Here is a 71,361-nt window from a genome sequence, read left to right as displayed (position 1 = left end):
AGAGCTTCATGCAAAATCACGAATCATGAAAATGTTTCCACTACCTTTGGAAAGCAAAGTGTGCAGTGACGTTAGACTGTGTAGAGTTGCAAACATATTGCAGCCAGCAGAACAAGCTCTTGCAACAGGGTGGACTGCAAGATCTTGCTCTGTCTTCTTTGTCACCATGCTTTGATGATGCAGTGATCAAACCTATGCAATGTGGCAATGCATAAAACTTTAAAAGTTTTATGCATTTTTTCAGGCTCCTGGCAGTGTGGATCCTCCACCACAGGACAAGCTGTCCCCAAGACAGCTGAGATCTTGTCCTTTCTTCCCTGGACTCCCACATTACACCAAACCAAGTTAGAGGTCAGAGTTATTAACTTCAAAGTGTCTCAGTGCAAAGGCTGGGATAACAGAAGAACCAGCTATCACTTGAGATTAACATCATGGCTGACAGCTTGACTTCTTCAGCATTTGGGAAATCTCAACTGCAAGATGAACCTTCCTCTAGCTGGTTGGAACAGATGTGGGTTCATGCATGGACTGTGAGCTTGTACAAGAAGCCTACCACATTCTTTCTACTCCAAGTGTGAGGAAATTTCTGCAAAGGACCTGTTTCGTCCTTCAAAGATACAAATGAAAAGTGAAAGGAAGAAAAATGCATCCCAGCTTCAGCATAGCAAGGCATTCCACCTTTCCTTTGACAACCATACATGTCCTCATGCTGCTCAGGTGTTCAGAAACAGGATGAAGAAGGGATTTTAAGGATCCCTCCACAAAACTAGCTCAAAGCTTCTCAACATGGTAGGGAAATAGGAATTCTGTTTCCCTGAAACAAACTGGACAAACAGATGGGTGAGAGGAGTTCGCCTTGCTGCTCTTTCTGCATTTGGAATGCTGGGGCATACATGCTTCCCAACTCTTCTCAACAGCTGCCCATCCCAGCATCCCAAATCTACCCTTAGCAACAGTGAACATCGGCCAGAGTTTTTTGTGCTGTGGCACTGACAAAGTATGCAAGAGCTTAGGATAATTTTGGTGCTTCTGCAAACCAGCTGCCCCAAGTGTTTGTCTGTTTTGTCAATGTTTAGTGTGAGTCATGTCTTCTATGAGGGGAGGGGAGGGGAAGGGAAGGGAAGGGAAGGGAAGGGAAGGGAAGGGAAGGGAAGGGAAGGGAAGGGAAGGGAAGGGAAGGGAAGGGAAGGGAAGGGAAGGGAAGGGAAGGGAAGGGAAGGGAAGGGAAGGGAAGGGAAGGGAAGGGAAGGGAAGGGAAGGGAAGGGAAGGGAAGGGAAGGGAAGGGAAGGGAAGGGAAGGGAAGGGAAGGGAAGGGAAGGGAAGGGAAGGGAAGGGAAGGGAAGGGGGTATATAACAATGCAAGATGAAGCATTGTTTTATTCCCATGTGGCTCAGGCACTTTGGTTTCAGTGGATGCACACATGCTCACAACCCAGTGTTCTGTTGACTGAAATGCTGTCATGGACATAAGCAGCATAAACTTTGCCTAAGCACGAGCAGCTGTCACCTTGTGAGACGCATGTGCTCAGAACCAGGTGCGTGTCACTTCAGTAATGATGGAGGATATGACTTTGACTTGGCCATAAAAGGAAGGAGGGGGGACGAACCCAGGGAAGATATGGACACTGCAGCAGGTACTGGAAATTGTTCTTGGCTCCTAGCAGCATTGTTTGATCTGTTCAGTGGGTCATGTGCCAGCCAGCCGACTTGCTACGTGTGTTTAGACAGCTCCTGCATGTCTGAATTCTCCTGGCCAGCTGGCTGCTTTAACTCCTTCAGCTGCCCTTACTGCCAGGAGTCAGACACTATTGGAAACAGAAGACTAAAACCCAGCAGGGCTGAAAAGTAGCACAGGGTTTGAGTTAAGTGAAGATGGGGTTTGGAGTGACAAAGGAAATGGGGAATTTGCTGGGACCCTTGAATTAATGATTGCTGTTGGTAAAAGAGCATGACCATCATCCTCCCGAGATGTGTTTCCTAACACATTTAATAGAAAATTAACCAGGAAAGCCTCTGCTCTCTCAAGCTTTGAAATCCTGCCATGGAAACCTGTAGCAGAGGATGAAGACACAAAAGCAGCAGCAGCATATGGCACTACCTGGTATCAAGAATAACTGTCAGAGACAGGTGCTTACACTTGTCCTGCCATGCATCTTCAGTTGCATGCCCCCTCACAAAAACAAATACTAAGACTAGCAAGCCTTGGAAAGTGACACTGCTCACTGAAACTCATGACAAACCTGTGATCCTGACCCCCTCCCCTCCTTACCCCACCATCACCTGACAGCTGTTAGAGAACAGTCTCTCCATTAATGCTGTAGGTCCACTTTAAAACAGGCTTTAATGGGAACCCAGGCAGAGCATTTCCTGAAGAAAGTTTTCTAGATCTCCTACCTCTCTGTGAGTCCTTTCTCTAAAAATATTCACTAACAGATTTGAGGTTTTGATGTGACTTGTTGCCCCTGCTACATACTGAAGTTCTTATACCAGCAGCCCCTCTCTCTGTTTGCCTCTTCTGCTGTGCTGATCCAAATTCTCAGGTCATTGGTAAAGATCCAGAGTCATTCCCTGGGGTTTATTCAAGCCTGTCAGCAGCACTGCTGAAAGCTGAGTGCACCGTCCTATTTCCCACCCCTTCACCCAGGGTGACAGGCTGGTTGTGAGGTGTTCTGTGACATCTCACACTTCAGGCATTGGTATTGGTGTTTGTCATGTTGCAGCATGAGGAGACCCAGTTGGCATCCTGGGAATTTCAAACAGCATCTGTGAGGACTTCTTTGTTCTGCTCTTGGATTCTCCTGCACTGATGATCTGTTGTCCTTTTGGGCAGTCCGAGAAAAGCAAGGGCATAATCCCAATCATGTAAAATGAGCTGGGAAAATCCCACAGAAAATGGGATGACGGAGGGATAGGGACACCCTTCCACTCAGGAAACCGGCGTGGGGCCACCATGATCATGCAGTGTCTGGAGACCATCCATAACATAAGGAAGCCATTACAAACTACTTTGATGCTAAAATGGCAACACATTCCCACTGGTGTTTTCACAAGCTAAATGGTTCTTGCATTGCTGTTTCCATCCATGGTGCCCTGAAGTCAGAAGAGTCACACTGATGCAGAAATTGCAACAGTGGAGAGCAGAATAAGCTGCAATTTTCCAGCAACAGTGAGAAGGGCAGCCTTTTTCCTTTCATCAGCTCAAACATGAGTCCCAGGGAGGCAAACTCTTTTCCTCACTCCTATTTCATGGACCAACAAAGGAGGTTGTTCAGGCTCTCAGACAGAATGGGGACCCAGGCTAATGATGGAGAAGGTTCCCGTAATGGTTACTCTTTCTTCAAGAGGAGATGTGTTAGTATGTGCAACTGGCCTGGAAAGAGAAGTGGAGAAGAGGAAAGAAATGGCATGTAGCCCCCCATTTCCATTTGCGTTTGCCTGCTTGGGATAGAATATGCTGCTAATGCTACCCTTGACACAAGTCTCAAGCAGGGATGCCAACACATATCCTTGCCTTGGTTCTCTACATTTATCTCTGCCCCAGAAGGCTGAAAACTTGCCAGGGGCCTTGCAGAATCTGGGTCTTGTTTGCTCTTAGCTGACTTTATACCGCTTTACAACAGCAGCTGCAAATGCCAAGTAGCAGCTCAGCCCCCAATTAACAGGATCAGTGAGCACTGCTGGTTCCATTGGGGTGGAAGATTAGTATCCAATCCATTGGCTGGGGGTTCTTGTGCATAGGGGTGAGGGAACAGGCATCACTGCCACCTTCATCTTGTCAGAGACAAGCAGCAAGAGATTCTTTGGGCATCTGTCATCTCCAGACCATCTCCCACTGTCATTAGGTCTGCTATCAAAGGCAATGCTATGTCCTCCCCAAACCACATGTCTCCAAAAGTAGATCCTAGCTGCTAGGTACACAGCTATGAGTAGAAGTCCTGTCAACTTTGAGAAGCAGCTTTTTCCATTGTATCTTTCTGAAATTATAGATGTCTGCATGGAATTTTCTGCCTGCAGAGAATAGTACTGAACTTCTCTAGGACTGAAAGGATCACAAGACAATGAGGGGATCAGACATGGGTTTATAAAAGTCAGGTCCTGCTTGACCATCCTGACCTTCTGTGACAGGGTGATCCTCTTAGTAGATGATGGAAAGGCAGTGGATGTATCTACCTGGACTTAACTAAAGACTTTTATACCAATTCCCATAGCATTCTCCAGGAGAAACTGGCTGCTCATGGCCTGGATTTGTGCACTCTTCACTGGCCAAAAAACTGTCTGGATGGCCAAGCCCAGAGAGTGATGGTGAACGAAGTCACACCCAGCTGGCGGCTGGTCACGAGTGCTGTTCCCCAGTGCTCATTGTTGAGGACAGCTCTGTTTCATATTTACTGATGATCTGGACGAGCAGATTGGGGGCACCCTCAGTCAGTTTGCAGACACACCAATTTGGGTTGGAGTGTCAATCTACTGGAGCAGAGCCCTGCAGAGGGATCTGGACAGGCTGGATCAATGGGCTGAGACCAACTGTAGGAGGGACAACAACGTGAAGTTCCGGGTCCTGCCCTTGGGTCACAACAAGCCCTTGCAGCACTACAGGCTGGGGCAGAGAGGCTGGAAAGCTGCCCAGCAGAAAAGGACCTGGGAGTGCTGACTGACAGCGACTGAACATCAGCCAGTGTCTGCCCAGGGGGCCAAGAAGGCTGATGGCATCCTGGCCTGTACCAGCAGTGGTGTGGCCAGCAGGGCCAGGACCGGGACTGTCCCCATTACTCAGCACAGGTGAGGCCTCACCTTGAATCCAATGCTCAGTTCTGGGCTTCTCAATTCAAGAATGACATTGAGGTGCTGGAGTGTATCCAGAGAAGGGCAATGGGGTTGGTGAACAGTCTGCTTCACAAGTCTTATGAGGAGCAGCTGAGGGAGCTGGGGGTGTTTAATCTGGAGAAAAGAAGGTTCAGAGGGGACTTTATCACTGTCTACAACTACCTGAAAGGAGGTTGTAGCCACATGGATGTTGGTCTCTTCTCCTAGGTAACAGCTTACAGGATGAGATGAAACAGTCTCTAGTTGTGGCCAGAGAGGTATAGATTCAATATTTAGACTGGAAATTTCTTCACCAAAAGGTTAAAGAAATGCTTCAGCAATTGTCAAGCATTGCCCAGAGAAGGGGTCAAGTCACCATCCCTGAGAATTCTGGGTATCCAAGAACCACGCAGAGCAGTGGAAAGAACCTTTTACATCCAGTCTTCTGTTGTGCTAACTAACCATGACACACAAATGTACTCAAATGTACTCAAATTTACTCCTTTGTAAATCAGGCTGTCAGGTGCAGTCTATCAAAGTACCTTCCTGGAGAGAGAACTGCACAAGCCACTTAACCATCAGCATAGCAGCAGAGCAAATCAGACAGCTATCTTCAGTAACCAAGATGGATTTGTGGCATTAGGACATCAGCACTGCTCTCAGTAAGTGTCTGGGTAAATATCTGAAGCATCACATTAGAACTGATTTTACCACTGATAAATTGGTCTTAGAAAATTTTAGCTTTAAAAACGAGAGGAACTTCTATCCTCATTACGTTTTCATTATCTGGACCCATGTGCTACTTTTAGAAGAGACTAGAACTGTTCCCTTGCTCAAGTTTTCTACTGTCCACACATGCCAATTTAAAAAAAAGGTAGGTGTTTTTTTGTTTTGTTTTGTTTTTTTTTTTCTTTTTTTTTTTTTTCTTTTTTTTTTTTTTGTTGAGGGAGGCAAAGGGGAGGATAATTCAACATCAAGATCTGAGAATTTGTATACCTTATTGGAGTCACTTTAGGCTTGACAAAATTACCCTTCTTTGCAGCCTGAAAGGAATTACAAAGCAAAATAAAATATTTTAAATGCTTATTTGTATTGTTGCACTGCTCTGTTTAACTGCTCTTGCAAACCTGCTGTTGTTTATAGATTTCTTCCCTGTGCCAAGTCAACCGAGCAATAATGAAATGTTCATGCACCTGAGTTACTCTGGGCCCTTGGCCTCCTGGCAGCTGTTATTCTTTCCTACCTATGCCTGTGGCTGTGTGGTGCTTTGAAACTGGTGCATGTTCACAGAAGGCTGCAGCCTGTCAGGAAGACACCTGGCCACATGCATGCTTCTCACCCATATGTCACCAATTCATGGCACCCCTGGCTGCATACCCCAGGTGTCCTCATAATTGGCAGCCAGGGCTGGCTCTGTCTTCCTTGATGGCTCTGTCTTGTCCTTTCCCACACCTCAATCCTCTCCACTCCAACCTGCCTGACCTCCTGGGTCCCCACACCAAGACCTAAGTGAATGTTCAGGTGAATACTTGGGTCCAAGCCAGCACGGCCATTGCTACATTTTTATGTGCTGTGTACAATCCAGGAGGTCTTTTTGTTATTTATGTGAACATAAGTTCACCAGAAACTCAAATACATCTAACTTGTCAAGCGATGACAGATCTCCCAAGACAAAATGCCTTCTGCCCTGAATGCCTGCAGAGCCTGGCCCTGGATTGTATGTTTGTATGTTTGTGATTGTATGTTTGCCGAGATCACACGTGGCCCTATGACTTCATTATCAAGAATATTCCCAAGCATTAGGGCAAACTATTGCATTTGAGGAATGACAAAACACCCACAGCAGTGCTGGGAACCCCAGCAGCCAAGCAGATCAGCATGTTCCCTGCCCCACATGGCCCAGCATGCCTATAACACCATCCAGAACATGTGAGCAGCTCCACGTGTGTGCACCTGTGCCCTATGGACTCTGCCTGGAAGCCCTGCACAGCCCCATGATCTGCCTGCCTTGGAGGAGGTGGTGTTCAGGGAGCCACACCTGTGGAGCAAGTATCTGTCACTGTGAGGCACCTTCTGCCAGAAGGTGTCACAACAGATTGGGAAGGTGCACCATCTTCCTCACTTATAACTTAGGGTGAGCCTGAGTCAGTGAAACAAAGGTGATGTGGGTGCCCCATGTTACAAAGCAGCAGCTAGCTCCCTAGTGTATGATAACAACCAGAACAGTGGTGTGCAGACCCCCTGGGAAATATATCCAGGCCTCCTTCATCCCTACATTAAAGATCACCTTCTGCATGCAGACAGTGTCCAGTCAAGCACAGGGATCTCTGCGTCCTGTCTCTGCACTCTGCATGAAGGAGACCCAGTATGGCTTCACCTTGAGATGCTGAAAGCTTCAAGACTCATACAAGCTAATGCCAAATACTTCTTTGTGAAAACCAAACCCCAGGGTAGGATTTGGGGTGTGAACAGCTTTTGAAAATTCTTGCTACATATCAGTGTGGGTTTTGTTTGATAGATAAATTCATACACAAGGAAAATGGTCCCATCTGTAGCCTTCAGACAGTAACAAGCTGCCCAATGTTCTGTTGGAAAGTTCTCAAAAGTGATGTTATTATGGGTGGGATAAAAGTCTCCAGAGATGAGTCCTGAACTCTCATTCCTGACTAGGTACATATTTCAGAACAAAACTAATTCTAATTTTTCTTTAGACAAGACTAGCAGTCATTCCCATAAAATTCTGGAATAGATGTTTGTTTCTTGTCAGTGGAGAGGGAAGCAAAGTCTGGCCTTTGCATTGACCTATGTCATAGCTATGTGGCTGCATGTTGCCAATGCCACAAACCATCAGTGTTGTGCTTGCACCCTGGATTCTGGTTCTCAGCTGTATCCCCTTCGCCTCCAGCCCAGGCATGTAGCTGCTGGGATGTCCTTTCTAATAACAGAGCATGACCAAGGCTCGTTAGGAACTCCTTGAGATCGAGTGATGATGTAATATTGAGTATCTGCAGAAAGGGAGTGTGTGGCAGGCCTGTAGGTGCCCTAAGGACTGCACACACCCTTGGACAGGCTCGCCTCAGGGCACAGTGCAGTGCAGTTGCCATCTCCAGTGTGTGCTGTTAGGTCCACCTGCTCTGCCTGGGTTTTGTGTGGTTGAGTGACTTTGAGTTTCTTTCATAGCTTAGGATGTTTCCTGTGTGTTCCCTCTGCTGGTATGTTGTTAGAAGGGTCAGACATTAATTTGTGTGGTTTTATAATTGATGTGCCTGCACCTGAAGGTCACAACAACAATTTGCACCAGGAAAAATGGAACACTCAGAGGAAAGCCTTGCTCATTTTCTGCACCACAAGGGAAGTCTCTGGACCCTGCATATGACTCAGACATGGTCCACAGCAACTGCAGGATTCTGGCATCAGCCTGATGATTTTGCAGGGCTGCCTATTGTACGCTAATCACCTGCTCTCATGGGCAGCTGCGCCAGCGTGACAGGTTTTCCTGCCTCTTCAAAACACAACGCTGGCCAATGGATATGGCCAGAATTTACTGTTTACACTTTTCTGCATGGCAGACATGTCCTGTTTTCCTGTGGGAAACTGCTGCCTGGGAGGAAGTGGTGACTTCCTTGCACGTCCTGTGTGTTACCCTTTCATCCCATCTTCACTCTAAATCTCAGGACTGAGATTTTCCAACTGACCAAAAGGCTTTGAAATTCCCGGCCCCAGCACCTTCATGCACTTACCACAAACTAAAATGCTCCTCAATGCTTCTAACATGCTTGGTTGCTTCAAAGCGTGCTTCAGCGTGGGGATTATATCCGACAGCAGTGGCCGGAAAAGCCAGTGTTGGCAGTAGGCCAACAAAGACAACCCCAAAGAATTGTTCCTTTCACCCAACTTTGAGTAAAGCAGGTCCCAAGAAGAAGAAATCCTAACCCGTACATGCAGTCTGCCAAGACCCCGAGGGTCCAGCAAACCTCTGTGCCAGGGGCTCACTGGACCTGGTTGTTTCCTTGTCAATCACTGAAGTGACTGGGAGTGAGGCCCAAAGGAAGGCAGGTAGGTTCCATGGCAACTTCAGCCTCTCTCTGCTCACCAGGGTCAGCAGATCAACATGCTGCAGGGGCAGTACCACAAGCAAAGCAAGGAGCCTGTTAGCCCGCTGTCAAATACATGGTGGTAAATGAAATTACTCCAGTCCAAAAGTCAGCCTCATTTGCTTGCAGATTTTATTCTGATGCTAGAAAGCATTGTGCAGGAGATGGGAAATTCCTCCACAGCCCTCAGGAAAGCCCTGTCTTCCAAGACTACATCCTGAGCTTCTCTGGGCCTGTATACTAGTGCATAGATTGGCCAACTGAGTAAAGAAGTTGTAGAGCATGGTGCTTTTATAACACCAGGGACACACAAATGCATACAAAGTTTATGGGTGTCTTTATAATGCCTCGGTGTTTTCCTGTACCAGGTGGAATATGGAGAGGGGATCAGCAGTCCTCTGGGGACTGCACAGACGGGGAGGCTGTTTCACTCACTTGCCATCTGCAAGGACACAAAATGAGTGTGATAGTATCAATAGAGGCTCTAATTAATGCTTTGTCTGCCAGACAGAACCCCTCTGGAACTGAAAAGAGAGACCTGGAAACTAAATGGCAAGAGTGATACAGGGTGACAGCTGGAGAAAGAAAAATCCAGTCGACTGTAGACCTGATTTGTACAAGAATTGCACACATCCACTACCTGTCTCCAGCCAAGGAATGTGAGATTGTACGGTCTGCCTGTCTCACCCAGCCTGGTCCTCAGTTCTCACAGGCATTACATTTCAGGAATATGTTGAATTCCATCTTAAAAGAGGCTTGGTATTTGCCTGGAGTAGAAGTCTGTTTCAGAGCCCAGTTACTGAACACAACCCCTCTAAGGTTAGGGCATATTTAAAAGAGGTCATGAGCCTCATTGGAAAAGTGATTGCAGAAGTGGAGCTTTGGCTAGAGGTTGGATAATGTCAGAAATATTGAGCCTCCTTCAAATTTCCCTCCAAATTCGCTGTCCTGCCCTCATGTGCATCACCTTCATGCCTTTTAAGATGGAAAAGGCAGCATGCATGCTTCAGTAGCTACCCAGCGTTTGTTTATTTTTTTATGACCCATTTGCCTTAAAATTATCTTGGTCTATTCCCAGTCTCCACAGATCAGCATTAAAGTTGCCATGTCAATCACAGCTCTCCTCATTCTATACACACAGACAGGGAGCAATAAAGCACCTATAAAAAGAAATTTGGCACTTTTTCAGCTTATCATCTAAGTGTAATTGGTTGTTCTTTACACAAGAGAAAAGTTGACCTCTTGCCTATATTATTTGCATGGAAGAGGTGAAGCTAGATGTGGTTTTAAAGTGGAAAATTCCTGCAAAAGCAAGAAGTGAATGGCACAGAAAGGTCTATTGGCCCAGCTGTCAGGTCTAGGTTTCACCCTGGCTCACCCCTGCATGGAAAGGAAAAACATGTCTCCTCTCTATGGTGGTTGGGTGGACGAAAGAGTTCAGAGCAGCAGGGACCCTGATTTACAGCCCAGCTGTCCTCACTCAGAGGACATGATCAAAGCATCCTGCAATCCCCCACTGAAGAGATGGGAAGAAACGGCTGACTGGCCATCTGCTTGGCATGTTCAGCTCTAGCATGAGGCCAAGGCAAGAGCTTTGATTTCATGGACCAGAGCTTCTCACAGTGGCTGCTGAGAGGAAGTGGCTGAAAGCTAATTCTCAATTAAGTTGTGGAACCAGTAGGTGGGAAGTTCCACGCAGGCCAAAAGCCCATAATCTCGTCTAGAGATGATTTTTGTTAAGAAAGAAAAGGGTTTGTGATGTCCTGTCCACAAATTTCCTGATGTATTCTGGAGGAGGTCGTGACCCCTGAAAACTTGTGCCCCTCTCCCACTGCCGATTCATGCAGTCATTTGGAGACCCAGCTACCAGAACATGAGCAGATCCCCAACCAGAGGTATGAAACAGCAAAATGGGATGCTGCTCTCTATGTTGAGCACAGGACCCGGCCAAGGCCCTCTGTGGTTATGGGATAAATGTGTACAAGGTCACAAGTCACGAGCCCTGGATGAGCTCAGAGCAGAGATGACTGGTCTCCTCGGGACTTCATCCCAGCATGAAATGTGAGGCATCTCCAGAGACATGGCTTGACAGGGACAGTCAGCTTATCATCCTGGAGAAAAGGCAAAAGGCATAGGCCATGCCTGGTGCTATTTGCAGAACATGGGGCCAAAGGGGTTCCTCGGGATTTGAGGGCAGGGCTTGCACATGTGTATACTGCCAACCTGAATTACATGGCAGGATGCCACAGACCCCTCACATACACTGCTGATGGCTGGGTCACCAGACCTGGCTCACCTCCAGATGCCTGCTTGGAAAAGGAAGGGTACCCATAGTAAACAAGTAAGAAAACTGGCTGAAGGCACCTTGTGAGAGCAGTCCCACTCTCCATCTGCAACCCCAGCAGCACTTGCTCCACCACAACATGGTGTTGTGTGTGTTGGAATATTTGATCTTTGGGACTGTCTTGAGGGGAAAAGCAAAGAAGGGCTTTTGTGGAAATGTCATGCATCTTGCCACCAAAGGGGCGGCTCCAGGGCAGTCTCAGGAGGTGCCACTCTGTGGCTGGCATGGCTACAGAGCATGTGGGCTGTGTAAGGATACTGGGTCCTCCCACCTGGGAAAGGCTACAAAGGAAGCTGATTAATGCCTGGAGGGCTGATGGTTCTTCCCTTATGAACCTGGGGAAGGGGTGGTTAGTGGAGAAAGGGTCTGTGATTAGGTAACATATTTATATGGGCTATGGGAAATAAGGAATCCTTGAGCCCCTAAAAGGACAGACCTAGGCAGAAGGGATGTGCAGAGGACAGTCACTGGGGCATATGTGCTATAGAAGTGGACTTTATGGACAGGGGTAGCTTCCACTTTGGGCCAGTCCTGCAAACCCAGCTGTGATTCCTCAGACTCACAAGTTGGAAAATACAGCAAAGCATTAAATTCCACCTCCAGCATGTTTATTCCTTCAGTTCCTCCAGCCACCTCCTCACCCTAGCCTCTTAGCTCTAATCCTTCATGTTTACACCACACTGCCTACCAGGGTGACTAACTCTTGGCCTGTACAGGAGCTTGGTTCTTTAGGCTTGCTCTCACCATCAGAGTCACAGCCTGAGGCACAAGCCACCTGCATGGCCACGCTTCCCTAACACTACCGCCAGCCTGAAGGAAGTGGTTGAAACATAACATCCACACCTGATCTTGACCCCTGGTGCTGTTGCCATTTCCAGTTTTATTCAGTATGGCTTCCTGGATAAACAGATGGATTTTCCTCTCCTGACCCTTCATAAATATTATTTCAAGAGTGCCTTTGAAATTATACAAACAATCACCTGTTTTCCACCTTCACACAATATTTTTACTGTCCTTCATTATGCAGATGTTTTTTTAGTCCCTGCTTGAGTTGACATTCTTCTCCAGTGGCTCTCACTTCTGTTTACCTCATAAGCAACATGTGCCTTTCAGCCACAGCCCTGAATTTCTTGCATCCCAAATGATTTCACTGTATTTCAGTCACAACAATGACTGAGGGATTCTTACAGCATTGGAAGCCTGTGCCTTTCTCACAGAGATATCAAGGATTCTATCAAAAAGGCCTAGCCTGACAAGGTTTTCTTCCTTGAGGAACTAAAATGCTAAATTTGGATGTCTTACATTACTGTAGAATATGAGCAAGTGAGGGAAAACCTGCCCTTACGTGCCTCAAAGCTTGTCTTTTTTCCTAATTGTGTGATTTGGTGCAAGCAAAAGGTGTATTTTCTCCCCATTACACTTTATTTATTTATATTATCTACCACAGATATAACACAAATATGGAAGACTGTAAACGTGAATGGCTGGGGTGAGGTAGCAGAAGCAGTCACCCCATCTGTATTTCAGAATTTAGTGCAACCATAAAAACCATTCCTGATAAAATACTAGAAGCAAAATCAGCAATGAATGCATCATCACCATCATAAAGGCACTGAGAAGTCAACCACAAACAAGCACAAAGGGGAGTCTCGGAGGCCTCCAAATTTTGCCGACTTACCACTACTGCCCTTTTTTTTTTTACTTATTAGCTGCCACCCCATCTTGAGTAACACCTCTGAAGCAAGCCCTGGAGAAGTGTGGCAGCCAGAGGCTATTTTTCCTCTGTTCTCATCTTCTGCTTGAAGACCTTTGCTCCCTCAGCAAATCCTAACAAACTTATATGGCACTTGAATGAGCAGCTTAACTGTAAACACAGAGCAGGACCAAAGGTGAGATAAACAGGAGCCCAGCAGCTCCCAATGATCCGGGAACAAGGGGCAGAGTTGACGTTCAAGAATTGGACTGAGACTGATGTTTGCTTGCCCCTGAGATCACAGGATGTTGTTTTGAGGACCCTTTCCATGAGGTTCCTGTAGGAAATTCACTGCCTGTTAAAAGCAAAGTGGAAGAGAAGAACAAAATTAACTCCATAGCTCAGACCACTGACTGACCCTCTGACATGCTCACCCACTGCCTCGTCATCCATCACACTGACCCCATTAGCAGCAATGGGGTCCTCCTGCAGTTTATGCACCCTCTGCTAGTACATCTCCCTGGGACAGGAGTTTCCCTTCACCACATTTGCACAACATACAGAGCTGGAGAGAATCAGTGGAAATACTTACAGATAGATAACCATTGTTTTTCTAAGAGCAGACTTGCATTGCTTTTGGCAACATTTGACACAGCCAGCTTCAAAACACTTGCCCTGGACCAGGAACATGAAAAAGCTCAGCAGGATTGCACTGAGAGGGTGCCTTGTTCCTTGAAGAGAAGACTGGTATTAGCTGCTGCTTCCTAACAGGCAGCACTATCTGTGAGACCTCAGCTCATCTGCCTTCCCCCAACACCTCCAGGAATGCATGTGGCTTCATGGTGCAGTGAAGAGGGTGCCAAGGACTGAGCTGTAAAGCCAGAGCGACTTGACCAGGTGACATTTGCTTGGAGTGCTGCGCTGCACCTTTCTGCAGATGTGCCAGCAGCATGCTGGGGAAGCTGCTTCTGCATCATGTTATTTACCTCCATACCCCACCCAGCATGGCTACACCTGGCACCAGTGCCTGCAGAGCAGGCTGGAATGTTTTAAAACACAGCTTTTTGCCCCAAAATACTTTTATATTAAGTGCATTGTTTTTAATAACCAGATAATATCATGGAAATTTCTCTGGCAAAATATGTCAATATGGACATCTTCTTTGTTCAGGGTTGAGAAATACATATTCATAATTTTTAAAAATCCAAAGTTTTGTTGCAGTTTTCATTGCAATGCTTTTTAACTTAATGAGAGACCCAGCATGCCATCACCATATGAAAGACTTGAAATATTGCCATTTTATTTCCTTTCTTAAATCATGATGGACAGCAGCTATATAGTACTAATTAAAACACCTTATCTTTTTTTCACAGATCAAAGTGTCTCCTGTTTGTTTTGTAATGAAGCAGTGTGACACTTTTTGTGTTTGACTTTTTGTCAGACTGTTTCATTACAAACAAAAGTCACTTTGATCTGTAGAGAAAGATAAGATTTTTTAATTAGTACTATATAACAGCTGCCCTTAATTGTGCTTAAAAATAGAAGAATGAAAGGCTTCAAATCTCTTGTCATATCATGCTCTAAAACTTTGTCCTAAAACAGGCAGCAATCTCTGTAAAACACAAAAAAGACATGAATTAGGATTTTTAACAGATGCTTTGAAATTCCAGGATGTAAATGAAACACAAGATGTAAACCCTAAAATCCCAAAACTGGAAACACTATGAGGATCTATACTATAGACTATGTATTGTAAGAAAAAAAAATTGATTTGATTTGCAAATATCTTTCAGAATTACTCTTCACATGGAAAAGTTGAGGGTCTTGCCCTGAAAACCAGCAGGCAAGGACTAAGAAGAAAATCATGGGACAAATTTAGGACAACCCACAGCCTTGGTGTTCCCCTGGCTCCTCTTTGCTTCCAGACATTGAAATAGCCACATCTGTTAGTTTCGTATCTGCAGCTCTCTATGAACATTGCCTTGAGCAGCAGAATCCCATTCTTGACTGACACCTGATCATACTGCAGATGAAGTGTAATAAAGCATCTTTTGGCAAGGAGACAGCACCTGCTGCACTCACATTTTGAATCGGCCTTTCCAGAGATGACTGCCCACAAATTTATTGCCCCTAACTCCAGGTCGGGCACCAGCTTCAAACATCAGAACCTTTGGTTCTCTGCACTAGCTCTGTAGCAAATTTTGGGCCAAAGCCAGACTTCCAGCCCTTCTCTCCAGACCAATTCACAGTTTGGGTGCTGGCTGCCTAAGGGAACTGTTTCATGCTTTCTGCTGGTGGCTGCTCACAGCAGCAGTGATTCACCACAGAATTTTCTGTCTCAAGGGAATGCTGATATCTGCAGCAGATGGGAATCTTCCCTGCAGCTGACTCCTACCCCTGGAGCTTGCCCCTGCAGGAAGCCAGAGGAATGACTCCCAGCTTTCCCATCTCCCAAGACCAGAGGCATGTTTCATTTCAGCCAACTGACCAGAACAACACCACACACGCCAAATACAACCCTCACTGCTGCAAGCACCGAAGAACATCTGTCCCATTGATTCAGAGGTTGCCAGCACAACTAAAGGACCTGCTCCAGAGGAAAGACTGGAAGGAAACAGGATGGAAACAGGATGTATGGAAAGGGAAAGTGGCAGCATCCCTGCCAGCAGCGCATCTCCGACAGCAGCCAGCACCACATGCTTCCTGGGAGGTAGTAAAACCCTCGTAGTGGACAGTTATGCAATAGGCTTCTTCGTCTAGCTCGCAGCAATTATTGTCATGCAAGATGAAGATTTATATCCCATGTAGGTTTTTAGCCCAGCTGGTGTAGGGGTGGATGATATTTTTATTGCTTCTGTATGGAAAATGTGAGAGTAATGTCTTCCCAAGCTCCTGGCCCCAGTCGTGCTTTCACACAGCAAATTCCACAGGTTACATACTGTGTAATGCAGTGTTCCTTTATTAGTATTTCAGGTACAGTATTTTAAGTCATGATCTTTTTCTTTCTCATTCTGGTATTTTAATAAAGAGTAAATGCCTGGATCTTATGAGCCTTCTCCCTGCCAATATTCTTTTCATTCCCATGTCACATCTCTCTCACTAAATTAATAGTCCTAAACTTTCCTTTGTGAAATTCTTTTCTAATAATTTGTATCAACTATCTTTAGACATCTTCTATTTCTGATATATCCTTTAGAAATGTGACAAAATCTGAGAACATAGTTTCAAATGTAGACATAATTTCGATTCATAGGAAGGTATCATAATACAGCATTTTCAGTGCTAGCTATTGTGATCGCTACTGCTTAAGGAGCCTGAAAAAGACCTTGATGTTTTCCTGAGTAAGAAATAAATAATTTAGGGCCTGTCATGTTACATAAGTAGCTTAAACTGATTTTTCATGTTGCATTACCTCGCACCTATCCCTACTGAAATTAAACTGCCAGCTGCCTATTCTTGAGATCCTCATGCTCTCCTCTTTTTGAGTGCTCTCAGCAACACCAATACCCAGGATTCAGGCAGGTGCAGCAGATGCCACACAGTCCTCTGGCAGTCTTTTGAGGTGGGTAACATATCCACCATCGTCCACACACTGCTGGGGAGACAGCTGCTGAGTGTTGCTGCTACACCACAGACCAGACTGCAGCAAAGGTGATGTGAATCCACAAAGAATGGCTACTGTCTGAGGGGCTAAATCCTTACCTCTGCATGCCCACAGGGATCCTCAGGCACTTTTCATCCAGCTTTCTTCTTAACACCTGCTCAGTACTAGCCATAACTTTTCTTTCAGTCCTCTCTTCTGCAAGTCCTGGTGATTGCTGAACAAGGTAACACCTTGTCTTGGGGTGAACACTTATCTCTTGGAAAGACAGCCAATGCCAAGCTGAGAGTGCATGGCTCAGTGATCCCACTCTATTGGCATGTATTTCTCCATGGGTCAAACTAGAATTTGGCCCTAGCTCCATACACCATCTCTCACCTGATGTTGCTGCTTGTGGGAATACCCATCTCTTTATGATTGCTGCCGTTTTTTAATTGTGATCAGTGACCCAGCACAGGCTGGAGGAGTTGCACCAGTAAAGCTGAGAGCAATGGAAAGTGATTTGGCTGAACCTGGATCAGGAAAGCTTCATACCTTCTTTACAGTGACAAGGAAGAGCAGAGTTTGGAAGACAATTGGCAAGGATCTATAGCTCTTCAAGATTACTCTCTTGATACAGACTCTTGGTGCCTTGAAAGGGGCCTCATTAGAACTGTTTATGTAGAATTGTCTAAAGCCTCAGTAGTTATAAATCAGCATTGCTACAATTAATTCAATGAAACTGCCAATTGACACCAGATAAGCACATAGTTTGTAATACAGTCTTGAATTCAACCAGATGACCTTCTTTTCATAAATACCTGTGTGGTAGTTTTCCCTCCAGGAGCCCTACAGACCTTTTCTCCTGGAATCTAGCAGACTCCATGTCCTTGCTGTCTCTCTGGGCACAAAGTAACATCTGAGTGTTAGTTCTATTAAAAAAAAAAAAAAAACAAAAAAAAAAAACAAAAAAAAAAAAAAAACCAAAACAAAAAAAAAAAGCAGCAGCACACATGGGTTTTTTTACAACAGAGACCTATTAGCAAGTCAAAGCAACAGCTTGGAATGGTGGAGGCACAAATGTAAGGAATCTGTGGTATTTGTAAGAAATGCAGATAGCAGATGATTTGACTTATTTCCAAATACTACGGCAAATGTTCCACTTAATGCACAGGGCTGTGCTCAGCCTATTGCATTGCCTGCAGTAGCACTGTATTTATGGACAGCCAGAGGCAAATACACAGACCTTCTTGTAAGAACTTCCTGACCCATACAGCAAAGGGATAACGTTCCTCCTTTCAGCAGCGGATTTCTGGGCATTTGCAAACAGCAAATTCAGCATCAAGGAAACCCTCTGTGAAGCAACTGATTGGAGTTGCTGTACTAAGAGAGTGATTCAGTAGGTTACTGCAGGGCAGTGGAAAAGGCAGAAATTAAACTCTACTAACCCACTTTCAGGCTACAGTCAATCACTTCTCCAGCCTTGAATTAGAAGCCAAAATCCTGATTGCGCTGGCTGCAATCTTCCCTTTTCATCGGCAGGGTAATACCTACATCTCTCAGACCCCTAGTCTACACTCTAAACCTTACATTCTTGGTAGAAAGTCACCCAGAAAGACTCATTTACTTTCTTTACAATTATGCAAAAGCGAAGTTCCTCTGGTCGTGGAGCAGAGTGCCTTTTTCTGCTCTTTAGTTTCCTTTGGAAGTCTCCAGTGAAGACTCTTGAGGAGAGGAAGAAGTCCAAGTTCTCAGTGAGAGGTTTCTCAAAACTACTTTGCTCCTGTTGGGCAGAACTTGAATAAATCATTGCAGTTCAATCTGAATCTCTTGCTGTGTTTCTGGTGGTGATGTTTCAACTCAGCTCATTATTTCAAAACACTGATTCTCCTTCCAGGTGATTTCTCCTTTGCCTGCCTTCCTCTTTCCTATTCTTTACATTACATAGATATTTTTGCTGTTTTCCTACTGCTCATTGCACTATATCCCCCAGGTCTTATCCACCTTATCCTACCTTTTTCCATTTTCTTTCTATTTTTTTCTTTAAGCTCAGTCTGAATTCAGCGTAAACTCTCTTTCCTGACTCCAGGGTGTCTGGATATTTTGTTTCTCCTGATGTTGGCTGCTGCATCTTTCCTTTCCTCACTGCTCACCTAACTGTAGGTGGCATTACTTGTGTCTGTTCTCTGAGGTGTAGGAGCATTTTCTGCTTTACACATCTAAGTCCATACCCTGCCCACATACTGATTTCCTGCTGGGACACATACTGGATATACTTGATTCTCAGCCTCCATGTTTCTATGCCATGCCTTAATGTCCACAGGAAGAGGATCAAGTTGCCTGTGCAAGACACATCTAAGCCACCTCTCTACCCTGGAGACTCACAGGGCACAGAACCAGAGCCTGTACCATAGTGTACTGCTCTATCCAAAATGTGAAACAGGTTTTCCTGACTGTACATGAACAATGCTGCAAAAACTCCGCCTATTCAAATATCTTTACCATACCTTCTTACAGTAACTTAAACCAGACATTGCATGTGAGAAGTGCTCAGCACCTCTAAACTTATGACCAAATAGTTGCTGAGCCAGGCAATGAGATAAGAGATAAGAGAAGGCTTCCACAACCAAAAACATGTACAAAGATGGAGCCTATAATCACACAGCAAGTTGGCAATAGGTTAGGTACAGCACTAGGTCTCCTGATTGTCCCCACTGGTGCCCTCACCAGACTATATGACATTTCCCTGTCCTCACTCCCTTCTCATCATTTTCTCCATTCCCCCCAAGCCACTCCTCTCCTTTTATTTTAAGAGCTGACTCTGCCATTTCCCATCTATAAGGTGACATATGAAAACTTTCTTAGAAAACAGTCATAAAAAGAAGAACAAAATGAAAAAGAAAGGCCCAATGGAGAGCAGAAAATTACAGTGTCTGGGCCGTATTTACAATAATTATAATTATTATAAAGCACAATAGGGTGTAGAAACCCATAATTCTCCCGGTGCTTTCTGATTTTTAGATCTATGTTTAGAAAGCACATGTCAGAGAAACAGTCAGAAAAGGAATGCCATGAAGTCACTTTCCTCTCTGTGTTGTAAAACCATTGGGGAGAATATTTGTGTCTGCAGGAACACAGGGACAAGCAGCTTCAGAAATGAAACCATCATTGTCCTTCCCAGGATAATGTGCTACCTGCTTAAAATGAAAAAAATAAGCTTTGTCCTGACACCATTTCACAAAAAGAGGCTCTCCTTTTTCCTCCCTATCCATGTGTCATTTTTACAGGACCAGACATTTCTCCCACTTCTGAGGCTTTGATGACTCTTCCCCAAATGTCAGACTCCACGCCAGCAGCCATGACCCCCATCCCACAGTAACACAAACTTGGAGTTGATCCCTTCCTTACACAAACTATGGTGGTGGTATCTGAAGACCTCCTGGTAGCACCTGAGGCAGTCTGACTAACATCTGCCCTATGGGACTCCTTTCCTCATTCCTCTCCCACAGACAGAAGCATGAATGTAATGCAAGTGTTTTATTTTGCTCACCAGGTATCACAGACAGAGAAAGCAGCTTTGAAGTGCCCTCATGCATGAGACACAAGATGGGAAGGCTTGTGATGGTCTTTTGCTCCTGCAGACAGTTATCTAGCCCACCAGACAGCTCTCCTGGCAGCCCAGATGAGCTCTACCCATTTGGCAGCAAACTGTTTCTCATTGATGCAGTTTTGCTCTTAAAGCTCATGCAATCTCTTCGAGGAAAGGGATGAGATCTTCAATTCTAGTCAGAGGTCTGTCAAGAGAATAACAGCTCATGTTCCTACCTAATTCTCTACAGAGACTCACCTTGAAGCCAAACCAGTCCATTCTGGTCTTTTCCCAAGGTGCAGTGTGAATCTTGTATCTGTTAGAAGAAAGAGAGGGCTGCCATAATTGCAGTTTCTATTATGTCCACAGGAGTCTGTGTTGGTGTGTATTTACCATCACCTGTACCCTTTCCTGGCTCAGACTCTGCCCTCTGTACCCTGTCTCTCAAGCTCTGCTGTTCTGTTCTCCTAAACATCACGTTGCAGCTGCTGTGATATATGCCAACATCTCCTGCAGGGACACTTTATAGCCAGTAGAAAAAGCGGTGTTTGAAATGCTATGGAAGTGCCCACATCCCTTTTAGAGAGCTTGGGACAATTTCTTAGGCTATTTAGCTGGAAGCAACTACTGGACCATAACTCCTGCTGTGCCACATGGACACTGAGGACTTTCTAACCAGCAAAATGGATTAGAGGCATTTTCACTGGAAATAGATTTCTTTCTAAACACAGGCCCTTAATTGTCTTTATTAGTACATGAATGGGTGATAGCAGCACTTGAACGTAAAAATGTTATTACAGAGAAACCTGAGTAGCAGAGCCATGCTTAGTGACACCTGGGTGATTAGGAAATCAACTAAGACCAGCTGCGAGGGAAGGGACAGTCTGTGTTTTGGACAGGAGTGAATAACCTTGCCCTCAAGCTCCATTTGTGTTTGGGGATGGGTACAGGGATCAGTTCTGTGCATTGCACAGGTGTGTATGAATGAATGTACATGAATGCATCTGTGTGTGTGTCTCTCTCTTTTTCTTTGAATGTTACACACTTTTTTGCTGAAATAAGGGGGAGTGAGACTGCAGCATGGATATTCATAAGCAGAAGAGAATAATCCATGCAATATTTATGACAGTCTGCAAACCCCCTCCCAACCCAGCAGTACACATCAAGATCAGGCTCAGAAAAAAAGTCACAGAATTATCCCAAAAGTGGAGTGTGTTACATGCCTTCCCCGGCATCCCCTTTGCTCTGGTGCAGGCCTAGTGGAGAAGAAGGATGAAGAAGCACAAAGAACTTAGAGGAGTTCTCATCAACCCTTATGAGCCCTCACTGTTTCCTAAGGGGCAGGTGGAGACTTTTGCACAGTGCCTTCAGCAGCCAAGATGAGCTCTGTCCCTGACAGTGAGGAAGGTTGCCAAGCAAGGAGATTTTCCATAAAGAGGGCTGAGTCACACCTGGCCAGGCGTTCTTGCTCTCTATGAAGCTGACTCCCACCCCACCTCAAATGAGACTGCCTGAAGTAGGGAGAGAAGGTGATCAGATAGATGCACACAGAGTTATCTCAGATATGCACCTGCCACTCAGCCAGCGCCAGGGAGACGCCAGGCACAGAAGGAAAATTTTTTTTCCTCTGACATTTTTGGTGTGGATAAGAGAGTTCAAGCAGAGCAGAGGAGCCCAGCAATAATAGCTTCTGTTGCCTTAAGCTAAGCTGCTTAATTGCATTGGACTGGTTCATCTAATCAGGGAGAAAGGTGAAATCCCTTGTTTCTTGCCCCAGCTGACTTTCCTCAATGAACAAAGCCTGCGAAGCAAATGCTGGGTGATCCCAAACATCAGAAATTGCTGAACAGGGCAGACAGACACACTAGGAGTCCTGCGGGCAATAATGTGTGAGCGAGTATACACTGAAATGGCTTGCAAATCAAGCCGATTCTGAAGCCCAGTAGCCATGATCCTCCCAGCCTGCTGGAAACACATCATTCCTAACTTACCTCCTCTCCCATTCTCTGGACTCTGTGCATCAGCAAGCAGTTCCCAAATGATTTTTGGTTTCTAGAAGAAACGCTGCTGAAACAGTTGAAATAAGCATCTTTTTTCCATTCAGTGTCTCACAGTTCAGGGTCATTTTCTCTCATTCCTGCCCTTCTCCTTAGCAAGACCTTGACTTGCTGTTTAAAGAACTTGCAGCCACTGTAAGATATAAACTGTTCCTCCAGAATGTTAAACTAAAGATTTTGATGTACCCTAAATAATCATGAGTAGAAGAATAAAACATCTCATCAAGAAGAGACCTAGCCTGGACTGGTCTCTTTCCATGTCCTGTCACTCAAACATCCCAACTCTGCAGCAAAACTGGGTGATATGGGTTAAAGCCTTGGCCATTGTGAAATCACAGACAGGGCTGGGGCTGACCTAAGAGACTGCGTCCCACAGTATACAGAGAAATTGGCAGTCTAGTTAATTTTACTTTGGAGTCATTCAAGGCAAGGCAGGTATCAAAGGAACAGTTTTGGTGCCAATCCAGCCTCTTTGACCCATGACAAATTCCACATTAGCTGGGGACAGAGTCCAACGGAACCAGCCACATGTGTGGAGCCTGACTCTGGTCTTGTCTCTCTGGTGACTGATGCAGCATCAGACACCACAGCGTCAGAGAGGTGACCCAAGGCTCAGTGATCAGTGCAGTGATTGCTCTGAGAAGGGGATCCACCACCAATACATGGGAAAGACTCATCGCATCACTCTGGTGGCTGTGTGTTTATCACCAGCGTCAGCCACACCACCTTCGAGCCCTGGGCTCCAGCCCTGGGTGGTGACATCTGCCCGGATGTCACCACCCATTGCAGACAATGTTCCAAATCCTCCATCTGCTCTTGAGGGCTGCTGGCTGGCCAGGGCTTACCTCCTTGTCCTTCCACCCATGCTCCCAGCCAAGCCAGGCTTTCCCTGCCAAGCTGGAGTTTTGCCAGGAGAGGGAAGTACTCTCATGCAGGCCGTGGGTGCAGGGGAAGGGTGGTCCACCTGGACCCTGGGATGACTCCAGTACCATGCTGTGCCTGATCCCTGTGATAGACATAATGTGTATCCACAGTGCAAATATCACGAGACCTGGGTGTACATCCCACTGCCACGACTCACCCAACACGTGGCCCTGGGCAAGGCTTTTGCCACTTCCTTCTTTCTGTCTCCCTGCCTATCTGTCTTGTCTAATTAGGTAAAAGCTCTCCAGGGTAGAGATCGTTTCTCCTTAGGCTGTGACACAGAGTGCTCCTAGAAACAATTAGCACCCGAGCAGAGCAGACCCTCTGGATATGACAGTGTCAGAAGGAACAGTCATCCCTAATGCAAATTTATCTTGTCTCAATTAGCAGGCAGCAAAACATCAGACCTTTTGTGGTTTGGTTGGAAAGCAAAGGGTCTCCTCGACAGAGCCAGCCAGAGCAGCTCCCTACTCTCAACATACCAGGAAAAGCGTGGCTTTTGCAGGCAGTGCAGGATACATCTCCAAAAAGCCTTGCAGGCTTGACTTAAGCACAAAGCAGAAAGGCTTTCTTGATCTATGGTGCTGCTAAGGGAAAATCTTTGCCTGCTGGCTGGAGATAGCTGGAAGACTTCTGAAGCTCAACCTATCTTGCAGGTAGAGGAACACAGGCAGACTGGAGAAATTTAATACTCCTGTGCAGGGCCAGGAGTTGGACTCAATGATCCTTGTGGGCCCCTTCCAACTCAGCATATTCTGTGATTCTGTGACCCTGGCATAGTTACCACAAGGGCTTAGGGCTGCTCGCCTGCGTCAGGGCAGAGATAACATCAACCTACTGAAGACAGTCTCGAGCAGCCTAATTGCTCCTGCAGAAGGAAAACATGGGCCACAGGAGCTGCTCTGGCTCTTGGCTAATTGTTAGGGAGTTGTGCTGTAGGGATTGTGTATCCTGGAGGAAAGGCTGCTGAAGATGCATGCTGTGGTAACCAGTATGGAGATGAGCCTTGTTTAAACACCACGAGGGATAGGTGTAGAGAGAAGTACACAGAGGAGCAGGCTCAGTTCTCTGCATCCTGCCCCTTCCTGGGGATGTAGTTTCCAGCTTGGGGTGTTATGCCAAGGATTGTGGTCACCATCTCAGACGAAAATGGTGAGGGCTCTCATCTCTCAGATGAAACTGCTGTGGGCCAAAGGAGAGTAGGGAACAGGGGTGTGACAGCTGCTGGGAGTTTAAACAGGGGCACTGCAAGGGATTCAAAAGCAGGGTCTCACTCGGTCCTTCACTACTTCCCTGATAATTTCATTTCTGTTTGCCAGTGGATTGAAGATATTGAGAAGAGAATGTCATGAGTCTAGCACCACTACAGACACTGCTAACCTCAAATGCAATCACCACAAACAACATTGCAGAATGGCAAACCTGAGGTGTGTGGACATACCAAACCCAGACTCTTCTCACTAAAATCCACATGCTCAGGATGTTTCCGACATTGCTTATAAATAACACATTTGCCTTAAATATTCGGAAACCCACAGTTATGTCCTCTAGAATTCATGCCAAACAAAATAAGCAAGCATTTTGAGATGATATAAGTCTATGTGCTTGAGAGCTGCATACTAAAAGTGGTAGTGGCAACAAATGCAGCGTTCTTTCTCTTCCTGGTAGACACTGGAGAAGTAAAGTGTGTGTCAGGTAGGGTTCTGGCTAAGGTGGAAACTAGGGCTAGCTTTGAGCATGTGGTTCTGGGAGCCTTCCTCTCTTTCTGCCTGAAGTCTTCTTCTCCCTGCTCTGAACAGTTCACCAGTTTGGCTCGTCACCCTGGCAAGAAGTGCAAGAGAACACAGCTACCCTGATGGAGATCCATCTACACCGACCAGACTGACTGCAGGACAGGGAGCCGAGCTTTGTGGAGCTTGAGATGCAGCAAGAGCTCGAGCAGTCTTCCCTTGAGCTCATTCACAAAACAGGAGCCCAGATCCCTGTGAATCCACATGCTCACCAAAAGGGGCCTGGAAATTATCTGAGTGAGAGCACAGATGGAAATCATTGTCATCAGGGAGGCCAAGAGTTTTGCAGGAAGCACGAAAGGATCAGATGTTTCAATGGATAAAAAAGAACATCCAGAGCTACATGAAATAGAACAGAAATGTAAGAGATCTAAGCCCTCTTCCTCCAAAATACAAGCCAGCCCTGACTGACAGGGACAAAATGACGTATCTGAGCAGGTTGTTTTGTAATTACCTGCAGCTGCATTTTCTGCCCCTTTTCCCTGCAATGTCTGGCACTGGCCCCATCCCAGATGTAACCCTGAATTAAACCACTGGGAAGCTGGCAAGAGTGGAAGGAGGTTCTGTGGAGGGGAAACAAGGAGACAAACTGAGAAACCTCAGCTGTGGTAGAGCACACACATCCCCCTCTCGCTTGCTCCCTTATCCCCCCTTTTTCCCCCACCACTTCTGCCAAGGAAAGATCTTGCCTAAGCAAAGCTCTGATGACAGAACAGTCTGCCTTGGATATTTAGTTAGGCAAGGGAAAAAATTAATTTTCAGACCATCTGTCCTGTCCAAAGGATAGCAGTCTTTCCCAAACTGAGCTAACTCCATGAAATGGCAACAGTAAGCAACATGATATTAAACACTAATAAATCAAAACTGACATAATTTGGAGCACATCCGAACCCTCCCCTGTGGGGGTATCACTCTTCTGTGTGTCAACAGCAGAAAGAGAAAAGCAGAAAGATGCTTAATCTGAATCAGATAAAAGACAGTGGGCCTAAGATGGTATTTCTGAGAGTCCATCCTGCCCCATCCTTCCTCCCTGTGTCCCTTTCCCACTCTCAAAGTGCAAGCCTTTTGGAGGGGTCTTCTCTGTCTCCTTTGCAGCAGATAACAGTCTAGAACAGCAAAGCTACTCATGGCTCAGAGGGCTGGGATGGCCCGTCCCCACTGCAGCACACAGCACACCTTCCAGAGCCTCTGCCTTTGCAGTGAAGTCCCTTCTTCAAAACTGCAAGAGGGCTGCCCACCTTAGTCCAGACCAGCCAGCCCAAAAGCTCAGACATATGAGGAGCAGCAGGGCAGAAGGGGAACACTTGGATGGATTTGGAGTAAAGGATGCAATGAGAGTTTGACAGTGAGATAAAGTGACAAAAGAGCAGTCCAAAATAATGGGAATGGCTTGAGAAGACATCCCTTTATCTTTAAACTAGATGGAGACTAATGGGAGAGTATGGGCAGCAGCAGCAGACAGCCAAGCTTGGTCTAAGAGGGGTGTGCAGTCCAGACATCTCAGTGACATGCCGCTACTGGGATCCATGCTGTGAGACAGAAAACTAGCTTAAAACTCAGATTAAAACCCAAGCTCATCAGGGTGTGTTTACCAAAATGCAATCCCCCCCACTGGAATGCAAGGCAGACATATGCAAGGGATGGCTGGGCTTAGCTATCTCCCTGTAAAATACTAATGGAGAAGTGACTTAAGGGAGTTTTGCTCCACAGCCAGTCCTAGAGCTGTATACTAAGCACTTCAGTGTAAACCTATGTTTTGTTGCCTTTAATAGGAGCAGAAAAACGAAGCCATTTTGCCAGTGATGTACCAGCAAGGCACACCACTGTCAGGTGTACTGCAGACAGTTTCTGCTCATGCTACCACTCTGCACACATCCCCCAGGTCAGGATATTTATACCTAGACATATAGAAGTCTCCTCCCTCCCTCATTCAATGCTTTCTTCAACTGTATTTCCAAGAAACCAACCAGCAGGCGAGGGCAAGGTGCAGGTGGATGGTGTTCGGAGAGCCCAGCTTGAACCTAAAAGCTGAAGGCATCTCTCAACTTGTGCCATGGGCACTGTCAGCCCAGTGCAGGATGGTTCACAGTGCAAGGGCAGTGCCCTCCTTCGGCTACTTCAGCCTTTGTAAGAGGTTGCAGACATCAGGGTGGATGGCCTAAAGAAGGCAGAGTCCACGGCAGTGGCTGAGAAATGGTTCTTGGATCACACCAAAAGCCCGTCAGTCTGGGGCTGGTAAGGGCCGTGGGGCAGGAGAGATGGGTCCAGGCAGAGCTGGGAGGGGATTATATATAATACACAGTGCTCCTCTCCCTGCGACCGTCTCTGCAGACACTAAGATGTGCGTGTGATAAAAGAGATTATTTACAACAAAGGGAAGAAATAAGGTACTTGAGCTTCTTCCTTTCAGGTTTAATGGGCTTCTCGTAGGTGTGCCGCTGCTAATGAGCTTTGAGTCATGCTGGCCAGATCTTTCTCTTGCACAACTTCTCCCGCCTCCCCAGGTTTTCTGTATCTGCCCTCTGATACTCTACCTGATGACTAGGGCAAGCACCACTGCCAGCAGCAGGTATTACGCAGTATTTGCTGAGCTTTAGCAGAACGGGACCCAATTGTTTCACGTTGGCCGCTGTTTGCTCGGCCAGCTCACTGTTTGTTCGGCTATTCCTCTCCCACCGCCCCTCCAAAACCCTCCACGGCTGCTCTAGCGGCGGCAAAGGGCGAAGCAGCCCTGGGGTGCAGTCCCAGCCAGCCTCAGATCCAGCGGTCTACACCAGCAGCAGCAGCAGCAGCACCGGGGCCGCCCTGCTCCCCTCTGGTATCACCTGCGCCCCTCCCTGCCCCCGATCTCTGCCACACACCCGCCACCCCAGCTCCGCTGTCAGGGCCAAACAGCGAGGCTGAAGGTGAAAGCAGCTCTTTCCTGCTGCATCGGACTGTCAGCCATGCAGCCCCCCCGCAGCCTCACAGCAATGCCCTTCAGCGCAGCCTGGGTACAGACTAACCCCAGCAGAGAACACACCAGCCTGGTGCAGGGATGGCTCACGCTGCAGCCACCTGGAAGCAGCCAGGAGCTTCAGTACAACATGATCAGCCCCCATAAACGCTACATTTTCCTTTTCCTTCCTATTTTTTTTTTTCCAGGCTACTGGTGGAGAGTTCTCATGTGGCAGGCAGTATCCACGTGCATCATTCAGAGGCACCAATCCCATCAGTCGATCTCTTGACAACCTCTATGCACTGGGCAGCACTTCTCAAGGTCTGGTGCGTGAAACCTCCTATAGCAGGACTGTGAGTCCAAAGACACAGTGTGAGTAGACAGCATTCCCTTGCTGATTCAGCTGAATGTACTGGCACATCATCACGGGAAAAAAGCTGAAGTATTTTCACTGACTCACACGGGTCCAGAGATCCTGTTAGATCTATCCCAGCCTATGACAGTGGGTAGAGCCTTCTGTGAGTGCCAGTGCTCTGGGATTGCAAAGGGCAGGAGGGGAAATCCCTTGTGGAGCAGAACTTGGATCCTGTCTAACACACCAAGGAGATCAGAGGCATGGGCTGCAGGGCTGCACAATGGAGAGCCTCGCAGCAGTTTGGGTTCATCTCTGAATCCGGCCTTCAGTCTCCGAGTGGCTCCACATGCCAGGGCACAGTGTCCCGGCATTAAAAATACCAAGGCTGACAGATAGTGTTTATTAATAGCACAAGTGGTGTTTATTGCTGAGCAACAGTCAGCAGCTCGGAGGTTACTGCTGTTACAAGCCAAGGTCTGAGAGCATTGCCACATTGCTCCGTTCTCAGGGGAGAGAGGCTCCATCTCTGCAGGCAGAACCCATGGGGAGAGGGGGCCTGGCTGCCTCGAGGACCTGCTGTGAGTGCAGAGGAGCGGGTTACAGGCACAGCAACCTGGCCTGAGACACAGGACAGCCCCCATGCGCTGGGGGACCCCAGAGTGACCACTTCAGGGTCAGTTAACACCCAGTGCAACTTGTGCAAATGGGTGCAGAGCAGACTCCAGTGCTGAGCACCAGCCTTCTTCCCAACACCTGCGTTCAGCTGCGTTTGAGGCACCATTCCCTACCTGTGAAGAGCCTTGGTCTCCTGGGCCCTCTCTCAGACCTATATGTGCACCCCCTGCTCTATCCCTGCTCCTGACTCCTGCCCTATAGTCCCTGCCAGGCTCTAGGCACCAAGCTGCTGTTTAGGAGGACACTGGTTTTTAACATCCTTGTTTCACAGGAAAGGAAATTGAGGTGTAGAGACAAGAAATGATCCACCAGTGTGATCTACTGCTTGTGTTCCAGAGACCTCCACAGATTTCATGACCACTTAGTGATCCAGAAGAATCAATGGAGTAGGACACTTTGCCAGGTGTTCTGCAAAGACCTACATGCCCAACTTCACTGAAAAGCTCTGAAACAGTCCTGAAAGAGGGGCAAGAGTTCAGAGACTGAAAAAAATTGAAACCTAATAAGCTGTTGTCATTTCCCAGACTTACAATTCATACTCTGGAGCTGGAGGCCAAATTCACTTTTCAGCAGACATTTCTTTCCAGTTTTTGATCTTACCGTCCCAGCAGACTTTATGTGATGCTTCCCACTCTCAGGCTTCCCTCCTAGAGCTGTGCTTCCTAATTTTTACCAGTTTATGGTTAAAACACTACAGCACGAGTGTGCTACAAGCAACATCCCTATGTTTCTCCTAATTTTTTTCCTTTCTCTTTGTCATCACAGGCAACATGCAGAGGTCTCCCAGGGAATGTTAGCCCTGGATTATCTCATTATATATTCCTTCAAGGGAAGACAAGTTGCAGCTGGGAAACTGATCCACCCTGCCCACACAGCCTGCTGCACACCTGGAATTAACATTACGTGACTGATGAGCCCTTGTCCTAATCAAAGCGTGACTTTCTTTGGAATCAGGCAGCGAAGAGCAAAGGCCCAGGGACGGGCTGCGATGTAAGCATTGCACAGCACACAAAACTTCTGCTGGCCACTCACTGCCTGCTATTGAGGAATCTCTGAGCACTCAAGAGAGGCCACCAATTAATTCTTCTTTAACTCCTCACTGTTAATTCACTTATCGATCAGGCCTCAGGGCAGCTCAATACTGTTATCATCGCTGTACTGTTATCACCACTAATAGCTGAGGAAACTGAGGCACAGACCAGGGAAGTGATTGACACCACACTAATTAGGAAACAAGGGATAGAACTGGGAAGACAACCCAAGACTCCCAGCTCTGGCAGAATATCAAGGAACAGAATCACCTGTAATGCAGAACACCATAATTTTAGTGAGTATCTTTTACACAACGACAAAGGGTTTAGCAAAAAGAATCTTGCATAGATGCTACAGCTTTGGCTTGTCTTGGCTACAAGATCCTATCCAAAACGCCTTTCATTTTCTGTAGTATCCTCCAAGCAGGTTTCCCATCCTTACACTGCCTTCCATCTTTACTCACACCCTCTCACCCTCAGTGAGTTAGAGACCAGTCATCCAGTGCTAGCCAGCACCCCAGACTCAAAGGATCCACTGTTTCCTGTTGTCCTCCAGGCTGCTTGGACTGAAAGAGCCAAGGATCTAGTTCACAGGTATCCACAGAAAAGATTTTTGCCACTAGCATGTTCACACACTTATCATCTGAAGGAGAAAATGAGGAGTCCCTGGATGCATTAGCATCTGTTCACACAGGCAGGTCTGCGTGGAGATACAGATCAAGCGCACAGACCTCTTGTGCTCTCAGCTCAGCAAAAGCAAGGTGTGTTCTCTCCTCCCTCAAGGACCCTTAGTCTGGATCAGGGAGCTGGGCCATGGATGTTTAGTCTGGAATGGTCTGTGGAACACGATTTGGTGGTGTTCCCGTGATATTTCACACAATAAGCTTAGGGTGGACAATGCAGTTGCTTTGTGAGACATGGTGATGCTGTGTCTTGTGACACAGCCTATTAGCAGAGCTAATGCTGGGTGTGCAGCTGCTTTCTGTCACGGGAAAGGCTGAAAGCAGCCAGAATATACCTGTGAATCCTGCCTCTAATTATTTAGAGCAAAGCACACTGTGCTCCCGGTTTTCCTGCATCTGTGTACCTTGCACACAACTGAAAAATAACAGCCAAGAACCCGAACAGAATTTCCCCTTTATGCCTTACTGCAATCCTGCTCAGTAAACAGAATTATACTTTAAATAGGCTATGGTAGAGATACAAGGAAAGACACACAGATGCCCACATTTCTTTTCATGAAGAAACTTGCTAATCAGCCAAATGGATTTTGCTACTTCTGCTTAACCTCAGCTGCCTCTACAGCCCCTATTTAAAACATTTTGCCTCTTTACAGGATCTGTCTGGCAGCCCTCCATCGCTGCCTAATTGTGCTGGGGTGGGGTGCGAAACAGCCTGATAAGGGAACATAGCATTTTTCCCTTAATTTCACCAAAGCCAAGATCTCCCCTTCTTGCTAAGAGTGGCTTGGTGCTAGCAAGAATCCTAGCAGTGAACTTCCTGTGAACTGATGGGAACAGCCCTTCTGGAGCAAGGAGACAATATCTCAGAGCTGTGGATAGAAAAATGAGGTAGTCAGCTAATAAAGAAAATTAACCCAATGGACATGATTTGCCTACATTCTCCAAAGCTGGAGTTCTTTTATAAGGCTTGCTGCAGAAAGCTCTTAAGGATAACAGCTAATCCCTGGAAAAGGGTCAAAGTTCTGGCTGGGCATTAAAACTTGGTGATGTGATTAAAGAAAAAGTGAAAACTTGCTGCTTGGAGCAGAGCCTCCAGTGAGGAAGCTGCAGGGTGCCAGCACTCTGGTTGGTTCTGAGTGATCCCAGGACACTGGGATGAGGAGCTAATGTGTTTGGCTCATGGTATTGGGATGTCTGGGGTGCCTGAAGGGGATGTAAAGATACTTTGGTGTGAAGCAGTGTAACAGCTCTCTGAAATGGCCCCCAGATGTGAATACCCTGGTGAAGGTGAATACCCTGGCACAGAACAGCTAGAACTTTACCTGTTCACCATCGTTTCTTGAAGGTCTCCTCTGGAAAAAAATATTTAGCAGTTGCTTTGGATACCCCTGATTGGATGTCTGGGGTTTGTGTGTATTTACAGCCCAAGAGGCAAATAGAGCTCAAGTGACTTAAAACTGAGTGAGAAACTGTAAAATATCCACAGCAAGACAAGGATGCATATACAGCTTTCTTGCGGGTTTAGGAAAGGTCTGAGATTGACAACACCAGAAGATGGGGAGTGGATTAAAAATAGGGTGGAACCTGGATGTAAAGGGATATGGCAAGAGCCTGAAAAGCAGAGTCTGAAGCATGCCTGAGGGGACTCACTGGCAGGTTTCAAGGCTAGGAAGGAAAGTCATTGCTGCCAAACCACTTGCCCAGCTAAACCTTACAGCACTTTGAAAACTAATGCAATCTGGGCACATTTGCCTTCTGAGCTTTTTTGTATACTTGGGTCATATTGGATTTCATATCTTCAGGAGAATGAAAGACCAAAATCTTTTTGGTTTGGCTAAAAGGAGGTAGTTTTTCACACCACACTGGTTTTGTGCTGGTGTAAGTAGTACAAGTTTCTCAGCGTTGGCCATCTTGGGCTCTAGCAGGTGCCTCTTCATCTGCATGGTCAATAGCCACAGGACCTCACAACCCACCCTGTCTGCAGCAGGGCTCTCTGTAGCAGGGGGATGCCAAGGGCCTGACCAGGGAAGGTGCATCAGGTGCTGGGGAGGTGCTGGGGAGGATGGAAGCTCAGGCCCTTCTGCAAACCCTCACCATGAGTTTTCCAGCACTCAAACCAATTCAAACCAGTGAGAAATGTGCCCATGGGAGTGCAGGAGGTTTCATAACTGGGAGGGTTCCCTGCACCTGGAGCTGCTAGATAATCTCAGACCTGCCCCACCCCACTCCTGAGACACAGCCAGCCTACTCCTCCTCATCCTCCCACCTCAGCTCACAGGGCATCTCTCACCTTCCATTCTCATTGCCTTTGCACTATGTCCTACCTCTCCCAGCCAACAAAACCCCTCCTGAGCTGTGCCTTGTTGTTCCCCCTCTCCCCATCCCCCTATCTTGTTTGCTCTTGTCTCCTTCCTGGTATTTATATCAGATGGAAGGAGATGCTGTTGGCACCCAAATACCTGTTGAGGTTCTCTCTCTAATGACTGAGAGGAGCAGGGAGATGTGACTGCCACTGGGACTGTGTGGTGAGGGGCCAATGACTTACCTGGTATGGGAGAAGGTATACAGAGAACCCTAACAATTTCAGCAAGATGGGAAGCCTTTTACTAACTGGAAATAAAATAAGAATTAGTAAATGGCATTTGGTGTCTGTCAAGGATCCAAAAAGGGAGGATGGGATTTGTCTTATGCATGGAGGAATCAAGGCAAGGGAGGGAAAGTGAGGTATTAGTGATCCAGTTGGGAACTGAACTCAGCTCCCTCTCTTCCCACACCTCTGCTCTGTTCTACAAACCAGGACTCACTGACTCCCACGGTTCCTTCAGCTGTGCTAGGCAATCCCTATCTGATGGCGAGGCAGAAACACAGCTCACCAGAAGATTGAGCATAGCTACGTGCAGGACCGCACTGCATCCACTCCGTGGGCACCACCACCACCACCCCAGCACTGGCAGCCACAGCACCCTCCTGACTCAGCAGCACCAAGGAGAAGGTTCTCCCATGAAATCCCCAAGCTGGCACCTCCAGAAGAAGTGATTGCAAATTCCAGAGCAAACTGAGAAATCCTCCAAAAGGATTTAGAGAGATTAGAAATGAGCAGGAAACAAAATGAGATTTAACTTGGGAAAAGATAAGCTAATGTATCTGGGGCAAAGCTGCTTTGCAGGGAGGGGACACCCTGGAAAGCAGAACTGCCAGAAGAGGTTGAGAAAGAGCAACCATGGAGTGATGCATCTAGAGAGAGACATAAGGGGATATGTTCAGAGCCGGCTGTCTCTTCTATGTTTTTGGAGTGATTCACCTTTGAGCATGTTCAGCAGTAGACAACTTTTGAAGGGAAAGGAGTATTATTTTTGTATATAAAAGGTGTTGGGATATAAGAAAGAGGAATGATAGAGAGCAGAGCTCAATGAGCTGACACCATGGGATTTAAAGATCCATTTTACGTCACTGGCCAAGAAAATACTCCAGAGGAGACATAATCAGACTCCACAAGCATATGAGGGTCTACATTAGAGAGAAAGGGAACACACCTGTTGCCCTGATTTTTAAAAGTGTTAAGTTTTCTTTTATAGTTGTTTTAAAATTTTTAAAGTTCTCATAAAACTTTTTTAGCCTTCTGATAATGTTTACATATTTAAGAGTCAGAGTTCCCACGCAATTTCATGTATAAATAAAATAGTTTACATATTTATCTGTGGGTGAAGAGAAATTATTAATTAATCTTTAGACCAGTAGAGTTAGAGAAATAGTAATTCCATCCTCCAATCCACAGTCACCTTTAGAGTTTTATAAATACCAGATGTTTAAATAAAACTATTTTTCTCTTTTAAACTTACCAAACTTCTGTGTACTCATTTCATGTCCAATAACAACACACACCTGCTGACACATTTGCAAACTTAAGAGTGAAATTAAGTTAGAGAAAAGAGAAGGTAAAGATAAGGACAGAGTCCAGGCAGTGCAACAGGTTAGGCTGTTCAGGACAGCAGCACTTGGCTCACCACAAGACAATCTAAACCCACAAATGGTTCCTCCTGGGATGTCTCTGAGTCCGTGACTGGTTCCAACAATTCAGCAAGGGTGTGGATCACACTCAGTCCCACAAAGTGACTCACAAAAGTCACAACCACTTGCACTGTACATCCAGCCACCCCAGTGGGGCATTGGTGCAGAGGGCAGTGCCACTCCCTGACTCATCAGCACCTCCTCCGGCAGCTCAGCCAGTTCTCCCAGGTGCTGTGTATTGACTAGGTTTACACTGCACATCCACAACACAAGAGCTCTGGGTAGCCAATACTGCAACAGAAAATTGGCCCTCAGCCTCAAGACCAGCGTCAGATTAGTCATTGAATAACTCAGGATGATCCAATGACTCATAATTTATTATGCCTATGAAGACTGGAAACAATCATATCCTGTGCCGTTGACCCCCATTCACCACACTACTCGTAGTGAGATAAATCAAAGTAAGTAGGAGTTAGCTTCTTATCCCCAGGAGCAACACTTTGGAACAAACATAATCTGCTCAGGAGTCTTCAGGCTGCTTCTCCCAGATGTGAGGTCCTTTCAGTGCAAAAAAGAAGACTTGAGCCTTTCAGCACGCTTCCCAACATAAGGAAGGGGACTTGGAGGGAGAATGGACAAATTGGAGCAGTGAAGAAAAAAAAGTAGAGATGATGAACAGGAAGTTGCATTTCCAGGAGTTAGTATCTGCACAGGTGTCTGAGTAACCAGGTGAAGGGTTTCTTTGAGAGGAATGAATAAATCTCTACTGAGGCTTTTGCTTCTGCTCTCATGGTGTCAGAACTGAGGACAGAAGAAAGGGCAGGGAGAGATGCTGGTGGGAGTCTTGCTTCTGGAGAAGATGCCAATGATAGAAGAATATACTCCCTGGTATCCATATGTTTGTGGCACAGGGTGGATCCAGTGCCAGTAGGTTCTCTGTAGGTGAGAAGGACAGGAAGGCCAGGCAGTGAGATGGCAGTTTGGACACCTTTCCAAAATGTGCACCATAGCTCAGGAAGGAATTATGGGCAAATGAAGGTGAAGGGCTCTGGCCTTAAAATCTCTGAACAGGTGATGGAACTGAATTACTTGCATAAGCTGATAATTTTGCTCGTCTTGTGCTGCCTCTCCCCCTTTTTATCTCTCCTTAGATAATGCTCCCACTGGAAAGGGTTGCAAGGGCTCAAGGGCTTGCATCAATCATACCATTCCTTCATCACAGACATATGACCAAGATTCAGAGATAATGCCATCTGGGGCCAAAGCTTTCCAACTCAAAACTACCACACAGGTTGAGAGCAAGGCATCCTGACCTGCATCCCAGATTGTTTTGGGATTATATGACCCTCTGTAGGGAATGTTCAACAGGAATTGACACTCATCACCAGTCCTGGCAGGGGGCTGAGCAGAGCCAGATACCCTCCCTAGCCTGCGTCCCACCATGCAACACTCTCCAAGCATGGAGCGCACCAACAACTCTCAGAATTGCTGACAAAGGAGGTGTCAAAGCAAGCCTCGAAGTAAAGCCCTCCTGTGCTGGCATCCAGCTTGCAGGATGCTTTCCCCCTGCTGCATGCACCAGGCTTGGCCAGGAGATGGGCAATGTGGTGGGCTGGGCAGCAGAGGCATGTGGGTGCTAAACACACAGAGAACCCTATGGCAGCTAGCTGCAGTGGGCAACCCCGATGCCTAAAGAGATGCTTGGGAACACGCAGGCTAGGGAGAGATGGGGCTTTTTTTTTCATTCCCAAAGAAGTGTTTGGGGCATCTGAAAAAGAGAGGTAAAAATATAGAGCATGAACCAGCAAGATTAGCCTCATGTTACAATGTACAGGTATAGTCCAGAATTGCAGATATCTCCTGATGTCTCTCAGTTGTGGATGGGCAGCATTGCTCACCTGGATGTATGAAGGCAACAAGTTTAAAGAAATCCTTATGGAAAGGCTTTTTTGGGCCTTGGGAAACCAGCCTTGGGCAGGTAAACAGGTGGCACTTGCCCAGCAAGCCTGCTTCCCTTTATATGTGTGTAATCACCTCACACAGACAGTGAGTTGCATCTCTGGAGATAGTGTCCTGAGGTAGGCAGCCAGCAAACCTCTGACATTTGAAGGGGAACCTGACCCTTCTTCCCTTCATGATGCAAAGCCCCTGGGGTCCTTTCACCTCCCCACACAAAAGGGCAAGCCTTCCTCACAGCTGTGGTCAGGCACTCTATGCATCCCTTTCGCACCCTCCTTCACTGCTGTGCAGGGGATATCGCCTCCCTGCTCTTATCCACAACTCACCACCTCTTACAAGATATGGGGTACTTGCCTGGAGGTCCAGGCACAAGTGCCTGGTTGCTCTGGGATGGCCAGCAGCTCACCCACCCCATCGTGCAGGGTGTCAGGTGCTGTGGGGCACAGCAAGGGCCAGCAGCTGCTTGTGGGGTGGCACAGTGCCACTGGGGCCACATTGGCCTGGCCCCAAATGGGGGAGCTGGGAGCAAGCACGGTGCAGACCTTGTGCTGGATGATCTGGATTAGCCTTGAATTTTAGCCATCCCAAGCACAGAGAGACTGCCTGCTCACTTACCACATGAACTACTATAAAAATACCCATCTCTCACTACCAAAGGTCCCATGGGCCGACAGTGGAGGACATGTCCTATGAAATTAATTTCCTTTGAGCTTCCAAAGTTCTTTGTGGGACCATGCTGAATGACAGGAGATTTATAAGCATTTCTAACACAGACACTGTAGGTGGTGGTGGAGCCCAGGCAGAGCCTGGCTGACTTACAGACCTGATGAGCAGTGCAAGACATCAGCAACAAGGGGTTAAACCAGCTAGCAGGTGCCAAAAGGGAGAGACAGACAGGGCTTCCAACCAAAAAGCACTCTTTATTCCATTGCCAGTGGGATTTTCTGTTGTGTCTGCCCAGGGCACCCTTTTCTGCCTTTCACGGTGCCTCCGCTCTCTGAATCACACAGAATAAATGCAGCAGGCACGAGGAAAGCATCAGCTGGCTGCCTGAAGATAGCATTTTAATTAGCCAGCAACCAAACGTGGACGTGACCAGAAGCCTTTCAGGGAAAGTTCTCATGCACACGGTGAAAGGCTGTATGACGAGATCAGTGCCAGCCTGAAAACCTGGCCTCCCTCCATGTGTCCCTGCCTCACCTTGGGCCACAGCACAGGCAAGCCAGGTGCGAACTCTGGGTAGGGTGAAGGGCAACTGCTCTCCCATCTCCCAGCCTCTCCAAAGGCAGGGTTCTCAATCATGTACAGCCTCTCCAACCAGCCTGAGATCATTTCCAACACCAAACTATGATCACATTCCTCACAAGAGATGACAGCCCAGTTACACCCACCCTGGAGAATAAAGAAGAGCTGGACTGCTTCCAGGGACCCAGGTAACCCCCGTCAGAGCTGGCTTGGGCAGGGTCTTGCTGCAGTTGTTTGAGGCAGATACCTTGGCTCTGCTGCATCCACGCAAATTCTATGAGCTGTCCCATCTGAAATATGCCATCCAGCCAGTCTCATGAAGTAGGTTGCTACCAGATCACCTTGCTCTGCAGATATCCTACTTCTTCTGGGCCCTTAGAGGAAGGAAAAGAGAGGGGCCAGGAGTAGCCAGCCCAGCTTGCCATTGGTGGGACGGAATTTGATGTGTTGGGTTTGATGTGCTGATGAGGGTTTGATGTGTTGTGACTGACAGGAACATGCTGACTCATCCATACAGGAGACCTGGGTCCCTTCATGCTGAAATTTCACTTCCAGCTCAGCCCAGGGGAGAAGCACTTACCTGAGGGTTTCAGTTTTTTCCAATTTGATGACTTGTAAACATTTCCCAGGTCACAAACAGGCAGAGCAGGTCTCCTGAAGATAGGCTTGCTGTCTTCATCACCTTGAACAGCCACAAGCCAAAGAGCCCATAGATCCACACAGAACAAAAGCCAGTGGTGAATATACAGGGGAAGCAAGTCCTTTTGGGTTCCTCATGCAGAAACATCCAGACAGCTCACGTTCTCACCTCACTCCTGCAGTCCACAAGATGTTACTGAATACAAGATGTCCTCAGGTACTCGTCTTCTTTCCTCTGCTCTGCCCTCTGCTGAGGCGGTGACTGTTAAGCTACTTGAGTCCATCCTAAATAGAAGCCAGATTCTTTACCTTTGCAAGAGCAGGAATGATGCAGCCATGAACTCAGTGGTCAGTATTACCCTAAGTGAGCTGCCTCCCAGACATCCAGGAAACATCCTGCGTGCTCCTTTCCAGTGTGGACAGATGACTGACACATGACACATTCATCTCCATGGATAACAAGGAAATTACACCACTGCCAAAGATTTTCCTCCTAGACCCCAAAGGATATCACAAAATATGCAATGGTATCAAGATCCCTCATGAAGTGATGAGCATTGTCAGAGCAAAAGTTTTTTTTTCCAAAGTAATCCAGGATGGCAAGGTCTGGCTGAGCCATCACTGACAGCGAGTTACACACACACAGATCCAACTGCAAACACCAAGTCCATCACCAGAAAGGGCAGGCTCACAGCATTACTTTCACCTTGGATTGTAAATTCCACCAGGATTGCATCTACTCATGCTTGTACAGTACCCAGCTCATGGGACTTGGCTCCTGACAAGAGAGAGGCAGGGTTGGGACCATCACCACACTGCTCAGCATCAGGCTGGGAAGGAACCCAGGAGTCCGGCCCCCTTGGTCCTGCCCATCACACCACCCTCTTCTCACCAAGCCGGGAACTCAGGCTGAGCTCCACACAAGGATTCTGGTGCCTACCTCCCATTCATTTCAATGGGTTTTAGGTACCTAGATGCTTTTGGAAGCTCTGGGCCCAAATCCAAGAGTCCAACTGGTAGGTTGCTGATGCCCTGTTGCCTCCAGAGGCAATGCTGGAGAAACTGTTACACAATGGAAGAAAACCAGGATGCAAGGCAGAAGGAGAAGGCAAAGGAAATCAAGGTCAGAATTAAATTCTTTAATACAAAAAAAAGTTTGTTTGTCGTCGTCGTTGTTGTTTTAAGATATATCTGTAATTTCTTTGTTTAAAAATAAATATGTACTAAGGAATATCTTGAAAAAATTCACTAGACACAATATGTAGTGTTAATATCTTTTTTCCCCGCAATTATTACAGATAAACAGTAGCACCAATAAATAAAATGATAACAAATATTAAAATTAAAAAGGAGAGAGATTCAAGATGTAGAATTTTCTATTTTTTCCTGTTTCTTCTTTTTACATATATAAAAAAATTGTAGTGTCTATTTAATCCGAATCACACATATACATAAACATATATATATATACAAACACATAGCCAAATATATATATAGTATGTAGATGTATATCTAACCGTTGTCTCAATAGGAATGTGTAGGGGTAGGTGTTAGAGAAATTAATTAAATAACTGCCCATAACATGCTACTGACTCTGCCAACAATTGGGGAGAGACGGGATGGGACAACAGGAAGGTTAAATTTATACACAACCAGTACAAAAAAAAAAAAAAAAAAAAAAAAAAAAAAAAAAAAAAAAAAAAAAAAAAAAAGAAAAAATAAAGAAAAAAAAAGGAGGTACGGCTTATAAATAGTTGAAATTAAATATTAACAAAGAATACTGAAAAATCCCTACTCTTTAATTAAATTATCTGTTTAATTTCTAATTTAAAAAGGGATATTAAATAAGTATATAAAACACTTTCTCTTCCCTCCCCCGATCGGAAGCCTCTGTCTTGCACACGATGCAGCATGAGTATTCTACATTGCAGATGCAAGCACCCACCCGTGTGTTTTCTCTCCTTCTGAAAGCCATCAGTCGGATGGGGAGATCCTAGTGGTTAGTAGTCACTTGTTGTGAGTCTGTTTTTAGACTGTCTTGTCTTTTTGGAAGCTTTCCGTCTTGTACATTATCAGGCGTTGAAAATTCAATTGCAGATGATGTTTGGCAGCATTCTGACACAGACCGAGTACCTTTTTGATGATTATTATTATTAATAATAATTTTAATCACAGAACTAGATTATATATATCCACATAGATGTACAAACACACTTTCAGGGGTGTGTGTGTGTGTGCGCGCGTGTGTAAGGTGGGTTTCACGTACACCACAGCCTACACTGCAGATACACACATAGCCAAGAACCTCATGACACAGCTAAGGGACTCCAGCTGTCTTCACATTTGATTCCCCAGCCCAAGACATGGAAAAGGGGCCTGATATTTACAGTAAATCATTAAAAAAAAAAAATTTAGATGTTCTTAAGGGCCATTCACACTGGGCACGCAAACTGAAGGCAGCAAAAGTTGCTTTCTTTTTTCCCCCCTTCAATCTTGGCATACATATATATTATTTTTTATATATATATATGTATAAAAATAAATATATATATATAAAAAAGAGAGAAAAACACATACATACATACATACACACAAATGCATACATTCACATACATACACACACACCCCCACTACTGTGTATATACTTCTGATTAATATCCCTTTCCAGAAATGTTCCATAAGCATCTTGGATGCTCTTGAGTGGCAGCTCTGTGCATGAAGAAAGCAGACAGTGCTGAACAACTGTGTGGCTATGCACCGGTCCCCATTCTTGCTTCAGCACACTGTAGACCTTGTGTCCTTCTGCAGCCACCAAGGGCGGGAAATCTAGACTCCTGTGATAATTCCTTGAACAGAAAGTCAGTGCGCATCAGCTGCCCACAATCCTTAAGAGAAGCCAGCATGTCTCTCTGGCAAAGGTTCTACAGCGAATAAAGTCAACGCAAAATGTACACTGACATCCCATGTCCCAGCAAGGCAGGCAGGTTATGAGACGAGTAAGGGCGAAGGTTGGGGGAAGAGAGGGGAGGAGAAATCCTTGATCACGGAGATGGCCATATCCTTGGCCTTTGACCCATTGCACCCTAGGATGCCGCTCTTTGGAACTCCCTGCCCATCCTCTCCATCACCTCTCCTCCCTGTCCCAGGCAAGGAGAAGGTGGTTTGTGGTACAGCACACTCTACAGAGAAACAGCGGAGGCCGCACAAGTCAGTTAGAGTTAAGAAGTTTACACCCAGCGCTTCTACTCAAGTCCAGTCTTAGCTTGTTTCTTATGCCCCAAGTAGCCCGCTTGTGTCCACAGCAGTCGAGTATTATCCAGTGAAGACACCAATAACATTAGCAATGTTAAAAAAAATAATCAGTATATATATATATATATATATATATATTATATATATATGTGTGTGTGTGTGTGGTTAAGATATACATATATGTATATATAGATGTGGTTAAAATATATATACATATATATATATGTATATGCATGTATACACACATATATATGTATGCATGGGAAAACCCATCAAATACACCCCTATAAGTCTTCCTGGCTCTGTTATTTAGCAGCATAAAAAGAAAAATAAAATAAAACAGTTCAAAACCCAAAGGTGAATTCTGTGCGGCGGGTGCCTTGGGGAATGTTCCTTCCGGAGTCCATCGTCCGTACTGAAAGTGCTGTGCTCTACCGATCCTTCATTTTTAGGGTTCATTTGGATTAGTGTTTTGTTTTGTTTTATTCTGTCCAGGCGAGAAATCAGGCTCCAGAAACAGGGCTGTTTCCCCTTCTTTTCCGCTGCTCACCGTCTTGGTTTTTCACATCTGTCAAAGAGGAGAAGGAAGGAAAAAAAGAGAACAGGGGTTAATGTTTGTGATGGGGGTGCAGCTAGGGCAGGGAAGGGAAGGAAGGGTGGTGGCTAATGTGTTTAAGAGCACATGGTGTTAAGACATGGCATGACGTCACTGGTGGGGTGAAGTGCTGTGCAGATGGGGCAAATCAGCTGAGAATCTCGACCCCACAAACAAGTCAATAAATTCTATTCCCCCAGGCTCACCTGGACAGAGCAGGGGGGATACTCAAACAGAATTTTGGAGCAGAATCAGTGGCTTCCTCACAGATAAGCTGAGTGTCTTGTTTGCATCTTTGCACACCATACACACAAATACACACAAACACAGAAAAACAAGGCTAAGCAATGCATGCAGAGACACACCCTCGGCTCTCCACCTAGCCTCTTATTTGGGTTGGAAGCAGTGCAGACAACAAGGCCCCATGCAGGCAAGAAGGTGAAAAGTAAGTGCTTTTCATTCCACTAGCTGCTGTGAGTGGGGGTTAGCACCAGAGAACAGCAGTGGCCTGAAGAAGCAGCAGGAGAAATGAGAATTTATCCTCCCCTGTAGGTCCCAATACTAATTCTACAAGAAAGAGCAAGAGAAACTTCAGCTTAACCAGTGTTTTATCTGGAAACTGATAAGCTAACCACTCCTATGACTCCTTCCCATTTTTCTGGCCAAGACATCGCCTCTGGAAACCTTCCTTAATGCCAACTACTCCATCACAGAGAGGGACTAGTAAGAGAAACTAGCAAACCCCTTCTGCCACCATGACTTCTTTGGGGTATTTGTTTTCTTTTTCATTGTATTTATTACTGTGTCTCACCCTTCAAACTCTGTGGGGTAATTATCGGTTACTCTGGACTTTGGGAAAAGGAGCAGGGGGGAATAGGCCAACATTAAGTCTGGTCTCAGACTTCAGGGGCTTCGCTTGCTGGGTGAAGTTTAACTCTGGAAGTTGCTCTATTCTGACCCCTCCATCAATTACTTTCCCACTGAAAGTACCCCAGCACCTCAGAAAAATTCTCTGTATACAGAGCAGTTTCCACCATGCTGGCAGTGCCAATGCCTCTCTGGCTTGGACACACAGTATTTTCACACCCAAAGGAAGCACTTGCTACTTGTAACAGCCTTAGCCACCTAGCCAATGGATGTCTCCTGTTTTCAAGATAGAGCCACAGAGGACCCTGGATCTCTCTCCCTTGTAATATCCCCTTGAGCTGCTGCCACTGCAATACTGCAGAAACAGGAACAATCTCCCAGATCTCTGTGAAAGGGATCCAAGATCAGAGTCACAGCCAAGTGCTCATTAGCAACCCTATTTCTATATCTCCCTCTATACAGGTAGGATGATCCCACACCAGAGGTGCACATGTAGCTTGGTGCGAGTCAAGACACCCCTCTGAGTTCACCAAAGTGCTCAGGTGAGAATCAGGAAATCAGTTTCTTTATGTGTCTGTGCCACAGATGGTGTGTGACAGCACTCAGATGACACATGCACAGCATGGATCTCTGAACTAACACTAACCCCACAGTGCCTTTATGTCTCCCACCTCATATCTGAAAAAGGCACCCTGGCCTTCACCCAGGGTCAGACTTAAACCTGCTGTATTCCATTCACAGTCCTGAGTGCAGCCTCTCAAACTACAACTCTGAACAGGACATGGACAGGGAACTGTGAGCACTGTACAAAAACACTGGGTGCTCTCCCTGGCCTTTAGAAGAACAAAGAGTCAAAGGAGAATGTAGGGTCAGCCTTGAGGGAGGCTCGTAATGGCTTTCCTCATTCTGCACACAGCAAAGCATCTACAAGCCACAGAAAAAGGGCCTGGAAGACAGGAGTGGTCAAATCCAAGTCAGTTAAGGATTTGCCTTTGTCCAACAGTATGCTCGGAGTTGCGTACAGGTAAGGTACAGAGGGATAGACCCTCCCCTGCCTACCTCAGCAACATGAACTCCATTACCCTATTCTAAGGTAAAGAATACCTGAGATACAAAGGCCCTGTCTCTGGGAGCCATCCCCATCCAAGTCCTGAGAGCACACCTGAAACAAACATCTGCCCTCTGACACAGGGAAACTCTGTCCTCACCCCAGTCAGCCCCTCTGCTCTCTGGCCCACATAGGACAGAGAAAACAAGTAATCAAATAGCACTGATGCCAGAAATCAGCAGGAAGCAAGCTCCCCCCCTCTTTCTCTTTCTCTCTCTTTCTCTTTGTGTGTTTCATCCTTCAGGACACAAACCTGCAAGTGCGCTCGTTTAACTCAAGCTGCCTCGACTTGCAACGTGAGTCTGTGAATTTGCAGGAACATTTACAGGTCTGGGGATCTTGTACAAACAAGTGCTTTCTCCTCTCTGAGCAAGGCTCACAGTGACTGCAAAAAGGCAAAAGGAAAGATGTCTAAGCTACAGCGCTTCAGCAGAAAGAAAATACACATGCAACACCCTGAACATCAAAGCAATCCCCTTGCCCCCTCCCGCAGCCCCCATGCTGCCAACTGGAGTGCCGTGGGCTGATGGATTTTCCAGCAGCACCTCAACAGCCCCAGGACAGCAACCCCTTGCATTAGCGCAGAGAAAGAAAACAGGCTTTCTGCACAGTATTCACAAATGCTGCATTGGATCCATTGGCTCAGGCCAGAGGGAGGAAGAAGGGGAAAGCAAGGATGGGAAGGTGAGAGGTCCCAGCCAGCTATTGACACATCAGTGAAAGGAGTTCTCTGAAGTGGACTATTCGAGTAGAAAGAGGCCAGCGGCTAAACGAGTTAAATACACAGGGTCTCTCCTCCCCTGGAAAGCAGCTGGGCTCCAGTATCACATGCTGACCCCTGCAGCCAGCACTGCCCTCCTTTCTGTAAGCCCCATCCCAACCTCGCCACCTAGGAGTCTCCTATGGAGGGGCCGTGAATTTACAATGCAGAATTTTGTGAACCACCATGAGAGAGGCAGAGCAAAAGAGACAGGGAGAGACAAGCCACCAAATCCAGCAGAAAGAAAGAGAAAAAAAAAAAGACAGAGAGGCCCCCGCAGCTCCCCAGCACCACTTCTCTGGCTTCCCACTGTCCCACCTCTCCTCTCTACCTGTGACTCCACCAGACACACACGCACATGTGCACACGCACACTCACACACACACATGCATGGCAGATGCCAGCCTGCCTGCCACCAGTCATCACAGCAGTGAGGACACAAGACAAGTGGTGGAAAGCAGATGACAGAATTGCAACCGGAAGGTGTGAAGAGGTGCAGGGTACTTGTCCACCCACCACACTCTTGTGCCTTGGGACAATGGTCACCACTGATGATTAGAGAGCCAAGCAAGCTAAAGCCACCTTCCCTGAGATAGCCTTAGTGCCAGAGCAGTGCCACCAGCAGCGCTGCCCTGCAGGATCTGCAGCCCACCAGTGACTGGGAGGGGAGGGTGAGATTTGAGCGAGCAGCAAGCAGGCAGATTGGTTTGGGGAGAGGGAGGGAAGAGAGTCTACAAGCAGAGGACACAAACGTACAAGCTGAGTGGTTTGTACCGGCCTTTCTTGCGCTTTCTCTTTTGACCCTTCCCCCTTCCTCGCTTTGATTTTCTGGAAGAAAAACAAAAAAAAAAAAAAAAAAAAAGGAGAAAGAGAGAGAGGGGGAAAGAAAGGGAGAGATAGAGAGAAAACGGAAGAAAACGCAAGGAAGAAGAGAAAAAAAAATACAGCCATGTGCCTTGCTGGGAGGGGAGAAGCACATGAGGCAGGACTGGAGGGTAAATCCCAGGGCTGAAGCACAGATCTCCACCTTGCACGCACATTCACTGGCTCCGGCGCTCCTGTCAGCTCTGCAACCAGCCTGCCCACAGCCAAGCCAACACCAGGGAACTCAGCAGAGACCTCCTGCAAGGCTGCTGCGAGCAGAGGCGGATCTGCTGGAACCTCAGAAGGGCACCTGCCCCCTCCAGAGAGAGGCAGTGGGAAAGGGGCAGGGAGTGAGAGGGAGAAGGAACAGAAAGCTTTGTGAAAGCATCACGCCACCGCGGTGAGTGCAGACAACCATTCCAGGCGACAAGCACAGGTGCACAATGACTGACAAAAGGCAACCTGAGTGAAAGGACTCTTTTCAGGGAGGAGGAAACCACTCTGACCTGATGCCCTGCCCAGCACTGGGCCTAGGAGGGGGCAGCTGAGCTCCAATAGCTCTGCTGCAGGGTGGGTGGCAATCCTGCCTTGGGATGGGAGCATTCCACAGACAAGGGAAGCGATCTGATCCCAGAGAGGGCTATCCAACCTGAAGGCTTTGCTTATCCACATCACCTCCTGCCTGTGGTTCAGAGGACTCCAGGAGACCTTACTTGGATGTCTGTAACATCTCTTCTGGCAGCCTCTATCATGAGTACCGAAGGGTAAAGAGGGGGAAGAGGATGTCCTGACCTAGTTATTTTACTCAGGAGATAATTAGCAAGCAGCTTTCAGTTCTCCCCTCCTGTCACTGTCCACATGGATCTGCCAGACAGACAACCAGATGAAGCCAAGGTACTGACTCCATTCTGAAAAATTCACCAGTTGCCTCTGATTCTTGGGCAGGAGCTGAGCAGGCAGGGGCTAGGATATGCAGTCCTGGACACTAACCATGGATCCCTACGGTCCATTGAGAGCACAGGGAGCGAGGGAGGCTGGAGCCTGTACTGCTCCTTGAGCCACATTAGCACAGGAGCAAGGGAGAGACATGCAAGGAGAAGGCCCTAGGCAAAGCACCAGGGCTTGTCAGGCAAATGAGTCCCAGCTCTGAGGCAGTTCAGCAAAGGCTCCCTCGTTCCCTGGTGCAGCCCACCTCGGGAGAGAGCTGTCAAAGGGAATTGGAGGGACAGAAGAGAAAGCACCATAGGTGTCTCCTAGGCCCTGTTCAAGTCGCCTCACTGGAACGAGCGTCAGAGCACCAGCTCAATCCCAGTTCTGCCCTACATGTCAGGCAGGAGTCACAGGGAGACGGTGAGGGGAAGAAAATCAACCTGAAGGGAGGAGAGGGGTACCAATATAACAAGACTTTCAATCCGGCACAAATCAAAGCACACCAGTCTCTCCCATCCCTTCCCTTCCTTCCCTGGGGAGTGCAGAACCAGCAAAGAGCAGGCAAGGTGCTGTTAGAAGAGGAAAAGTGAATGCAACACAGTCCGAGCTGGCTGCTACACCCACACCCCATCCTCACCAGAGCTCACACAGACCAAACTCTCGCACACCTTCAAACTACAGAGCCACACAGACTGACGGTCCCCGACACAGCCCTGTGCAGAGAGGACTGTTGGCTGCACACAGTCTGATGCAGCCAGGAGCAGATTTCCAGGGTGAGGAGGAGAGGCTGGAAGGCAGCTAGAAACATACAACCACCAGGAGAGGGGTGAAAGAAGCTCTCTCTCCTGTTTGCTCCCTCGGTCTCAGATTCAGTCTCATCTCCAAATATTCACTTCTTCCTCTCAAACTCCACACCACTAAATGGCAGAGTTGCTTTTCCAGTCATGTGCAGTCCAGCTGATCCTCTCACTCAGAGAGATCATTCTTTCTTTTCAATGTTGTTTTGTATTTTATGCTCATCCCTGCAACTACTGCAGGATTAGAGCTTATTTTTCTACTTTCCACAACATTTTTACTTTGGGGAGGAAGTAAAGGGAAGGCGTCACTTAACCTCCTTCAGGCCACTAAAGCAAATCCATCAGATTCAAAAAACCCCTCATGAAAACCTTCACCGAGACCCAGCTAGGACATCCACCTCCCTTTACACCCTCCCAGGTCCCCACCCAAACAAAACCAGTGTCACATCCTGCATGGCATCAGTCCTGCCTCCACCAGGCCTCTACTTCCACCTCTCCCTGTAGCCAGCAGAGTTCCTACCAAAGCTGCTGTGAAAGAAGCCAGCAAGTACTCACTCAAGCAGCAAGAAAAAAAATTAATAATAAAGAAAGGCAGCAATTTGCAGTAACCAGAAACACCCCAGGAAGAGGGAAGGGGAGAATGGGGGCTGCACCTTGAATCCATTCCAGCAGGACAGACATGGTGGGACTTCCCTGACTCGGGGAAAAAGCATTAGGAATGATTGCCATGGCCATGGGTCATGCAAGGTCCACGTCTGGGGTATGAAGGAAGGACCATCAGATCTGGGTTTCTGTGACCACCTGGAATGGATTCAGAGTACCGCCCCATGCAGTACCATATGCCATTTCCAAAGACACCTTCTTAAAGTGAGTATATCCAACCAAAGAAAAGGGCAAGGGGCAGTGGGGACAGGAAATGCCAACCAACCACCAAAAGAGAAAGGAAGAAAAGCTTGTCACTTACTTTTCTTGTTTGTTTTTGACATCTTTCTTTGGTCTGTGGAGAAAGACAGAACAAAGGCCTCATTAGAAGAGAGCTTCTCACATATACTTCTGGTATTATCCCCAGTTCCCACCAAGTCCAGGGAAGGATGCCCATGGCACAGGTTAAGTGGTCCATCTCAAAGTGGTTTTGCTCCCCTGTTGACCCTTGCTGGTAGCTAGTGCAAAAAAGATCCCAAGATGCAGGCTAGCACTGTCCACCTGTGATAGCTAGAGATGGAAAAGCCCTGACAGCAGAGGGCTTCTTTCCCCAGGCTCAGTCATCCCACTGCAAACCAACCAAGAAGGCTGCAGAAGTGTCTGAACAAGAGTCCCAACCCAGTGGCAGAAAAAAGGAAAGGCTCGGAGTAATTTTATTGCAAGAGGAACCCGTGCTGCTCCATTCTCACCTGCAGTCACATTTACTGTGCTGTAAGAAGCTCATGTGTGATATGTGCTGACTCTGATGAGGTTTAATTCTCATGATCTGGAATGAAAGAAACAGAAAGGGTCACTGCCTGTTCACTCTTCATGCTCACAGCCCCAAATCAGGCTGCTGTGCAGCAAAGCACTCACACCCCAGGTGCTCCTGGGAAGAGCAGGGCAGAGTTCGAGCTAGCTCTGAGGCCCCGTTCTCCCAGTCAGGGAAGGCCTTTGATCACAAGCGAGCAGCAACGCCAGACTTGTGCCAAAGCTCTGTTTGCTCGTGCATGCCCAGTGCCAGCACTGGTGGACTGCCTTGGAGACAGGCATGGGAGAGAGTGTACCACCACAGCAAGGTCCTCAATGAGCCCTCCCTGGCTGATGCTGGACAGACAGTAGCTGAACATCCAGCCTGCTTGTGCAGAAGCCATGCTTTAGTCTCACACAAAGGTCCCAAATGAAAATTCCAAATCCAACTCCTTTTCCTTAAGCCACCATTCCTTCCCTGACATTTCACTTTCTCAGTAACTTGACACACAAAATAAATCTGGAGATTTGTGTTTAAAGGAGTCCTGCAAAGGCAGACATCACCCAGACCCCAGCCCCAGGTATATTCAAGGAAGTTATTTAGAAGCTATGGAATACTGTTACATTCTCTTAAGCCAAACATGGCTGGAAAATTAGCTCTAGAGATCTGCCTTTATGCCTCTGACCCTTTAAAGGCATGCAGGCATACCAGTCAAGAAGTGTAATTCAGCAAGGAATGGTGGGAATAAAACCATTCCTAGCTACACCAAGCTAGTATGGCTGGAGCCTGCAAGTGGAAAAGCAATATGGGGAATCATGAAAGGACACAGGCAGATTCTCCAACAGGGTTCAAACACAGCCCAAATTTCAAGTAAAAGGACCTGCTGGTTAATCACTTAGCACTACACATCTCTCATTGATATTAAAAATTGACAGCAATATTTACAGTGGCCATTCAAGAGGCTAAGGGACGAAAGTAGGTGAGGGAGCTGTGAGTTATGGGTAATGGGCACCAGCACAATTTTGGACAAGAGCTGGGATCCAGTCTTACAGACAAGGGCAGTAACTAAGCTCTCTAAAGCAATTTGCATCTTTCCCCACAGGCCCAGCCTTTGCTATCATGACCACCTTCAGCAGCCTCCAAACAAAGGAGGAAGAGCCCAGAGGCAGAAAGGCTTTTCCAGCTGACATAGAACAGTTTGTTCCTTAGATCCCCTTTAACCCTTGCTGTGCCAGGGTAGCTAAAGACCCAAAATCCCTGCTCTGTTTGTACAGCCTGACGTCACATGCCCTTCAGGAGAGAATACTGACAGATTCTCCTCTTTTGCCCTGCTTCAGCTGCCTTCAGAACAACAGCTGTGTGTAGAGTTAAGGCATGCAAGGGCCAAAGGAGTATCTTCTTTGGGAACTGGGAGACAACACCATCAGAAATGCTCCTTTGCATTCTCTAAACACAAAGTGCTCCTTTGCATGCTCCTACCTACTGCATTTGGGCAGAAGCCAAAAAATAGACTCTCCTCTTAGCCTTAAATAGACATAGGCAACTAATCTTTTAACCCTGCGTGGTGTAACACAAAGCACCAGAGTCAGAAGAGAGGTTCCCTGGGGTAGGTTGCACTTCCTCTAAATTAGCTGGGAGCTGGGACTTGGAGCGGCTGTGATGGCTGTCTTGCTTCCTTCCAACCAATCATGGCAGATTGCAAGCTGGACCCTCACCTCCATTGTGACGTTGTACACATCCACAGGGACACATTCTAGGCCCTCATCGCCGCAGCAACCCGCACATCTCATCAGAGGCACACAGGATGGCTTGAATATGTACTCCACCTCATCAGGGTACTCCTGGAAAATGTCCACCAGGGTCTCAATAGTCCTGCAGAAGCTGCGCTCGTAGACTTCCAGGAATTTGATAACTAAAAGAGGAATGGAGGGAATAAGTTAATGAAAACTTAGCTCAAGAATGTCTAGCGTGTCACCCCTTACAGTGAGCCAGACAGTTGCAACACAACTACCCTATGCTCTTCACTAACAGTCTTGCAGGCCTAAATCCATTGTCTGTGCTCTACATACACACACATCAAGTGGGAAGGAAAAAAGACAATCTCCTCCTACAGCTGCTTCAGGGCAAAGGCAAGATGGACAAGCGAGCCCCACTGTTTGTCTTCCTGGTACCATGATGCATGCCACAGGTGACTCTTCCCCACATCTCTTCTCTGCTTTTCCCCATACTCCTGGTATGCTGCCACTAAGAATATCAGCTCAGCCAAAAAAATACCTGAAGCTGCAGCAGATAATCTGCGCTCTGGACTAAGGCCCTTCACTGGTTTGCCCTTTACTCCCTTTCAAAACAGTCAGTGGATGCCCCAGTGGTTTTAAAGCCAGAAGCATCCTTTGTACAGACCTCAGCATACAGACACTTCTAAGAGCAAGCAGAGGCTCTGAACTATGGAGCTATGCATCTTCACCCTTCCTGTCATCTACCTCTTTTGGCCATGCAGAACATCCTCCTCAGCAGGTCACCATGGACCATGACAGCATCCACTACAAGTCACAGCCTCCGTTTCTCCACACTGACCACTTTCCCAGACTGAGGAACCAAGCCACCGACTGAAAGATTGAAAGTAGGCTCACAACACCCCCAGGATTAACCAGACTATATATTTGGCTACTGAACCACAATGAGACAGTGTGGGAGGGGGAACAGGGTGGATCTGCCATTATCCCATGCCTTCCCTACAAATGGAGCAAACACTAACTGCTTGCGATCTGCACTGATTTCACAAGTATTTCTCAATGTTTCCCAGTCTCTTGCCAAAGCTTCATTTGCTGCTTGGTCAAGGGTTGGAGAGATTTAAAGAGACGAGAGATAGTACAGATAAGTACACACACACAAACCCCAGGTGCTAGTATAGTACGGCAGTGAGTACCTGGAGCCCTCCAGGCCTCCTAGCTCTAGCACCACACTGGCAACAGAGGATGTCTCACATGGAGCAGAGGGTAAGAGTATGCCCAAGAAGACAGTACCTGCCCCTTGCTGTTATGCACCACAATGATCCACCTGTACAGTATGCAGAGTCCTCCAGCACCAAGGTTGATAACTCAGAGTGATAAGAGCAAACTGCTTGCATCATGGAAAATAATGGTCTCCAGTAAGTGCTTCTAAAGTGCCCTGAACTTGTGACAAACTGGCATAAAGGTTACTTTGCCACAAAAATGCAAAAGCTGCAGGGCTTGGAGCTCACAGCCCGCAGTTAATTGTTGAAAGTTAATTCTAGGTCATGCGGGGCTGACAGTGCCATAGTGCTGAAGTCCTGAGAGCGGGTACAAGAGGGGAGGAGCTGCCCTCCAAGGAGTTTGAAGTGTCAGAGAGCATGAGCAGCTATTAAAAGAGAAAGTGGCTTGTGAAAGGGAAATGTAGCCTGGCAGGCATGGACTGCTTGTTGGTATTCGTTGTCTAGAAGACAATGTTTCTGTTCCTTGTTCCTTCCCTTCCTCTTCCCTCCTCCCCTAACTGCCGTATGTGTCCTGTCGGTTCTCCTATCTTGTCTGTGATTACCTCCTTCTTCCTGTTCCCCTTTGGAGTGACCTTAGTCACTGCCTATGTTCCAACAAGTTGAACAATTTAATACGTGGGAAATTCTGCGGGCACAAAGATAGACGCTGAACTGCACTGTTGATTATTCACACTGTGCCAGACAAAGGATCTGAGAACTCTGGCAGTAAAGACATAGTTCAGAATAAAAATGCTTACACACCTACGTCAAGGGGAGGGACAGAAAGTAAGAGGGAGGGAAAGCACCAGTTACCTGTGCAAATCAAATGCTGCTCACCATACCAGTCTGGGGCATAAAGGAGGCAGAAAACGAGAGTAAAAAAGTGAAGTGAAGCTGACTGGTGTCTGTCATGCTTTCCTAAATATTTGCACTACCCAGGCATTTGGATTACACTAGAGAAACCAGACTACAGATCAGCCCCAGAAGAGTACATTCAACTTCTTTTGCAGGGCCTTTACTTTCACAGCTGCACCCTGACAATACTTGATATCTGAGAGATTTGATGGGACTAAATAGTTCACATGAAGAATTTGGGAGTTTCTACCTTTACTTTAACACATGATGGTTTTCCAAAGTCCGAATCAGCCTCTGAAAAGGAACCAGGGAATCCTTCCCTAGCTGCCAGTCAGAAAATCCTGCCACAAAAGGCACATTGCCTTATTTTGCTGGACACAGAGCATTCACATGGAGACTGCACAACACTCTGTAGCTCATTTGCACAGCTACCACCCAAACCAAACCGGAGCACATGACTGAGGTACAGTCAACCTCATAGCAAAGCCCTGCCCCTTCTACCATACCTACACTTACTCCTATGTGCTGGAAGTTATATTGCACACTTTGCTGGGCTGATTCTGCCTGCGCTTCCTTTCCATTGGTTGTGTCACAAATGGAAGGTCTCTTTCATGGGGAAGCACAGGAAGGTCACCGAAGGACTAACACCACTAGGTCTGCTCCCTTCCTGAAATCTGGGCTTCAGCCCACGTTAGAAGTTAATCCCACAATTAAATCACACTCCTACCCTGCAAAACACCTCCAGATTTGAGTCAGAGGTTCTTCATTGTGAATGGTGGGGGAAGGAAGGTTAAAACTTAGACAGGACCCACATTAACTCTTCAAGGCAGAGTTTAAGTTCAAATTTGGAGCAGTCGAGCGAGAATATGCTGGACTAGAAAAGGAGAAAGTCTCTGATCATTTTGTCTCCCTCCCCCATCAACGGCTTAGCAGCAATACAGACACACTGTTATTTTGAAAATAAAAGTGCAGCCACAAGTGCTGGCGGTTTCCTTTATTTATACCAGAAAATCTTTTCCCGTGAAACAAAGAGTATTTGTCTGACTCCTCTACAACTTCCTGTGCCACAAAACATGTGGAAGCCTCTCTTGAGCTCAAAAGGGTAGGGGCTGAAGCTAAAATAACAGTCTCCAACCAGAGTAAGTCCATCCCAAATAAAAACCTGTCACAGCTTGACATCTCAGAGAAAGCATAAAATGGCCAAAGACACAAACCCATCTTTCAGCCCAAGCCCCTAAGAGCTTCAGAGGAAGGAGCTACAAAACTGTCCTTGGGTAACAGAGGCCTGTCATCATCTGCTTTTCACAGAGGAGAAACTGAGGTATTGAGAGAGGACCTCTAAGTTCAAACCACAGGACAGAAGTAGAGCCAGGAGTCCTGACTTCTATTTCATAGATGTCTCTACATTGCAGAACCTGAAATAGCACCAGGACAATAACACCGAAGTCTCACCACTTATATTGCCAGACCAGCTTCTCCTGCAATTCCATCAGCCTTCTTGTGACAGAATCTGACAGAAAGAATCTGTTTGATTCTTTCCCTCCCCAGGAGGGATTTGTTGGGCACAACAAATGGCACAGATGAGGACACTAACTCTATTCTACCAACAGCAGAGAACTGGTTACCAAAATAAGCCTCACAGCAGGCTCCATCTTGATCCCTCTGGAGTCACTGAACCTTCTTCTGTTGACTTCAGCAGGAGCAAGGGTCAAGCGCAACAGGCGGCAGCCCACCAGCAAATCAGAAATTTTGCCAGCACAAAATGGACACCTATCCCAAGCACAGCCTGCCACAAACCTCTGGCAACACACATGGAGTCTGTCACACCAATAAAGTTACAGAAATTGAAACTGACTGCTACGAAAAAAAAAAGGCAATCTGGGCCCACAGTGCTGGAGCCCTCTGCTGACCTCTGGCTGGAATAACGCTGAAGGTCACAGCCCGTGGGGACCCTGCAAGACGTCTGCCAGACCCTGCCATGCAACAAGTGATCTACTCTGCCATGCAGGTAAGGGGAAAACATGGTCAGAATGGTCTTAAAGCAGGCGATGATCACCTCAGCCTGAAGGTTTCGAAGTTCACAGCCCTTTTATCCCACTGCTGAACCGAGGACTGTGGACAGAAGCCAATCTCCTGACATGCACAGGGCTTCACTAGACAGGGAGCTCACAGGGGATATCCCTGACTAACCCAGGGGCTGACTGCCCTTCTGGTCTACATTTAGTTGCATGAACCAACGAGGCAGGGGACACTGTCACACCCTGGCCTTTGGGCAACGGGAAAGACACAAGATCACAGCAGCTGCAGAGACACCACCTTATTTCCCTGTCAGGCAATGGTCCTGTCCATACTGGACAACCAGGAACCCATTAGTAGAACCCATCAGAACCGATCAGAACCCTAGAGTGCCATTCCCTGAATGTGCAAAGTCTGCTAGCCCAAACCAGAATAAAAAGGTGTATTTTTCAAGCCTGGCTCTTTACAGTGCTTAGCAATCTCCAGACTGTGGGGGTACCTGAAACTGCTGGGAGGCATGAGGAGAAAATCATCCTGGACTGCCCCTTTCTCCTTCTCTTCCTCAGAGACCTGCCGTCTGGGGGCTGCTCTGGCCTTTGTTCAGGGATCAGCCCTGGCCCCAGCCGGGCATCACCAGCACAGCTGGGAAAGAAGGGGGCAGCAAAATCTGACAAATCCCTTCCTACAGCACTGTGGCGAATCCCCAGCAAACTGCTCGCCGCTACGCAGCTCTTTGTGTGTGCCCGTGTGTGTGCAGATATATATATATATATATATATATATATATATATATATATATATATATATATATATAAATGAGCGTGCGTATGTGCACCAGCGCACGCACGCAGTTTCACTCTGAGTTGTGGTAAGCCAGGGGCGGGCTGGGCCAGCCCTGCTGCCCGCCCTGGCACCGTGGCCGCCCCGGAGCCCAGCCCCACGGCCACCCCCGGTCCCACGGCCCGGCCCGGGCCCGCGGCGTGGGGCGGGGGCGCCGCGGCCGCCACGAAAGGGTTGATGGCGGCGGCGCCTCCCGCCGGCAGCCCCCGGTCCCGCTCCCCGGGAGGTGGCGGTGTTGGCCGCCGGCGGCTCCGGGGGCTCCTTTCCCCCAGTCCCCGGCCGTCCCCGCCCGCCGGGAAGCCGCCTCGCGCTTACCTTCATTGGGTTTCCGCTCCCCATCCCCCAGGGCGGGCGCAGCCTTCGACAACTGCAAAGACAACAGAAAATCAGTCACAACACGGAACCGTGACGCGGTCCCGCGGCGCGGGGGGGTCCCGGGCAGGGGCCCCGGTGGTCCCGGTCCCGTCGCCCCGCCGGGCAGGAGGCGGAGGGAGCCCCGGCGGGAGGCCGAGCCGCTCCCCGCCGGCCGCCACGGCGGGCACAGAGGGACCTTTTGTTCCCCCGTCCCCCGGGGGAGCCGAGAGGGGCAGGGGCGGGACGGCCCCGGGGCTGGGCGACGGGGCTAGCAAGGCGGTGTGCCGAGCCCGAGAGACGCCCCAAAGGGAGAAACGCGTCCCCGGAGAGCTGCTGCCAGTGACCGCGGGCAAACACCCGGAGCAAATGCGAGCCCGGCGGAGAGAAGTAACGGGGAGACCTGCTGCTGCTGCCGACACGACCGGTGGACCCGGGCACCGCTTCTCCCCGTAAAGGTGAATCTGGCCCGGGAGAGCAGAGGGGGGAGAAGGGCGGCCAGGCACGGAAGGGCATCGCTCCCCTCTCAGTGTCACAGACGTCTGTCGCCCAGCAGTGGTGGCCACGGAGGTGTCGGCATCTGGCCGGGTGTCAGGGCGATTAACTGTGACAGCACCACTTTGCCGACGGACGCCGCCAAACCGCCCGGGTTTTCTTCCTCTCGGATGGAAGGGAGGACGACACGCGTCCTCCTCACCTTAGTGGTCCCAGTCCCCAGCCCCTGCGTGGATCTCATTCCTGCGCTCCACAGCTTCCCCTGGGCCAAAAACGAAAAGGCTGCAAGCTCTGCAGTCACTCCTTTTGGGACTAGGGACATTTCCAAAGCACTGATGCAGGCAGGAGTGGTGGCAGGTATCCCACCCCCAAAATGGTATGGAGAAATAATACACCACTTTACTAAGGATGTCTTTTTAATTCCAGGTGAAACAAGAACACCACTCTTCCTGATCTTCGTGAGGGCTTTAGCTCTGACGTAACTTTCCAGCCAAGTCAGGCTTCCCCCTGCTGTTCTGTTCTAAACCAAAATGGAAAAAGCCAAGCTTTCTTCATTTCTCCGAGGTATGTTGCCACCTGTGTGATGCCATCCACCCCAGAACCTGCTGCCTTTCAGCAGAAGCCCATAAGAAGCATGGGGATCCATACAAAATACTGCTTTGTCAGCAATGTGCTGTGTTCAGGCTTAGAAAAAGGCCCTCTGATCTAGTAGCTGAAGACAGAACTGAATTAAGGCCAAGTCCACCCCAAGCTCACAACAGGAATCTGCCACCTATGGTCTTCTAAGCAATCCTGTACACAGGGCAGCACCATCCTCCAAGCAGCCGAAAATGTCAGCTTTTAAAAGGAGGGGGCAAGAGAGTCAGCTAGAAGCCCCTCTCCCAGACATTCTTTTGTGTCTGTGCATAGTTCCCTTTGTCTAAGGTCCCCCTGACCTAACTTGTTTCCCATTTCAATCAAAGTCTTTCTATACCTGGGCATAACTTGGCAGCCCAGACCTGAGCTACCCCATGTGTGGATCTATTTCTTCTCTGGGGAGGAGGGGGGCTGTGTGCCCAGTCTCAGTGCTGTGACAACACTTTAAAAAGCAGGTTCCTAGAAACAGTTTCATTCCTGAAGTGTGAAGGTCACTGCAACAGCACAAACAAAATGGAGGCAGCAGAGGCTGCAGCAGCCTTCCAAAGCCACTCAGTGCCTGACAATCTATGGGTAAAAAGAAAACCGCATCAAGGGCAGAAAAGCCTCAATCTGCTATGGCACAGGAAGGGGATCACGAGCCAAGTCAGTTTATTCAAGTCACAACGCCCCCAAGACTTTTCACAGACAAATTTCTGTTTCATACACAAAATGACCATGACAGACTGAGCAAAATTAGCTTGGAGGCACCTTGAGGGTAATTTTTACTCATTCTCTATGCAAAACTACCCAGCCAGCTGCCAAGCCCACTGCCTCCTCACATGCAAGCACACCGTCTGCACAAGTGATGAGAAGCAGAAGCAAGCCACACACATGCTTTCACTACTCACCTGTGCCTTGCCCTGCCCCTGATGGAGTGGAGCAGGAGCCAGAACACTCTCGCAGTGCTCACCTGGACCTGGGACGTGATCTGACCCCAAAGATGGGAAATGAGATCAGTGCAAAGTGGGCAAAAAGCTTCTGAGCTTTCCCAGGGGAGCTCTCAGCAGAAACTAGAAAGGTTTCCCAGAACTATCAGTAACAGGCTCTCTGCTCACTATTCCAAGAAACTTTTCTGCCCTTTCAGCAGTGTCTTTCACCTGTGTCTAGAGCCCTCAAAGCACATCCACTAGAACAGCAGGTGAGGCAGGGCCTTGTGCCTCACTTCAAAACAGTCTGCTATGTATCAGACATGGGGAACCAGAAACATTCCTCAGGACAAGCAGGCCAACTGTGCCCTTCGGTAGGAGCCTGAAGGTCATGCTCTCCTCTGCTGGCTTTTGGCATTACCCAACAGTTCTGTAACACAATTTCCTTCCAATAGATTTTCAACATTTCACAGTAGTGTGGAAGCAACCCCTGGCCTGGCCTTGAGAGTTGGATAAATGAGCCCAGGAATGGGGCAGATAGAAGAAGCTCCTTTCTGTGCTCTTTGCGGGTTGTAGCAAATGCACATCCCTCCCTCTGTGGGGTAAAACCTTCTCTAACAAATGAACCCACTTCACACCATCCACATGTCTGTACCTTCCCTGCCTCCCTTCTCCCTCAGTCCCTGTCCAAAGGAAGCTTTTCTCTGAAGGGAGAGAAAAGGTTAATCAAGTCATTCCTCTCTAACCATCACCCCCCTCACCACCACCACCAGCACTCTTTCTCTCCCTTCCCCTCCCCCTAATCTGTGCAGGCTCATTAAAAGAGCTTTGTAACTGTTTAGGACTGGAACAAACAATCCATCCACTTTGAGAGGGACTCTGGGACAGGAGTTAAGGCACTTTTCGTCTTAGGCACTAGAAATTCTCAGTGTTTTCTGCTTAAGGGTGGGGGGGGGGGGGGGAATGGGACTCACTGCACTCCTTCTCCATTGTACAAGCAAACAGAGTTCAGTAATCCTGCAAGCTGCCAGCACAGCCAAGGGACCTCTGACAGAACAGACAGGAGAATGGATTTGGGGTTGCTCAGGAATCAGTGAGCCCCTCAGATGTCCGTCTCCCCTGCTCCCAAAGGAGTGCTCCTCTTTCCAGCCCGTCCTCAGAGCACAGAACGGCTCTGGGGAAGGTGACCTGCTGCATCCCACCTGCCTAAGGGCTGTGGAAGTAGGTTCTGGTGGCTCCCCATCGTGGTGTGGTGCAGAGGCACAGCGAAGGCAGGCAGCCTGGTGGGTATGCAATCATTAACAGTCTAGTCACAGGCTTGTTCTCCCTCCCTTGGTGTCTGATCACTGCCTCTTCCCTATGGCAATACAGCTGGTATATCCAGGTCTCTCTGCTGTTCTGGGCAGGAGGGGAAGAGCTCCCAGACCATCATCAGGAGTGACCTGTCACCAGGCTGACAGCAAGACCACAGATGAAGGAAGATGGGGAATAACTACCTGTTCCCCATTCTCTAGGAAAGAGAGGACTGGAAGTGGGACAACAATGCAGCCTCTCCAATCCCGTGGTGTGTGAGGACTGTGAGGACTGTGAGGACACCGCGCAGCACAGTCAATCAGCTGGGAGGGTGGCACTGCAAAAGTGCCTTTCCTTCCCTCGCCTGCATGGAAAGGCTATCACCACCAGTGGAGGCAGACACTTGTAGCATCAGTGCTGCCCAGACATGACCATGAAACATTTTCCCACAATCTAAGTCTTGCTGCAGGAGCAACCATGACAACTACCTCAGTAAGGAGTCATCCCCCTGAACTCTCACCGGAGGAGCACCGTGATTCCTTCATCCCTTCTCCTTCACTTCCAGGAAAGCTGCCTGACACACGCTGGACCCTGCTTCCCCAACTCAGGCGCTGTCAGGGCTTTTATTTAATGCTCTCTAATGTGCCTGGCAAGCTAGATAGATCAGCCTGAGAGACAGATAAATATTATCATCAAAGCACAAACCCTAGTCCTGTGTCATGCCTTCTGCCATGCTCAGAGTCATCACCAAGCTGCCTACGTGAGATCTGCTGGTATTTCTAACGTTCCCATCACTGTGGTGCCCGAACAACCAACGGACAAATAAGGACAGAACCGAAGGGCAGATCTCACCGTCGATCTGCCTGAGCACTTATATAGCCCACATCACCCAGGTATCTGAACCTCTAGCTATCTCTCGTGTCTGTCCCTGCAACATTTCCCCCCAGACTCCTGTATTTCTTCCCTACCATTATTTCCATCATTATATTGTTTTCTCATCTGCACCATCCTCCAGCCTAGGAGAAAAGGCAACATGAGGCTTTTATGAGGACAGACAGATCTCGGCTCTACCTGATCTGCCGTTTCCTCTTCTGGGGAAGAGGAAGGGGAGGGGAAAAGGAACAAGGGGAGGGTTAAAGGGTGTTATCACTGGACACCAATACAGAGTTGTCTATACTATAGGTGGGGAACAGATGCTACTGTACAATTTTACTGAGGAGCTGGGAGGCAAAGAAACTCCTATTCAGGGTGACAGTGGAAAAACTCCTGGAGAGCAGAAACAATTGTCCTACCAGCCAAATCTGGCAGGAAGGCAGCAGGGAGCTGCTCTGTGCCACACTGAAGTGAGAGTGTGCCTCAGTTCCCATCGAGCACAGCCGAGCACAGCCTAACGTGCGGCTGTCACTGGATAAAGTAGAGATATAACAGGCTAGAAACAAAGCGTGCAGTGCTTGCATGACTTCAGTTACAGCTGAAATGGCTCCTAATTGGGGAGTTGCCTTCCAGCATCAGTGCTGAACAAACAATGTGAATAACTGATTAGTTTGCAAGGGACGTTTATTTTCACAATTGTGGGCGATGATCTGGCCCGCGCTCTCTCCAAGTGCCGAGCAGAAATGGCAGGAGGGAACTAACCTGTTAAAACCTTTTAAAACGTAATCCATGCCTGCCTCACGAACAGCCACTTTCACGTGGGCACTCTGTCTAAACCCCTTAATATCTCTTGGCAACACAGCCCTCTTGACTCTTTAGAAAACAGATTTATAGGACAGGCTTGCAAAGAAAGCTGTCTTTTTTTCTTTAAAAAAAGGAAAGGAGGAAGAGTTGGTTTCTAATTCCTCAAGAATGACAATGAGGTAAAAGTGACTGAAGAGGAAGAGAAAAATCCTTGGTTTTGTAATCTCGGTGCAGGAGATCTATATTTTGATTTTTTTTTTCCCCAATCTGGAAGAAATTCTGGATCCATTTTGTCCTCTTTGATCTCTTATTTGTTTTTCCAGCTAGGCATTTTGAACTCCACACGGCGGCACGAACCCGAGCTGGGACCCAAGGCAAATATCGTCGAAGCAACCTTTTGCAATGTCAGGAGACCCGAGGCTGATGCAAGAAGGCAGCGCGCTGCCTCCCTGCCCCGCGCCCCGGCGGGACCCCACGGCCGCGCCGCGCCGGGAGCCCCGCGCCGGGGCGCGCTCTTGTGCGCGGGCACTCCGCACGGCGCTGCCGCTGCCCCGGGGCCCCGCGGAGCTCCGGGTACCGCTGTCCCCCCGCTGCAGCACCGCACGCACGCACGCACACGTGTCTGTGCTACGGGCACCCACCCGTACTCGGCGCCAGCGGCGCGGCCGCACCGCACCGAGCAGGTGGGAGGCAAAGGGGGGGGGCGCGAGAAAGCAAAAAAAAAAAGGGCGAAAGTATTGTCGGCCGTCTGCCTTCCCTCCCCCTCCGCTACGCGGGGCACAAAAGCCCCCGTCCCGCCGCTTACCTCCGCGCTCTGCAGATAGAGCAGCGCCGCCAGCCCCCAGCGGATCCAAGTGAGCAGAAAGTTCATGGTTGCCGGCGCACGCCGCGAAGCGGGGCCCGCCGTGCTCCGCCTCGCCGCCGCCCCGCTGCCGCCGCCGCCGCCCCGCCGCGCTCTCGCCCGCGCCTCCTCCGTGCCCGCCGCCGCCTCCTGGGGTGCCGCCGGTCGGGCGCTGCGAAAGGTTGCGGGGTAAGGGGGGTTCCTCTTCGGGGTCTCCGGTTTCACCCCTCCATAAGCCCGGCTCTCCGCCGGCCCCTGCTGCTGCTTTCCGTGGGCGCTCCGCCGGGCCGAGCGCAGGCTCCGCGGCCGCCCTGCCGCCGCCCGGCCCCCGCCGCCGGGCAGTCCGAGCTCCACAGCGGCGCCCGTCCGCGGCGCTCTCCCCGCGTCGGGGCAGGCAGGCACCCGCGTCGCGCTCGCTCGGTTTCGCGCACTCACGGCAAAGTTTGCGCGGAAACTTTCAATGCATCTCTTTTCCTGCGCCCCCTCTTCGCGGCGGCTGCCTCCGGCGGCTCCCCGAGCCGGGGTCGCCTCCTTGGGGAAAGGGGCTGATTCCGCCGCCGCTCGGCCCGACCCCTCTCCGCAAATCGGGGTGGTGGTGGTGGCGGAAAGGACGAACAGAGCGTTTTCCTCTTGTCCTCTCCGTTACTGTCTCTCCCTCTCTCTGTCCACCGCTTTTAAAAAAAATCAGAATAGCAATATATGAAAAAAAAAAAAAAAATCCAAGCTGGATAGAGAGGGAGGGAACTGGGGCGTGGGAAGGCTCTGTACGAAAGGGAGGAAAAAAAAAATCCCAGCGGATCAAAGTATAGGTGAAGAAAAAATAAATTAAACGAGAGGATAAAGCAAGGCGGCAAGCTAACAGCAGGTCCCGGTGCCCGGGGAGGGCTGCTCCCGTGGCGCGCTGTCCCCCGCCGGCGCGGCGTGCGCTCCTCGCCCCCGGCGCGGCGGCAGTCCCGCTCCGCGCACTCCAGCGGCGGTTCCGCGCAGCGCCCGCCCCACCGCCCGCCGCTCGTCAGCACTCTGCAACTGATCAGAGCGGCCACGGGGAGAGACGCTCCGGCAAGTCCCACCTCCTCGGAGATGGCCCGGCCTCCTCCCCGCCCTCCAAAGCCGTAGCCCCGCGGTTCTGTACGCCAGAGCCGTAGCCCCGCGGCTCGCGCATTTCGAACCCAGCTCCCTGCCCTGCTTTCTCGCCGCGCTTTCTGCCATGCCGATGGATACGTGTTCGGGTCAAAATTCACTTTGCCCGTGGGAATTGTTCCAAAGTCCAGCAGAGCCATTTGGGGAGAGGGGCGGCAAGGGACAAACTGTAATCACACCCATCATCTGACCACCCCCAGGACATGGCTTTTCAGATACAGGGATTTCTTAGCACCTATGTGTTACAGGGCTGAAGGAGCGTTATCCTCAGGTGGGTTTTATTTCTCTTAACCCAGTGGTATTCTCCCATGCCTCCGGGGCTTGCCTGTGCTGGCTGAGTGGTGCTCGGGTGTGCAGAAGGGTGTCATACCAAAGGGGTGAAGGTTTTGCCAGACAAACCCCACCCTGCTTTCTGAGAAGGTATTGGAAGAGCAAGGAAGCAGCCTTGTCTCGCTGAGTTTGGTGCGGGCATTCCTCATCTGAGCTACTTGGTTCCTGTCACACAGAATATTTCTTCATACGGCATACATAGTAACAATATGTGTGTGTCAGCATACATCTTTCTCCTGCTTTCATCCTCCAAGGACCTTATGCAGCAGATGGAGTGGAAGTCCAGACTGGCAGATCCCCGGGCTCACCATGGGCTTGAGGAAGGGGTAGGGGAAAAGACACTGAAGAAAGAAAAGGCTATATTGTCATTTAAAAGCAGGTATTTCAATGCTGTGCCACGGACTCATCGTGATACAGGCAAAGCACTGGCTCTATAGAGGCACCTGCTGGCTGAGACAAACACATGAAACAACCCCACCCCCCCCCCCCACCCCAAAAAAAAAAAACCATATCTTTGCTTTTGGTAGATCTTAGACCTGTTCGTTTCTTTGTTTATTTTTTAAAGGTTTTGTGTCACCCCTTGGTGCAGTATGTGGGGATGTTGCCCTGGTCACACTGATCCTGAGGAAGGCTGGGAGATGAGTGACAGGTCTATCTGAGCAAGGAGCAGCTCCCATCTGGCCCCTCCACTGCCCCAGCTACAAGTCACACCCCACACCCCTTGTACCCACAGCCTTCCATCTGGGCAAGGGTAGAAATCCAGCCCAGTTTGAAGCCTGAAAGAGAATATAAACCTTTCTCCTCAAGGATCATGTTCTTACAGCGGAGTGGTGGGTGTTGTTCAAACATTGCAAAATAATCCCTTTTCCTTTGCTTTTTCTGTATTTTTTTTTTACAAATTGTTGTAGAGGGTTTCTGAAGAAACAAATACCCATCCAATATAACCAGAGCTTCCCATATTCATGATACAATTGCCAGAAGTACCTTCCAAGAGACAGGGAGAATTCAACGTCCGCCACAAAAAAGAGGGGTTATTTCATTAACTGAAGGTAAAGCCAATTTAAAGTTCCCGGAGGCAGGAACCACTTTGACTCTGTCCCAGTTCACTGTGAACAGTTCTGTCTTTATGCCAGGCTTCTGCACTTCAGACCAGCAGCAAGCAGATTAACTCACTCAATCCTTTTATTTGGTGGAAGGTCTTAGGTGCCTTTTTTCCTCGTGCTAGATGAGTGTTCTATGAATGAAGGTAGCTCTACTGCAAATAACTTCCAATTCTAACACTCCTCTGGATGGACAAAATCCCTCCAGGTGCTGCTTTGAGGGAAGTCCTCCACAGAAACTCTACAGAAGACATTAAATCCACAAGTGGCAAGGGGCAGCCTTATCCCTGTAAAGCTACAATGTACTGTAAATAATGTACAGAACCCAGCTTCTAAAATTACCACTACAGGATTGCTCATCTCGTTTTATATTTCATCTGGATCCTGTGATCTTCCCACCTGCCAACATCCTGTTACCAGGAGAGCAGTGTATGCGAAGTTTGTGCAAATGGTCATGTACTTGCTGAATTCTGGCACCAGCAAGGACATTCATGTGCCTTCCATGTTAACTTTACACCATAATAAATACTGACATTGCTACAGAATCCGCAGTGTTCGTGCTAAGCACTGCTCACCAAAAAAGCAGATCTATCTGTGTCCCAGCTATGCTTCAGTAGCCTTGTTATGTTCCCATGTCCATGGCCCCTGAGACAGAAAGCATCCACAGGCAGGATTTTAAATATGGAATACCTAAAAGCACAATCCCCATGTTTAGGAACTTAAGGAAAGACATGTGATTTGCAAAGAGGCAGGGTAATTGCTTATTTGGAGCTGTGAGATGCTGAGAACTTTTAAGAATAATTTAGGACTTCATATTGCAGATTGAACTCAGTCAATGCTTTGGCATTGACTTCAAAGGGCATAAGATCAAGCCTTATTTAGGGGCTCAATATACAAAATTAGGAGCCTAAATTTAGGCATCCATATTTTAATACCTTGACCTGTGTTAGTAATACCCTTCATCTAATCCCTCTATATAACCCGAAAAGAAACGAATGTCAATAACTCCTTACTGACTTGCCTAAGAGAATCTGTGGCAAGAAACGCATTACCCGCACTTTGTTTATTTTTAATCCCCTCTCTCAGATCCCCAAAATAACAGCCGGAGCAATGTTAGTGGAGGAGCTCAGACTCACTTTGAAATTGGAATAGGAAATGTGAGAAATGTGGACATCAAAAAACAAATTAAACAAAACAATATTAGTATTCCATCTTGTGGGCAAGTCCGGGGGGATAATCCAAATTAGGAGAGAAGTCAGAGAAACAAAGAGTAATTTTAAGCATTTTAGTGCCAGAGCTATTTCTTAACACAGAGCTCACTCACTGATTTCAAATATAGTCCCTCAGCGCAGAGCATGGAGGACAGCACAAGAAAAATCGACATGTTGGTATGGCCTTCTAGCAGATATGGATAAAAGGCCAGAATGGAGTGAACTGTTGAGAGAAGCAGCCAGGTGAACCAATCCTAAACATCCTGAGGTATTTCAGGTGTTTCTTTCCCTGTAAGAAATCATGGGGACACAAGATGCAGTAACCCAGCTATGGCTGGAATGGTTGCAAAATGGTGAATCAATTAACTGTGTGAGTCTTATTATTGTGATTATTTTTGTGTCAGTTGCACTATCAGGGAAGGGAGCAGCTGTAGGTATAACAAAAGGTTGCTCCTCTGAGATGCTTTGCCGACGCTCCCTCTGCTGTGATGTAAATAGAATACATGTGATGGGTAAGGGCAGTGCTCAGCTCGGATCTGCAAGCATTAGAGATGCCCATGCACCACCCACTGGCAGTTTCACTTACCTCTGTCACTCAGGAGTTTCCCAAAGATCTTGAGCTTCTGGAAAGAGAGAAAAATGTTCATGAATGCACAGCACCATCACTCATTCTGTCCTTCTGGGTTGATTTTGTTCCCCGGACACTTTCCCATAGTCAATAATCACATCATATTATAAGGAGTTGCATCCCTTTCCTTACTCTTTGTCTGTCTTCCTGTCACTGACTGGATCTTTGTATCATCCTTCTGCAGTAAGCAGCAGAGGCAGTGCCAAGTGAGTGGAGGTAACAGGACAGGTCCTCAACCGTCAGCAGGATTGTTTTAACATCTACAGAGAGATCAAGAAACACAAAACAGTTCTGCCTGCCAAAATGATATGTAATGTCAGCTTAAGGATATGATCATCTTGACCCTGACTTATATTTCCCTGGCTAATAGATCTGGTAGGAGTATACACACACAGTTTTTGTGATAGTACTTCACCTTACACTTACATCACATTCCCTGGAGAAGTATCTGATGGGGCAGCCTTACTTATTAAATCATTTCCTGTAGGGGAGAATTCATTTGGGCTCATTTATTATTGTTTCTCCTGGAGCTCATATTTTGCATTCTGAGCATAAGAAGTGGGTGTTATTCATGGCTATGGGTCTAAGAACCAAATGCTAATTTCAGGAAAACTGTTCTATTGTCTGAGGTTGATCACTTGATGTTTGTCCCAGGTGCTAGACACATGTTGCTTGCTGAAGGAGATATGGCTTGATCTCAGATTTTGACATTTTGGTAACTACCAAACAAAAATAAAACTAAAGTATGCCTATCCCTCCCCTGCAAATCAAGTGGCATTTAGCAATATTGACTTGAACAATAAACAAATCTATTCAACAATCAAATCAGAACAACCTCTGTGAGGCACCAAATGAGTACAATAACAAAGACACAGAAGTTGGACAGTCCTCTGCATATGCAGTCCACTGCAAAGATAAGCAAACAGGACTTCAGTCCAGAGGAACCCACAAAGAACCTCTTCTGCATTCCATAGGCCTCAAAGTCCCCCCAGCACCTCTCACCACACTTCAGAGATGTAGAAAAGGCCAAATACCACAAACATAACACCACAGAAAGGGAAGAGGGCAAGGCTCTCTCCAAAGTCCTGGCAGTGGCAGGCTGTGGTTTGCACCAGCGCCCCACACAACTATCACCACAAGTAGCACCAAGGAGAAAGGTAGCAAACATCAACCAGTGGTGTCCATCTGATCCAGAAAAAACTCCCTCCTGCCCACAGATCTGACAGTCAGAATAAATTCTGGGGACGTGGGGACAGGATCACAAGCACACCTTGCCACCAGTCATGTGTTTTTTCTGGCCACTCACTCACCAGTGCTCCCCTAGAAGGAAGAAGCCACAGAAGGCCTGCCACACAGGCAACAAGTGCTGACCCAACCTCCTCTCATTTGCTTGGTGAGACCCAAAAGCCCCTCTACAATGAAAAATGGGGCGTGTGTGGGGTTGGGAGGTACAACTTCCCTGGAGTGAAAAGCCAAAGAGCAGCTACTGGCTATTTGTGGTTTCCTATCCCAAAGTACCAGAGGGATGTGAAAAGTATATGTACCAAAACAATACCTGTGTCTCTTCCCCAGTAATTAGGGTCTGAGGTAGGGAATCTCCCCAAACACAACTTCCCCACAGGTGACTGTAGACCTCCTTGCACCACTTCTTCCTCCCACCCCCTTTCCCACAAGTAACTCATCATCATCCCAGTTTCACCTCCACAAAGGACTTGGGACCTGATCTCTTCAGGAAATCCTGCCTACTCAATTGTGTGGGCTATAAACCCCAACCAAAGGATGCTCCAATAAAATCTGCAGCTGGATGCCAGTTAAATTTTCATACTTATGCTAGATTATTATCTGATGTGTAAACCACAAACCATATATACAATTGCAAGGCTTCCATCTCAGAGGGATATTAGTGTCTAGCTCTATACTCGAAAAACATCCAATTTTTTAAAAATAACAGACCATACAAATTGTTTTGGATAAATGGAAATTTTATAACTCTTTTCAATTGCAGTTTACACAAGATTGTATTTCAGTTTTGTGAGGATCTTAAGTAGAGCATATTGAATACAGTTCAGTGAGCAATTTCATGAAAGCATGTTGGGTTGGTCAAAGCAGGGGAGTTTTCTTAAATTCCTTCTGCCATTAGACTCCACAGATGCCCACACACCTTGGTGGCTGTCTGCCCAGAAACACACCTTCACACCCCAAAAAAGGTTGGGCAGTACCCCAACTAATTAAAAATCAAAATAAGGGCAAATAATGTGTTTGAAGGCTCCTAAATTCTCCAGTTCTCAGTCTCCTGAGGGAGCTCTTCTCAGCTCTGGAACTGAAATGCAGGGCGTACAGCATTTCTTGAGAAAAGAAGCTGAGAGAGAGCCTTCCTCATCCTTGGGCAAACTCATCGGCCTCCTCCTTGCTAATTAAAATTTCCCAAATTCTTTTTTCTTCTTAGCATTTCAAAACTGAGTTCTGAAGCCAAATCTTGGAGGAAGGAACTTTGGTCTGAAACAGCTTTAACTTGAGACAACAGTTCACTAGTGTCAGTTCTGGGAAAACTTCACTTACACCAGTAGAACAAAATGTAGCCAAGGCTTAGAATGCCTGAGATGTCAGAAAGGCCTCCTTTCTTACAAGTAAGATATTCATAAATAAAACTGCTTTTGAAGAAGATTGGCAAAATCTGAATTGGGTAATAGGTTTTCTGATGTCACTAATTCACAGAAAGGTCAATATTAAAAGCCCAAATGATTTAAAACTAAAACCATAGAGACAGCTACTCGTTCAAATGCCATCCATCAACAAAATTAAGTTCAAACACATGATCAGTTTCATCATTTCCAGCTTATTTTCTGCTCATCTGAAAATAAGTGGTTTTTCTGGAACTAAACTGTAGGTCAAAGAGCATAGCTTTTGACATCTATAGTTCGATAGAGAAGTTGCTTTTCAATATTATCTGTATTCCCGAATATACAATATTAACTCTTTTAAGGGCCAACGGACAGAGGAAGGGATATGAGTTTGTAAATCACCAGTGAATCTAAAATATTGTCTCTATCCTGGTAGCTGAAAACACAGTGCAGGTTTATCCCCTCCCCTTCCTGGACATTTCACAAGAGTTGAGTAGTGGGTGGACAAGCATCCATCTGTACTTGTGTTGCAGGACAGCACAGGACCATCAGGCCAGTGCTCCAAACCTGCGCAGGGCAGTGCTCTCTTGTCATTGCAATGTGAGGCAGCAGCAGTCATGAAAGAGCAAGCCACTTCCCTAGCAAAGGAAAATCCATAGCCCTTGCTCCAAAGCCATTTGCTATGAAGCACCTAACAGTTTGTCTTCACTGAAAGTGACTCATAAAACAGCTCTTACAGGAATGCATTTATATGTGGAGAGCCCATGTCCCGAGCCAACCAGCTTGCCCATACAAGAGAAGCAGGCCAGTTAGAATAACGTTTCCCTCACCCTTTAGAAACAGCAGCATGCCATTTTTTCCATCTCCTTTTCTCATTTATACTCTAAAAAGTTGCAAAAGCCCCAAAACCTTCTCTACCCTGAACTAAAGAAATGTTTAAATCACTTTACCTTTTAATGCTCAAGACTCTGAAGCTTGGATGGCAAAAAGCCATCCTGCCCATCCAAAATATCTTTATGCCAGAGCTGGAGTTGTGTGCCATTAGTTTTGGGAAGGTTCGTTTTTATGCCTTCCAGTGCCATGCACAGTGCTGTTCTGGGGCCCCAGGACACACCTGACACTGGGACAAGACAACTGTTCTCTGAGGCAACATCCCCGGTACAGTCACTGGCTGGGGACCAGGGCTGTCAGCAAAACAACTTTTGCTTTACTCAACATCAGCCCAGTTAGGTGAAATAACATGAGCTGAATTCCGTTTTCAAAGAAAATGATTGCACAAACCAGTGCTATCTGTGAAAACAAATAATTAAGCAAACTAAACCAAGCAGGAAACTCAATGCAAGAATAAGTGTATTTCATGAAGCACCATGCCTAGCTAGGTAGCCTGGCTCTGGAGACCAGCAGTCCTGTCTCTGACACATCTGCTCACTCTCCCCTTTGCACACTGACACATTTCACTGCATTTCACTTGGGGAGTTTGCTTTGATCTTTCATGGTTCTCAGCAGAAGGACCCTGCAGTGGTGAATGGCTCCCGCTGCAAATCTCTGCTGAAGCACCATTTGGGCCTGTGATTTAGCTGGCCTTTTATGCTTGAGAGGAAGGTGGCTTTAATGTCCTTGAGGGGAAGAGGTGAATTCTAGAAGAGAAATTACTTACTTGTTCTGTACTTCAGTTCTTTCACTGTTGAACATATCCGCTGTGCACGTACCCTTGTTCCTGCCCTTTCTGGGGCTGAAGAGAGGTCTGAGCACACAAGACTGGGCTGGGCAGAATGCATGATGAGAGGATGATGCAGAGCTTGCTAGAGGAGGTGCTGATAGAAGGTCCGTAGTTCTTCACCCAAGGGATGGTGCCTGGAGAATTCCATGGAAAGAGGACAACCTTTCCGTTCACCATGTAACAGGACCTTTGATGCAATAAGAGACACTGAGAAGCCCAAGGGCTATCACCTTGAAGAATGAAGTGGTTGCCAAGGGAGTTGCCTTCTTTAATAACATGCATTCTTGACCCAGGTGCAGTCCATGTGCAAACTGGCCTCACTGCTGGACAGCATCCTGTGTGACAGAGAGCTGAGGCTGGTGGCTGGGGGCTCATGCCAGGTTTCAGTCAAAAGCACTTGCCTTTCATTTTGTTCCAAACTGAGCAGTGTAAATGAAAGAACTGCATCAGCCAGTGCCAATTTCATCCAGTCAAAAGTTTGGCAAATTAGTACAAGTCAAAATTCATTAAGCAGCTGCTGAGGTTGTCTGAGCTGGCTACTTTTTTCTCCAACAATGTGCACATGTGCTTCAGAGAGCAGCTATTGGGTCAGCTACCTGTTCTCCCACATCCAAGACTCATTCTGGCAAGGGGAGGACTGACAGGATCATGCTGGTACTGCTCTCCTGGCATCCCACCTCTGGACATCTGGGAG

At 47.7% G+C, this 71,361-nt stretch overlaps 1 protein-coding gene across 4 annotated transcripts; it reads right to left on the bottom strand.

The window, feature by feature from the left end:
* Window positions 1-39,526: 39,526 nt before the first annotated feature.
* VEGFA (vascular endothelial growth factor A) lies at window positions 39,527-70,072 on the bottom strand. 4 transcript variants are annotated; one of them, XM_053937946.1, is made up of 10 exons: window positions 69,898-70,072; window positions 66,459-66,586; window positions 66,285-66,321; window positions 61,882-62,588; window positions 56,032-56,083; window positions 50,729-50,925; window positions 48,973-49,049; window positions 48,546-48,578; window positions 45,747-45,818; window positions 39,527-42,228 (listed from the first exon to the last, which is right to left on the bottom strand). In XM_053937946.1, exons 4-10 carry the CDS (start codon window positions 61,945-61,947, stop codon window positions 42,207-42,209), a joined length of 519 nt encoding a protein of 172 aa, XP_053793921.1. In that variant the 5' UTR covers window positions 61,948-62,588; window positions 66,285-66,321; window positions 66,459-66,586; window positions 69,898-70,072; the 3' UTR covers window positions 39,527-42,206. The 4 variants fall into 4 exon arrangements, with proteins under 4 accessions (XP_053793921.1, XP_053793922.1, XP_053793919.1 ...); XM_053937947.1 differs by lacking the exon at window positions 45,747-45,818 and having other exon boundaries at window positions 69,898-70,071; XM_053937944.1 differs by lacking the exons at window positions 66,285-66,321; window positions 66,459-66,586; window positions 69,898-70,072 and adding an exon at window positions 44,484-44,615.
* Window positions 70,073-71,361: the final 1,289 nt, after the last annotated feature.

Source organism: Vidua chalybeata, chromosome 3, assembly GCF_026979565.1.
Source record: "Vidua chalybeata isolate OUT-0048 chromosome 3, bVidCha1 merged haplotype, whole genome shotgun sequence".
NCBI classification, from domain to species: domain Eukaryota; kingdom Metazoa; phylum Chordata; class Aves; order Passeriformes; family Viduidae; genus Vidua; species Vidua chalybeata.
Note: the sequence above shows the minus strand (reverse complement) of the source record. Positions and strands in the feature narration are given on the sequence as shown.

What these genes read in the sequence shown, in the direction of transcription:
- VEGFA (XM_053937944.1), bottom strand. Translation starts at nt 61,947, where the DNA reads ATGAACTTTCTGCTCACTTGGATCCGCTGGGGGCTGGCGGCGCTGCTC. An exon ending in TCTATCTGCAGAGCGCGGAG is followed by an intron (nt 56,084 to 61,881) that starts GTAAGCGGCGGG and finishes TTGTCTTTGCAG; the next exon opens with TTGTCGAAGGCTGCGCCCGC. An exon ending in CGGTACAAACCACTCAGCTT is followed by an intron (nt 44,616 to 45,746) that starts GTACGTTTGTGT and finishes GCCTTTTTGCAG; the next exon opens with TCACTGTGAGCCTTGCTCAG.